Raw genomic sequence first — 72,089 nt, 5'->3', positions numbered from 1 at the left:
TCTATCGAATGTTTCTTGAGAAAAACATATTTCAAGCATTCCTTAACATCCTCCTTCACGTATAACTCCATTTTAAGCTCCAAACGCTCATCCAACTACTCCCAAAGCACTTCTCCACTCGAACTATCTGAAATTGACATAAAAATGCTAGCAGCACGAGAATTCTATGAAATAAATGAGTTGAACATTATATAAATAAATTTCATGTAAATATACAAAATATGATCCTAAATGCTAATGAAAACTACCTTAAAAGATGCATAAAATGGCATCTAACAATGTGATTAACCACCTTAAGGAAGTCAAATCTGAGTTTGGGTCGTGGTCTTAATCGATTAAGAGTTAAAGTGGGAAAGTTGGCCAAGTTGGTGAGTACGCATGGCGTACAAGCCCTTTAAGCAGTACATTGAGCGTACAAGCTGAGTACGCCCCACGTACTCAGCAGGATTGGATTTCGTTGTTTTGGGCTTCAGTTTTGGGCTTGGGTGGGCATGGTGGTCTTGGGCCATGTTGGGTCATCAGAATTCTTTGGTTGGGCTGTTGGGATTTTGTTGGACTCTCTTGGGAGAAGGTCCATGAAAGGGATTGAAACAAATTTGGTAATTGGGACATATTTGGGCTATGGATGATTATTTTGGATTTTGGGCTTTGTGTACAACTGGATTGGTCCTTGGCCTTGGGCCAAGTTGGAGGAATGGTAAAAAGGTCTTTTACCCTAATTTAGACTCTTAGTGTGAGTCGGGATCCAACTATTAATTTTATGTTATTATGGTAATTAATAGCGCGGGGATTTTAGAGGATTTGCAGTCAAAGATTTATCCGTGGGTTTCAGTTCTCTTTGTGATACTTTCTTGGAAGACGCCAGGGGTAGCCCGTGGCATTTGTATGGAAGACCATGGGGGTAGCCCATGTCACTTGGATGTTAGACCATGGCGGCAGCCCATGGCATTTCAAAGAAAGACTATGGGGGTAGCCTATGGCACTTGGATGTCAAACTATGGGGGTAGCCCATGGCATTTCAGGGAAAAGACCACGGGCGTAGCCCATGGAAAATGTATGTATGGTATGTGCTATTTTGGGGAACTCATTATGCTTTGTACTTACGGCTTTCAGTTTATGTTTCAGGTACTTCTGTTTCTAAAGGGAAGAGCTCAGGATGATTACAGAGCACACACCACCTCGTTCCAATTTTTTTTATTTACTCTAATGTAATATGATGATTGATACACTTTTTTTATTTGGATTTTCATGATGATGTTTTTGGGATACTGGTTTATTAATTTAAAAAGAAAAAATTTTGGGTCTTATTTTTGGGACGTTACAAAGGACTTAACTTCCCATGTTTTTCTGAATCTTATAAGTCTCTTCCATGGAGAGACTTTAAGTAATACTTAATCACCGACCTCAAACGTTACATGTTTTCGCTTCTTATCTACGTAGCTCTTCTGTCGACTTTGAGCAGCTACCATTCTTTCCCAGTTGATTTTCACTTTATTAGCGGTATGTTGAACGATCTCAGGTCCGAGTAAGTGTTTCTCTCCAAATTCTAACCAACTAGATGGTGTATGGAACTTTCTTTCGTACACAACTTCATAAGGACACATCATGTTGCTTGAGTGATAACTATTTTCGTAAGCAAATTCAACTAGCAGTAGATGATCATCCCAGTTACCAGCAAATTCTAAAGTGCATGTATGCAATATGTCTTCCAATGTATGGATGATAAGCAGTACTTAAGCACAACTTTGTACCCATTTCTTCTTGCATACACCTCCAAAATTTGGAAGTGAAACGACTATCTCTGTCTGATATAATCGATAAGGGTACACCATGAATCTTGACAATCTCCTTCACATAGGTTTCTGCCAACTTTTCCATAGAGCGGGTCTCTCTTGCGGATAAGAAGTGTGCACCTTTTGCCAACCAGTCCATGATAACCTAGATCATGTCATGGCCTTTTCTTGTCTTTGGCAACTTGGTTATGAAATCCATTGTAATGCCATCCCACTTACCCATGGATACCGGTAAAGGTTCCAAGTCTCTATATGGCTTCTGGTGTTGTGCTTTTACTCTTGAATAAGTCACACATTCAGCCATGTATGTTTCCACATCGATCTTCATTGTTAGCCAGCAGTAATAGGGTTTAAGGTCCAAAGACATTTTGGTGATGCATGGGTGTATTGAATACTTCAATTTATGAGACTCTTCCATGAGAAGGTCTCGTATTCTGCCCATTTTCGGCACCCAAATATGATTCTTGAATACCTTCAACCCTTGATTGTCTTCTACGAACACTAACATATTCTCAAACATTCTTCTTTCTTTGCATCTTCTACTAGAGCTGTTGTCTGAGCTTCCTTGATCTTTTATAGAATTGTTGAGTTATTGTCTGGCTCTTTTCCATTCTGGATTTACTTTTTGTTAGAACAAAGTTCTATTAGGATCGTTAGATTCTATGCAAGCAAACAATTATGAACGTAAATAAGAACACAAGTATGGCTTTGAATATGTCGTATGATTAATGCTTCAACACCTCAGAAGAGCTCGATTAAGAACTTCGACTGTAGAGGTGTTTAGGGTTACAAAACAATAGACGTAATAATCAACAATGAATTATGCCTACATGCATGCATATATATAGTATAACCCTACTAGATAATCACGGATGGACAGGCCCAATCCGGATACAAAACATAAAGCCCAAGAAGCAACACAATTAAACTCTACAATCTCCCCCTTTGCGTCATTGGAACCGAAAGCTCACTTCGGTTGAGCTGCAGAAGACTTCTTTATAGTTTTGAACACCTTCGGAATGATAGCCAAAAGATGATGACGGAACGTTATGTACCACCAAAGCATGTCAGTGAAGTTCTTCTTATCAGCATCCGAGTTCTGCTTGCACCGATGAATAATGTTGATGATGTGCTCTAAGCAGTCGGTTGAAAACAAGTGTTTATCCACAAGAGCGAATAAAAATCTGTGAGCTTCGCCTTTGGTAAACATCACAGTGAGATGTTTTGAATCTATTTGGCCCATCTTCATCTTATTCACAGCTCCTGGTTTTGATGTTGGCTTGATGGTCGGTTTCTTGTTCATTACTTTTGCTATCTCTTGATCCATAGCCGCGACCTCATGGGTGTAAGAAGCCAACATCCTCTTCAAGTGTTCCAAAATCGGCGCATATTCTCTCGGATTTGTGAGCAGAATGTTGAACAACAAAATCCAATCATGAGGGTTAAGATTAGGAAGATCTGCTAAATAAATAATCGACACCGAGTTTGTAGAACCTCGTGTGATTTTGAAATCAACATTCACAAACTTCCCAGCAGGTGTTGGTTTGAGTACCTTGACAGTGATTATTTTCTGTGCGCTCCACGTCAAGTACTGAGGTTGTCCATACTTCAAATAGAAATCAATCAGCTCTCGGTCAACCTTTGGATGAGGAAAAGGAACCTCAGCAGTCGAGTCAAAGCAGTGAAACGTGAATGCTTTTCTTGTGATTGGCATGTCGAAATGCGAGTCCTTAGAGTTATCACAGTCAAACGAAGCAACAGGTTCCAACCAATAAACACTTGGAAAAACTCTATAGCTTTATTGATAAGTGCCTCTTTAGTCCATAAGGGAAACAAGGCCTTCTTGCAGTTCAAGGCTTCTTCTTCTTCCTTGTTTCTCCTTTCCTTCTCCTCTGCTTCCTTCGCAACCTTTAAATTCTCATCCAACTCTCGGTCTCTCTTCTTTCTTTGAAGAGCCTCAGCAATGGTTTCTTCTACATCACTATCACTGTCATCATTGATCTCCTTTCGCTTAACTTGTGAACCAGAACCTGAAGCTACATTATCCTTCAGTTCTGTTGTGACTTTGACTGTCGGTTGGGTAGTTTCTGTTTTCACAATTACCTTCTGTTGAACACCTTCTCCCCCTTGTTTTGGAGAAGTGAATGGCTTCGAAACACCTTTCAATTCGTGCAACATGGCAAGAGCAGGAAGAAGTTTTGTAGTGAGATGATTTCTGATTGTCAAAGTAAGAATAGGATCATGAGCACCAAGAAGATTGGTCAACATGTCCTTCACATCTCTTGCACAGCTACGGAATACAGCCCTTTCGGCCTTCAACAAAGAAATCTCTTTTTCTGCTTGGGCTAGCTGCACTTTCTGTACTTCAATAGTGGATGATTGTCGGGCCAGTTCTTCCTTCAGAGCACTTTCTGTTGCTAGATTAGCGTGAAGAGATTCAAGGCGAGAAGTCACTGAGCTGATAAGTGATGAATTATCGGTTTGAATAGATGAACGCACAGCTTCAAACTTGATTTGCTCTTCTTGAAGAGACTTAGAAAAGGAATCCAGAGAGGCTTGAACCTTGGCTGCATTTGTGTCGGCATGCCCTTTCAGCGACTCAAGAAAAATCTGAGTGGTATGAACAATGTCAGTAACATCACTGGTGGCCTGTTTGCAAGAGGAGGTAGAGGCATCAATGGCTTTTGTGGATTTTTCAATTGACTCAGTGTATTGCTCTAGAGCAGTATCCATAAAGGCTTTGAGCACCACTCCACTATATAGGACTTGCTGTCTTCAAGCAACTTATCTAACTTCTCATGAATGCTCTGCAAGTGTTGGCTGGTGATAGGAGCATCATCATCCTCATCAGTAGGAAGCCGATAGGGACTGAAGTATGTAGAGTCATACTCATCATTAGCACCACTGAGAGTGGCACCAGAGTCGGTTGAATGTGAGGGTGAGAGAGGTTTAGTGATGACAGGAGGTTTGGTTTCAGTAGTTGCCACCGTATCAGATACGTTGACCACTACTGTCGGTTCAGGAATAGTGGTGGTGGTAGACTGGGAAATTATCGGAAGTGGTAAGGGAGTTGTAGAAATAGGTATAGAAGTAACTGGTGGTGGTGGGGGTAAAGAAGTTGTAGTTTGTGATGTGGTAGGTGGAGGAATAAGTGCAACCGAAACTGGAATTCTCTGTTTCGGTGATGGAGGTAGAGTTGGAATTTTGTCATGAATAGGTTCAGTTGGAGTTGGGGAGGGGGGAGGAGTATTACCTCTCGGTGATTCATGATGACTTTCCTCTTCTTCATCTTCCTTGTCATTTTCTGAGCTAGGAGGAGTGGGACTCTTGGATCTTCTGGCCATCTTTTTAATCTTCTTGGGCTTGGAAGAATCTCCTTTATCAGACTTTCGCTTCTTTGACTTAGAAGACTTAGACTTGTCCTCCTCTGTTGACTCCTTCTTTGTTGTAGCCCTTTTCCCTTAGTTTCCAGGCTTGTCCACAGCTTCCAGGGCAGCCTGCTGTTCTGGAGAAAGGACTCTCGGTCCTGTAGGAGTAAGTTTGCGATAATCAGCCATTACCGTACTCTGGTCTGTGACACATCGATACATAGACTCGGGAATAGAGCCATTGTGAGGAAACTTGATTGGATCGGAAATAATGATCTTCTTGGTGTGAAACGTGGCAATTGACGCAACTAGGGCATCCTTCATTACAGGAATATCCAAAGTGTTAATCGCCCTGCGTGTAATAAGAGTCCAGAAGCGTCCACACGAAATCTCTGAATGCCTCGTAGAAGTGTTGAGGCTCTTCACCACTTGAGACCAGATAATCGTCCCATAATCCATATTAATACCATTGTAAAGACCGTAGAGAAGGATTAGAAAACCCTTGCTGGTGCCATCCGATCCACCACTCCTCTCTGCTAAACTCTTGATGAGAAGAGTAAGCAAACCATTCCACTGTGATGGTAAACAAGACTTCATAACCTTTGTAACTGTGGTGAGCACGTATACCCCATCTCGTAAAGCATCGAGAATAATTGAGTAGTCGTGATAAAGTCTGGCGAGATGACAGAGGAATCCACGGCAAGATGCATCAACGAACAAAATCTCCCCTTTGAAATAGAAGCCTTTTTATTATGTATTTGAAAGTAAATGCGTTCTTTGTTCTTGTCATACATGGCAGTAGAGTAGACCTGCGATAAGAGCGACATCGGAATGGCTTCCACCTACGTTAGGGCTAGAACCAATGGTAAATACTTCAAACATTCAACTACGTGCAGCATATATGAATCATACAGAAATGGGTTGAGTTCGATGATCATATTTTGATTTGGCTTTATCGAAAGCAATGTGGATGAAGGAGTCTGATCGTGAACTCATGAAGAAGTCGCCATTATTGATTGAAGAAGGAAGATGAACAGTTTGAACTCGCCTTGTAATTTGAGAGAATTTGTTGCTGGTAAAAGACAAACAAAAGTAGAACCCCCTTTATATACCGTTGCCAGGAGAGAGAAAAATCATGACGATAATGACGTGATCACTAAAACGTCGCCTAAAAAAGCGCGATGTGACAGTGTGGTTACTCCCAGGAATACGTCAGCACGCATGGGTATAGAGACCGTTCAAATTCATGCGCCCAAATTCTTATCCTCAATTGTCGTTTGAAATTCTGCGTCGTTCCAAAATTCAGGATAACCCCTGTTTAGCCAAAAGATAAACAAAACTCGAACCAACAGCAATTAGAAAGTTGGAAAATAAAATTTTCGTTCAATAGAGTGACGAAAGATAAAGAAATAAAGCAAATGTGTATGGGATGTGAGTGATGTCTCATTATAAGACAGAAAGCAGGGGATTCCGGGCAAGAATCGCTTCCTTCAAGGTCAAGAGAGACTTGAAGTGCTTGTGTGGTTTCCCGAAAAATACGATCAAGTGTTTGTAGAGAAACATTGAAAGGCTTCTTTTGATTATTAGGCTGTGGGTAACTTATCTTCAACCGAACTTCGAGTCTTAACATAAGACCGAACGTTCGAAGAAGTACTTGTGAGACCGATGTGGTTTGTTGAACAAGTAGGTAGGATATATTTTATTATGACTAAAGAAAATATAGAAATCTTAAAAACAAAAATAAACTGGATCTTTATGGGAAGAAAAGCCTTGGTGTTAGACGAATTCATAAAAGATCACTCAAAAATAAAAATAAGATTTCAATTAGTAAGATCTTGAATGTAAGAATTCACCGTCAATTCATTATAGGTGTTGAATTTTGGGTTTCACTTAGCACGTGGTATACGCATCTAAGATCATAAACACAAATTCTGTGCAACCATAAACCTCAGTGGTAAGGACCGAGAGTCTCAAGGGTTGCAGTGTTGAACCGAAAGTAGATGGAGAATATAAGGAAGGTGGTTTAAAGAACCGAAGGTACCTTCTGCTATATAAGTGGGACAAAGCAGAAAAACTCTTAACTCATATGAGAAGAGTAAGGTAGCTCTAGACTTAGTTAATTTTAATAGCCTGATTGGGAAGAAACGATAGGTAGAGATCGATTCATTAAGGCTTTGCTCTTAGTCAAAGAGGCTTTGGTCAACATGCAGCAGCATGCTTCTAGGGACCCTTAACTAGTTCTTATGGAAATGATTGTACCTGCCTTAGCTCCAAATTCTGTTGGATTGGTTCACGTATGATCTAAGAAAAAAAAGAGCAAACACACTACACAAACAAAACAAACAAACAAACAAAACAAAAAAAATATTTTTGAGATAAAGTTTTCTGAAAAATAATAAAAACAGAAAGAGAAAATATTTTTGGAGTTTTGAAGTTTTCTGAAAAATAATAAAAACAGAAAGAGAAAATATTTTTGGAGTTTTGAAGTTTTCTGAAAAATAATAAAAACAGAAAGAGAAAATATTTTTGGAGTTTTGAAGTTTTCTGAAAAATAATAAAAACAGAAAGTAGTTAAAAGAATAGAGATTATCGAAAACACAGAATATACAACCGAAACCTTATCTTTATTGAATGAAGCGAAATAGACCGAGCGTTCGGTTCATTTCGGTTCCTTAAAATTCCAGAGCCGAAATAGACCGAGCGTTCGGTTCATTTCGGTTCCTTAAAATTCCAGAGCCGAAATAGACCGAGCGTTCGGTTCATTTCGGTTCCTGAAAATTATGGAGCGAAAATAGACCGAGCGGTCGCTCCATTTCGCCTGTCTAATTTTTAGTGTAAGATTTGAGGATTCGGTACCGACTCTGCTTCCATCATTCCCAGGCCTTGTAAAATTTTATTGAAACTTGCTTCAGGTAAGGCCTTAGTGAATATGTCAGCCAGTTGATCAGAGGATCGAACAAAATGCACTTCCACGTTCCCATATTCTACATGATCCTTGATGAAATGATATCTAAGTGCAATGTGCTTAGTCTTTGAGTGTTGCACTGGATTGTGACAAATCCTTATTGCACTTTCTGAGTCACAATAGAGAGGAACCTTCTTCATATTTAGCCCGTAATCTCTCAGTTGACTTTGAATCCATATAACTTGAGAAGTGCATGATGCTGCAGCTATATACTCAACTTCGGCTGTTGAGAGTGACACGCAGGTTTGCTTTTTGGACTGCCAGCTAACGAGTTTTCCATCAAGAAATTGGCATCCGCCTGTAGTGCTCTTTCGGTCTAGACCACATCCTCCAAGATCAGCATCAGAAAAGGCTTGAATGGAGAATCCAGATCTTGCAGGATACCAGAGACCGAGAGATGAGGTTCGCTTCAGGTAACGGAATATATTCTTCACTACCACCATGTGAGGTTCTCTAGGATTAGCTTGAAACCTGGCACAATAACAAACAGAAAACATAATGTCTGGTCTACTAGCTGTTAGATACATGAGGGACCCTATCATTTGTCGATAAAGTGTCACGTCAACAGCAGGTTTTTCCAGAGATGGAGTTAACTTGGTGCCAAATGCCATAGGAACCTTCACTTTAGAGTCTCATGTCATGCCAAATTTTGTTAGTAAGGTCTTTGTATACGCCTCCTGGTTGATAAAGATACCTTCTGGTCCCTGTCTAATATTCAAACCAAGGAAAAAATTAATCGGACCCATTGCGCTCATTTCAAATTTAGTCTCCATCAACTTCTTGAATTCAGCTGTTAAGCTAGGATTCGTAGAGCCGAAGATGATGTCATCGACATAGATTTGAACTATCATTAGATGTTCGCCTTCTTTCTTTCGAAAGAAGGTTGGGTCAACCGAACGTTGCTTAAATTTCAACATTTTCAGAAAGCGAGTTAAAGTTTCATACCAGGCCCTTGGTGCTTGCTTCAAACCATATACCGCTTTATCCAGCACATAGCAATGATCAGGAAATTTCTCATTTACGAACCCGGGAGGTTGTTCAACATACACTGTCTCTTCTAGTTCTCCATTCAAGAAAGCACATTTGACATCCATTTGAAAGACTTCGAAATTTTTGTGAGCAGCATATGCAAGGAAGATTCTTACTGATTCCAACCTAGCTACTAGAGCAAAGGTTTCCTCATAATCTATCCCTTCCTCTTGACAATAACCTTTAACCACCAACCGAGCCTTGTTGCGAATGACATTACCCTCTTTATCCAATTTATTTCTGAAGGCCCATTTTAAGCCAACCACTGAAGCATCCTTTGGTGTAGGAATCAGCCTCCAGACTCGGTTGCGTTCAAACTCATGGAGCTCATCTTGCATTGCTTGAACCCAATCAGAATGATCAAGTGCAGCATTAATTCTTTTTGGCTCAACCTTGGAGATGATTGAATTAAACATACAGAATTCAACTTTAGAGAATAATGCAGTTTTTTTCGTTTTCAACTGTGAACGAGTGAGCACTTTTTCAGATGATTCTCCAATAATTTGAGCTTTGGGATGGTCCTTGGTCCATTTGACTAATGGAGGATAATTTGGGTCATATGCAGGATCTAATTCAGCATCCACCTCCTCTTCCATTTCTGATTGATCACCCTCGCCTTCGTCAGTTGTATTCTTTTTCTCCCCCTCGACTGGTGAAGTGAAACCTGTCGCAGTATCAGAATTTGCATCCTCTGTTGGAGATGGATTCTCCCCCTCGATTAAACTGCTATTGAGTGGGTTTGTGGCAGAGTTGTCCCCTACACCTGGACCTATAAGAATCGGGGATGAAATAGGATTCTCCCCCTCAAAAGATACTCCAGTTGTCTTTGGTGCTGATGAACTCTCCCCCGTGAATATTGGGCGGTTAATTGGAGAGTCAGTTGAGGATTGACCATCTGTAGTTTTAAGAGGTTCCCTTTCCATTTCTTTGGCAGCTTCATCTATGATCTTTTTGAGATTATCAATTTTGTTATCTGCTGCTTTCGCCTCTGAGTGTGCCGCTTTCTCTGGTTCATCGAATAACCGAATGTACTCTTCAAACAAGTTGGATATTGGAACCGAGACCTGTCCAGATTCCAGAAATATTTCAGCTAAGTCACCTTCACTCCTTTGCACTTTCTTCATGTAATTATCGTCAAAAGTGACGTAATAGGTTTCTTCAATACGTTTGGAGCGTTTGTTTAACACTCTGTAAGCCTTTGAAGAGAGTGAATAACCAAGAAAAATTCCTTCATCTGCTTTGACGTCAAACTTGTTTCGGTTCTCCTTTGAATTAAAGATGAAGCACCTTGAACCGAACACATGGAAAAATTTGACGTTGGGTTTCCGATTGTTCAATATCTTATATGGAGTGATTGAAAATCTCTTGTTGAGCAAGGGCCGATTCTGAGTGTAGCACGCGGTTGCAACAGCATCAGCCCAGAAGTATAATGGGAGTGAAGCGAAACTGAGCATGGTTCTTGCTGCTTCACATAGAGAACGGTTTCGTCTTTCAACAATCCAATTCTGTTGTGGTGTATAAGGGGCCGAAAAATTGTGAGTGATCCCCATGTCAGCCAGAAAGTCTTCAAAATCGTTATTCTTGAACTCCAGACCGTTGTCACTTCTGATATTCCTCACCTTTTTCCTCAGTTGTACTTCTACTTGCTTGATAAATGTCTTTAACTTGGGAGTTGCATCTGATTTCTGTTTAAGAAAGAAAACCCAGGTGAAGCGCGAAAAATCGTCTATTATAACAAGGATGTACTTACTACCACCGATGCTCTCGATAGTCGAAGGTCCACATAGGTCAGTATGCAGAAGTTCAAGAGCTTCAACAATCTTCGTATTGATTCGTGTAGGGTGGCTCTTTCTGCTTTGTTTGCCCATCTCACACGCTGCACACAGATGTTCTTTGTCAAACTTGAGAAGAGGGAGGCCTCGAACGTGATCACCAAGCACCAACTTATTAATGTCTTTGAAGTTCAGGTGCGATAGTCGCCGATGCCACAACCAGCTTTCATCTGTGTTTGCCTTTGACAGCAAACATATTGCTGGTTTTCCTCATATTGGATTGAGATTTAAAGGGTACATCTCTCCCTTGTGTTCAGATTTCAACAGAACCTTCTTAGATTGTTTCTCAATTATCTCAGATCCCTCATCATCAAATGAAACCTTCAAACCTGTGCCCACAACTAATTGTGACACACTAATGAGGTTATGTTGCAATCCTTCCACATACGCCACTTTTCGAATCGAGAAATCTCCATTTGTTATCATACCGTATCCCTTGATTGTTCCATAGGAGTTATTTCCATACTTTACACACCCACCATCTTTCAGAGACCGAAACTCTCTTAGCTCTTACTTCCTTCCTGTCATGTGACGCGAGCAGCCACTGTCTATATACCATTCATCATCGAACTGCTCGTCACTTATTACCTGCAAATTCAAGCAGATTTAGGAACCCAAAGTTTCTTGGGTCCTGGTGAGTCTTTCACAAAAAAAGGAATTACAGAAGAAATATCAACCAAATATGTTCTTTTCACCAGAGTGGTTTGATCTTTTCTTTTAATGGTATACACCTTGATTTTAGTTTTATCTTGTTTGATTTTTGGTGCATTACTTGGTGTGTTGTTAGATGGTTTAGGATTTTTCTTTTGACTCCTAGGGTTAGCTGATAATTTCTTATTATGGAACCTAGAATCTGATGCTAGCTTTCCCTTTCCTTTGATGTCCTTCACAGGATTTGTTTTGCATTGGGACTTGGAGGGACTGAAACTAGACTTAGGACCGAAAGTGGACTTAGGACCGAAACCTGACTTTCGTTTCTGAGTGACGGTGTTGGGACCGAAAGCATACTTTCGGTTGTTAACCGTAACGTTCGGACCAAATCTTATCTTTTGATTCTGTGAGCCTGTGTGAGGACCGAAACTTGACTTTCGGTTATGAGAGCCCTTTTGGGGACCGAAACTGGACTTTTGGTTCTGAGTTTTGGAATAATAGGAACATGGGCTGAAGTTTTCTTTTCCATTCAGTTTTTCCTTTCCTTTATCCGTTGATTCTTTCTTATGAGAAACATAGTTGGGATTTTGAGATTCCCAGTGACGTTTTTGTTCATTCAGATTCTTTGCATATCTTTGATTTCTCGAGCGTTTTTGTTCAGCTAAGTCTTTCTGAGATTTGTGGATATTGAAGCTGGCTTTTAGCTTCTCCTTTTGACTTTCGGTTGTATTGGATGGAACAGTTGTTTCTGTCATTGGTTCTTCAGGAATTTCTTTAGTTCCACTCGTGCTTGGTTTGTCAAAACTTGAGGGTTTGTTGATGGGTTCGGCAACATATCTTCCTTTAACCCTCCATGAAGTCTGCTCTGATAAGCCTACTGTTTCGTCTGCGTTGTCGATAGGGGCAGACCAGAAGTAATCGTCGCATCCTTCAGCATTGTCTTTGTCTACCAGGATTTGTAATTCTGCTGTCTGTTTAGCAGTAATTCCTGTAACTGCATACACCTGATTCGGCACCGTTTGAACCTTTTGATAGACCATAGCTTTTTCCTTAAGTTTCTGTGGCTTTTCTTTAGACAAGCGAGCGAATTCAACCGAATTTTCTGAAATAAGGGGTTTCTCATTCTCGGTTTCTTTCTTCATGAACTCAGAGCAATCAACTTCGTCTTCAACTGAGATCTCGCTCATCTCACTTTCCTCATCAAACTCAGACGTATTTTCTAAGTTCATTTTATTTTCTGATATCAATTTTGCGTTAGACGAGTCAAATGATTTAATAGTTTCAGACTTTATTTTTAACCTATCATTTTCATCTAAAAGATCTTTGAGCATACACTTATGTTCCTTAGAGTCAATGAAGGTTTCTATTTTGTCCAGTCCGATTTTGTAATGAATTGACGTTTCTTCTGAGGACACTTCTGATTCACATTCTGCTATGACCTCATCCTCCTTAAATTCAAGGAAGGGTAACATCATTTTATGAATCTTCTTTCCTATCTCACAATTTAAATGCAATTGAGCAATATTAAAGTATAAACGCTTAGCAATTAAACAAAAAACATTCCTTTGTTTTAAAAACTTTAAATTGTCTCTTTGTAAATAAATACTTTCGTCCCTAGCTCTATTCAATTCTCCCTCCTTCAGCTCAATCCACATCCTCCTCTCCTCACTTTTTGAAGACACCCTGCTGAGTTGGTCAGTTAGGTTAGAATTCGCTAAGCAAGTTTGCATGAGACTACCACTTAAGTTAGAAATTTTAAATTTTAATTCATTTAATTCTTCTTCATAATCTGTTATTGGAACTTCAAGTGATTCAAGGATGGATTGTACCTTTTTGATCAGCCGATCGCAGTCGTTGATCTTCTCACTCACAGGCTTGGCTGCAAAACACTTGTCCTCAGTCAAGTTCGGTTCCTCACTTGCACTTTCGGTTGATGCACCAGGTGTGACCATAAAACATTTTACCAGCCGAACCTACTTCCTTTGCCACATACGCCCTTCCATGAGTGGGCTTTCTCACCTCTTCATCTTTAGAATCGGTTGACCATACTTCGACGCCACCGAACTCACCTTCACTTGCATTCTCCTGTACAATCAAGGAATTCATAGAGCTGTTAGTTGCCTTCTTTTTCTTGATCTCTTCCAACTTGCGCATGTAGTACGCCTCATCATCTTCACCGTCTCTTTTCTCAGCCATTTTCCTTAGCATGCAATCTTTGGCAAAGTGGTTTTTGCCGTGACAGTAATTGCAGTCGAACCCAGAGTCTCCTGCAAGCTTGCTCTCCTTCTTATCTTCATCCTTTTGAGAAGAGACTTTCGCTTCGTCCTTCACCTTCTCTGAACTGTAACTTCCCTGCCAGTTTCGGTTCTTGTTGACGGGAAATTTTCTTCGTGCAAACTTCTTTGGATTGGTAACCATCATAGCGTATTCTTCGCTTGTAAGATCACACTCAGACATATCAGACTCTTCTTCTTCTTCTGCAATGCTTTTTCCTTTTGAGACAAGAGCCAGCGATCCCACACCAGAAACCACTTTCGCTTCTTTGGTTACTACACTTTCATGGGACTTAAGTATTCCCACAAGTTTCGCTAGTGAGTAAGATTTAAACTGTTCATGCGCTTTTACAGTTGAAACCACAACCATCCATTCTGGTCTTAGACCGTTCATGAAGGTCACCTTCTGCTCAATCAGTTTTCTTTCTATTCCATGCTTGATCATCTTACTTAGGAGATGATTGAATCGATCGAAGGTTTGTATGAGTTTCTCCTCTGGTTTCTGTTCGAAAACTCCAAATTCTGATAGCAACAAGGTTTGAATGGAGTGTTCCAGATCTTCATCAGTTGAATAGAGTTCTTTCAACCTATCCCAGATTTCTTTGGCCGTTGTGCATGAACCAACCAACCGAAAGGTGTCAGATTGCAAGGCGAATCTGATCATTCTCATGGCCTTCACATTACATAGCAATTTGTCTTTCTCGTCCTGTGGCATCGTTTCTACATCTGCCACCAGCTTGTTATATTCCTTTTGGGACTTAACCATTGTGTTCGTTCCCGAGTGAACAAACGGCCCAAGTGTGATAGCTTCCCAGATGAGATAGCCATTGTCTTCAGATCCAACCACATAGTCTTCAAAGTGATGCGCCCATACTTCATAGTCTTGAGTGTAGAGAATGGGTATTCTTGTTGTAGATCCAATGCTGTTCGAGATGTTGATGGGACTTGTTTACGAATCTTCGTGAGACATGGTGAGCTGCTAGAATCAAACCTGTAAACTTGAGATTAGGGTTTTATCAAAAACAGAGTTACCGTCGATATGAAGAAGACGGCTTCTATTTATACGATAAAAGCGGAAACCCTAAGGAATTCTGAATACAGAAGGAATGTGTATTGATCACACAGTCTCCCGCTCTGATACCAATTGTTAGAACAAAGTTCTATTAGGATCGTTAGATTCTATGCAAGCAAACAATTATGAACGTAAATAAGAACACAAGTATGGCTTTGAATATGTCGTATGATTAATGCTTCAACACCTCAAAAGAGCTCGATTAAGAACTTCGACTGTAGAGGTGTTTAGGGTTACAAAACAATAGACGTAATAATCAACAACGAATTATGCATACATGCATGCATATATATAGTATAACCCTACTAGATAATCACGGATGGACAGGCCCAATCCGAATACAAAACATAAAGCCCAAGACGCAACACAATTAAACTCTACACTTTTCTACTCAAGGCATCATATACAATATTTTCTTTACCAGGGTGACAAAGTATTTCATAATCGTAGTCCTTGAGTAGTTCCAACAATTGTCTATTCCTCATGTTCAATTTAATTTGAGTAAATAGATATTAAAGGATTTTATGTTCCGTAAACAGTTTGCATTTGGTTTCGTAAAGATAGTGTCTCTTCTAGATCATGTGTTGGATAGTTTTGTTCATGAACCTTTAATTTTCTTGAGGCATAAGCAACCAATTTGTCTCTTTGGGTAAGGAAACATCCTAATCCAACTCCAGAAGCATCACTGAATACTGCAAAGACATCAGTTCCTTCCGGTAGGATGAGGTTTCGTGCTTTGCATAATCGCTTTTTCAGTTCTCCAAAAGCTACTTCCTGCTTCTCGTTCCAAGTGTATGTAATCCCTTTCTATGTCAAGGTTGTAAGTAGAGCAGAAATAGAAGAGAAGTCTTTGATGAACCTTTGATAATATCCTACCAATCGTAGACATATACGTACTTCTGTGGGACTCTTTGGCATTTCCCATTTCATGATAGCTTCAACCTTTGTTGGATCGACCATTATACCATCCTGACTAACCACATGACCCAATAATTGAATTTCTCGAATCTACAAATCACACTTGGACAACTTTGCATAAAGCTTCTCCATTTTCACGACTTTTAATACCTCTCGAAGGTGTTTATATCATGAACTTGACTGTTCTTTGAGTAAATGAAAATATCATCAATGAACACTGTTACTGATTTTTCGAGAAAAGGTTTACAAACTCGATGCATCATATCCATGAATGTGGCTGAAGCATTTGTTAGTCCCAACAACATAACAAGGAATTCGTAGTGTCCATACCTAGTTCTACATTTTGTCTTGTTAACATCTTATTCTCTTACTTTCAACTAATGATATCCTGACCTGAGATCAATTTTGGAAAAGAAATATGTTCCCTGCTGTGACAACTGTCAAATTCAGGTCATTCTCGGACTCATGCATCTTTTTATAAAAACCATACATGCACAACATGCCATGGCCTAGTAGTATAAATTAGGTCAAAATCTTACATGAACTAGGATCCAACTAAAATCTAGGACTAATATACTTGACTCTTACGATTCTAGTAAGTTGTTTAGCTACTGTAGGAAATGCCGATATCCGAATTAGAATAAACTCCAAACATTTTTTACAATTGAAAAAGAGTATCAAAACCTTAAAAATAAATTAAAATTTTCTAATTTCATTTCATTATGATGGTAAATATCTAACAAAGTTCCAAAAGCCCTAAAGAACCCAAAAATCCAAATTTATAAACTTTAAAACCTAAAAACCCTATAAGATTTGTTATGAACCTCATTATATCAAATTTAAATAATTAAGTTATGGGATATAATGAAAGACATAAAAATTTAATTATCAAACATTAATCATAATTTATTAGTTAAAAACAAAGATTTTTAATAAATCAAGAATTAAATAAAAAAGCCTTTGTATAAAAGTTGGGGTTTTATAAAAATTAAGGAGAAATTATATAAATGTGAATTAGGAGAGAGAGGACCTCTCTTATACTCATAAATTTCGTCCATACTCTCTCCCATGCTCTCTTTTCCCCAAAAATCTTAATCATTTTATCCCTCTCTTACACTTCAACTTCCCCTTCACTCTCTCTCACACTCCACTCTTTACAACACTCAAACTCTCTCTTCCTCTCTCCAAACCCACGAAAATCATCAGCCAAGAAAACCTCTCCACACTCAAATCTTCATCTTCTAAGGTTGTTCTTCAAGGTATTCACGAAAATCCTTCATTTTCCCTTACTTTTCCTTCTTGTTTTAAAGGGTTTTCTTGTACTTCTCTTCCTTCTACACCATTCTTTATGAACATTCATGAACATGTTCATGAATGTCGAGTTTGATGATGATGGTGGTAGGGTTTCACCCAAGAACAACATGCATGTTGTTTAATGGTGAAATCCAAGGACCAAAACCTATGTCAAACACTAAAGTTCGGATTTTTACAAGTTTTAAAGGCTCATAAACCTTATGCATTCAAGTATTTCCTTTAAAAACATCACTATGACAAACATATGTCCATGCATGGTCTTCAAACCGTGATGCATGTGATGAACACCAAGCTAAAGAGCTTGATGATCAAAGTACATTGTTAATAGTGCATGTAAATGATTTTGTCTATAAAAATATCTAAAAGTTCTTTTCTGTTCAAAATAAAAAAAATTTCCAGATTTCCATTAAGGTAATATGAATATCTGCAAAATCCCAAGAGTTTTTATCATTTCCTTGATTTATTAAAATTGTTACAAGAAAACAAGGGCATAAATCACATAAAATACTTCCAGAAGTCTATAAATCCTGAATAAATTCGTGGATGACCCCTATGGTGAACAATGACCTCTCATTAAGCTTCATCGATTTATGTTTCTGTTTAGTATGACTTTTGATTTTCTTTTTGTTTGGTTCCATTAAATCGCAAAACCACTTTAGAGAGTGTGAAAATTGTATCTAACAATTTTCGCAGCTCTTACCTGAGGTGGTAGACTCAGAAAAATAATTTCAGAATTTTTCATCATGCCTTTCTATTTTTCCCAATTTTTGGTAACTATAATGGCCTAAAAATAGGAAAAATAGTTCTGATTATCCAAAATTCATGAACATGTACCAGAACATCATGGTGTACATTAGGAGGTTACATTAAAATTTTGAGGAGTTTTCTCTACTGTGTACTATTTTTCTCCTATTTTCTAAGGTTAAATACACTTAAATACATTTAAATACACATAAATACCCAAAACCAGATTATACAATATGAAAACCACCTTTGGTATTTTTGCCAGGTTATTTACACTGTAAATGATGTTACAAAAAATTTTAGAAATTTACTTTAACTGTTTATTATTTATTCTCCAATTAATGATTATTTAAGAGGATAAAACAAAGAAAAATAGAAAGACCAACTGAAAAATATCTTTTATATTTTTCACAGTTTCTATATGTATAATAACAGTGTTACAAAAATTTTGGGTAATTTTGGAAACTGTTTTCTATTTATTTCAATTTTTATTAGAATAAATGCCCAAAAATCATAAAATTGGGTTAAACAGTTTAGAAATCCATTTTTATATTTTTCCCAGCTCAAGTATGTCTAATGGCAGTATTATAAAAAGTTTGGGAATTTTTATGCTTTTAATACTATTTTTCATGAATTTATGTTGTTATGAAGGCTTAAAAATTTAGAAAAATAGTTAATCATATAAAAAATTCAAAGGAAATTTTCTGGAAGACCTCTACTGTATTTAGAATGAAAATACAAGGTTTGACAATTTTTGGAAACTGTTTGATAATATTTTACATTTTTAGGAATTTAAAACACCTTTAAATGTGTTGAAATACCCTCAAATTTATATTACTAAATCTGGAAAATTAATATCCCAAATAGTATTAATTGCATGACTATTAGAATTTCATCATTTCAGAAAATTTGTAACCAATTAATATAAAATCCAATATTAAAACATAAAATTGGCATTTCACTATATGTAGAGTTTAGTATATTAGCATTAGGTTTCGACATGGAAACTCACTAGTGTGTGTTTAATGTCGTAGGATCCCGGTATTAAGACGTTGGTGTATTCCGAGGCACCACTTGTACCTACTCGAAACATTGTGAGTATTCACGCACTCCCCTATTTTCAGTTTTTATGTTTTGGGGTGGAAAAGCATGTCCCGAAAAACTATTATTTGAATGTTGTATTTAAATTGATTTGTATCAAACATGATTGCTATTTTATTGTTATATCTCTCTATGTATGTCTATGCAACACGGAACATGAGAACTTATCGTATTAAGGCCCTTCCCTTATCTCTAACCATTAACTCTTTGAGCCAATGGTCATTGTGGATAGCGCTATTAGGAATTGACAACTCCTCACTCGCCCTATTGCTGGAGTGCATGATACCATATTCATCTATGGAACGATAAGCATAGATCTTGATAGGGCTTCAGTCATAGGTTTGGTTGAGACTCTTTGTTTGCTCATACACATACAAACTCGTTTCTCGTTATAGCAATAAGCTTGTTATCAATCATAGCAATCAACTTTGTTTCTCATTAAAGCAATGTACTTGTATTTATGAAAAGCCTTATTCCAAATCTTGATTTTATAAACTTGTGAACTCACCAACTATTTTCATAGTTGACGCTCATTTTACATGCTTTTTCAGGAAATAATTAGTAAGTGGATATAAAGATTCATCATCATAGAGCATGCTGCATCGTGTTGAAGTTATTTATGAAGTTATATTTTGAACAATGTTATTTTGGAAAAACTTGTACTTGTTTCTATTAAGCTATGGGTTGTAAACTTTTGAATATTGCTATGGTGATGTATCTTTATCTTTTGCAATGAAACCGTTATCGCTGTCATATTTTGCGTTTCCGCTTTAGCGGGGTGTGACACCTGCAATTGACCGAACATGTCACCTATTCTGGGTAGTGGGTATCGGTTATTTATCATAGCTTTGTTTAGCTTGCGATAGTCAATAAACAATCTCATCACATCGTCTTTGTTCTGTAAGGGTCGAATTGTTGTAATTAGTCGAAGTATGTTTTGGACTCTTCGAATATTTTGTAATGTATTTTACTAGGGCGCTTTTGTTCGAAGCTTTAGAGTCAATGCCTTAGTATATTTTTTGTATGCTTTCAGTTCCCTATAAATAGGGTTATTTACTAGAGTTAGATAAGAACTTTTACAGACTTGTCTATTGCACTCTGTAAGAATTCGAAAGCATAATAGAGCATAACAAGATCATATTTACATCCTGTGTTCAAATCTCACATTCTTACTTGAATTCATACTCTGATTAATTCATTACTCGATTCAGTGTTTCATCAATTGGTATCAGAGCAGGAATCATATCTCTGATCTGATTTTCACGCTGTTCAAAAAGTTTTTGAATCAACTTTTTGATTCAAAAGTTTCCGCACTTTTTGAAATTGAAAAATTGTCTAGATCTTAGTCTGTGATTCGATTCTGCATTAGAATTGTTGAATCGAGTGTTATTCTCATCAATTTGATTTGATTCATCTAGTTTGTTTTCAAATTCTCAAATCTTTTCAAACTTCTCAAAATCTTCTTCCGTACAACAATGGCGAGTTTCAATCTCAATTCGATGACCTCGTTTTCTCATCTGCTAGGTTCATCAACCAAAATTCCAATGCTAATCCTTGAATACTATGATCAGTGGGCTGATCGTATGCAGGATTATCTAAATGGTCTGGATGTAGAATTATGGTCATGTATCACTGGAAATGTCAATGTTCCAGTGAATGTTCAACCAATTGGATCATCTTCTACAAATTCTGGAGTTGATAATCAAACTGATCGTCTGAAGAAACTGGAGAAGAGGTGTATGAGGGAACTGCGAGGTGCATTACCTCCAGTTGTGTACAATTACGTTAGGAGTTGTACAACTGCAAAGGAAATCTGGAACAATCTGAAAGATAAATTTCAAGGAAGTGAGAAGACAAAAATCAATTCAGTTAAACAGTGTTTGGTTGAGTTGAAAGACTTCAAACAAAAAGAAGGAGAAACAATTGAAGTTTACTATGATCGTCTGAACGAGTTAATCTATCGTTGCAATCGCTATGGAATTACCAGGACTTCAATGGAATTCAATCTCATCTTTGTAATGAGGCTTCGAAAAGAATGGAGAAGTGTGAGTATGATGGTGAAGAATCAGCAAAGTTTTGATACATCAACTCTCAATGATTTATACAATCAATTGAAAACACACGAAATTGAGGTAAATGAAATTGCTGAGGAATCGAAGTTGAATTTGGGAGGTCCATTAGCTCTTGTGTCAAAGATTTATGAGAAAGAAGCTGAAAATGGTGATTCTGAGGAAGAAGAAGGATTCATCATGAATTCGGATGATGAAGCAATAGCATTTTACTCGAATAATCGTGTCAAGAAATTTTTCAAAAAGCCGTTCAATTCGAAGACTAAGCTTGCTGAGGTGAAAGGAAACTTTGTGAGTAAAAATGTTGTTGAGGAGAAAAAGAAAGTTGAGAAGCAAGATTCGAAGATAGCTGATGGAAAGGGTGAGAAGAAGCTGAAAGGTGATGTTGGAATAGATTGTCATTATTGCAACGGTGCGAATCATCTTGCAAATGACTGTATGCTTCGAAAGAAGGATGAGAGGAAGAATAAAGTCAAAGATGAGGCATACTATGCAGAAAAGCTTGAGGTGGTTCGTGCCAAAGCAAATAATTTGTCATTGGTTGCAAAGGGTGAGCATGAGGATGAAGATGGAACTTATCAAATCTGGTCATCCGGGTCAGATGATGAGGAAATGAGGAATCCAACGCATGGAGCGTTGTATGCGAAAATGGAGGAGGACTCAGATGATGAGGAATTCGAAGTGAGGGGACGATGCTTCGTATCCAAAGCAGCTGACAAATCTCCAATGACAACAAAGGTACGTAAAATTCTCGAATCTTTTAATATTCCTACACATGCTTATGACTCTGAACTAATTTCTTTTGATGAGACGGTTACTTATTTTGATTCAATTGTTGTGTCTGCTAGCAATGAGGCCAACAAGTTGTCAATGGAGTTGTTAGAGGTCAAAAAGAGATTAGACATGAAAATAAGCAAAATTGAATGTTTGGAATTACAAATTACAAATATAATGTGTGATAGGGATAGGTTATCGAGTGATGTTAAACTTTTGCTAACACAAAGAAACATCTATTGTAATTCTGCTAAACGACTTTATAGCAAATTAACTGATTTACATCATTCATGTGATATAAGTAAAGAGCAACATAGAAAATTACTACCTTTCCTAGCATTCGAAAGAGCCAAGGTAGATAATATTTCGTATGATTGTGAGCAAATAATAGCTGATTTTGACAGAGTCCCTGATGATAGATATAAATATGGAATTGTCAAAATTGATGAATGTCTTGATGCGAATGAATTAGTTAACATAGTGAATGATACTTTGACTAAATCTGAAAAATTCAAATTTTGAAAAAGACTGAGAATTCAACATCTGATTCTCAATCTAATTTTGTTGATATCGAAGATAATTCTGACAATATTAGTGAAATTAGTGAACTTGAAGATGTTGATTGTTCTCAGTTGTCTGTTGTTAATGTTGCTTCAACATCTAAAGGAAAAGAAAAAGTAAAAGGATTTGATAGTTGATAATGAAACTGATATACCCTCAACTTCGAAAGTTTATGATATGAACTTCGTGGATCTCAAATACAGCCAAACTGATGATAGCGATGATGAAGATGAAGTAAACATTTCGAAGGAAAATAAATCTTCAAAGGAAGAAGAAACTCCTCGAATTGTGGTTGATCAGGTGTATGGTGATACACAAAAGTTCGAAAAAGTGATGAATGAAAAAGGTGAACATTATCTTGAAACAAATTCAATGGTTTATCCAAATTTCAAATGTATAGATAATGTCATTTTTCCAAATCAAGTTTTCGTAACTACTGGAAATGTTGAAAAAATAAAACCATAATTAAAGAAGTTTGTTGAAGAGGATAATTCAAAAACAACTGCTGAAGGTTTTTTCGCAAATCAAAGCACAGTTGAAAACAACTTAACAAAGAATTTGTATGTTTTCCAACGTCAAAAACCACAAAGAAAATGGGTTGAAAAATCAGAAATTGAAAAAGAGAATTCAAAACAAGTTGAAAAGGAATGTGAAAAAGTTGTCAAATTAAACTCCAAGGAATTCAAAGATCAAATTGACAAATTTTCGAAGGAAAACAACATTTCAAAAAGACAAGCAAGAAAGAAAATATTTTGGAAAAATGTTGAGTCTCAAAAGATGGCTGAATCACAATCACCCAAAAATGTTTTCAAAGCTAAAAATTCATCTTTTTCAACAAAACCTCAACACTCATCTCAATCAAATCATTTAAAGTCTGAAGTGAATAAACAACCAAGGTTTTCGAAAGTTTCAGAAACTAATATTCCAAGAAAATTTTCAAATAACTCAAAACCAAATCAAAAATTCTTTCAACGTCAACATTTTAAATCAACAGTTGGTACATCATATGCTAAATCTTTTATAACAAAACCAAAAGTTGATTTTGTTCCTATAAAGCCAAATTTTCCAAATCAAACGAAGAAAGAAACTATGAAAACTTCACGAGAAAAAGGAATAACGTCAAGGAAGAACATTGATCATTGGCTTGAAGGAAAAGGAAAGATGTATCAGTCAAATACATTTTCAAAGGAGCAAATTCACGAAGCATATGAAAAGTATGTGGATAATTCATCAAATGGCAGTTCATCGTCTAAGGATTCGAACATTTCAGTCAAAGCATGGAAACCAGTAATAAAAGCAAAGAATGTTCATTCACAAACTCAGAATTGGAAGGGTAATATCAGTGAACATTCGAAACCATCAAAAACTTATGTTTTGGTTCATTTAAATGAAGATGTAAACTTAATTGATAGTCTCAAAACAAAAGTTTGTGATTAGGTTAAAAGTTCTTCATTACATTCGAAATTGAAATCTAATTTCCAAGGACCCAAAAAGCCTTGGGTACCTAAATTTTTTCATTGAATGTAGGTACTATGTGACGAGCAATATGATAACAAGTGGTACATCGATAGTGGTTGCTCTCATCACATGACTGGGAAGAAGGAGAATTTACGTGATTTTCGAAGTCTCAAAAATGCTGGAGTAGTGAAGTTTGGGAACAATAAAAAATGTCAAGTCAAAGGATATGGGAAGATCACGAATGGTAAATTCACAGTGAATCGAGTGGCATATGTTGAAGGTCTTCAACATAACTTGATAAGTGTTTCTCAACTTGTTGTGGGCACTGGCAATCAAGTTCTTTTTAACGAAGAAGGAAGTATTATTTCGAATGTCACAACAAAAGAGGTGTTACTGAAATCCAAAAGGAAAGGTGACATGTTCACTTTGGACATCAATCTGATAGTAGGGAAACCTGTTATATGTCTTCTTTCGAAAGCAACATCAGACTTAAGTTGGCTTTGGCATCGAAGACTTTCTCATCTCAATTTTCGAAACATCAATAAACTTGTGGTACAAGATCTGGTAAGAGGTTTACCTGTACTTAAATTTGACAATGATTCTTTATGTGCAGCTTGTGAAGTTGGCAAGCAACATAAACAAGGTCATCCAATTACAATTTATTCGAAAATAGTTGCACCTCTGGAGCTCTTACATATTGATTTATGTGGTCCTTCGACTGTTTCAACTCTCAACAAGAAACGGTACATTTTAGTGATTGTTGATGATTTTTCCAGATTTACGTGGGTTTATTTTCTCAGGCTTAAATCTGAAGTTGCACAAATCATAATTGACTTTATCAAAAAGATGGAAACAACATTGAAGAAGATTGTTCGAAAAATTAAGAGTGATCATGGAACTGAATTTAAGAACAATGTTCTTGATTCATTTTTGGTGGACAAAGGGATTTCGCATAATTTTTCATCTCCATACACACCACAACAAAACGGTGTTGTTGAACGAAGAAATAGGTCTCTATGCGAAGCGGCAAGGACTATGTTGGCATATGCGAATCTTCCACAATATCTTTGGGCTGAAGCAGTATCAACCGCATGTTTCACTCAAAACAGATCTTTTATTCATCGTCGTTTTAACATTACTCCATATGAAATTCTCAACAATCGAAAACCTAACGTCAAATTTCTTCATGTTTTCGGATGCAGATGCTTCATTATGAATCTCACGGATCATCTTACGAAATTTCAAGCAAAAGCAGATGAAGGGATTTTCTTGGGTTATTCGCATAATTCAGTCGCATATCGTGTGTTGAATAAAAGAACACGAAAAGTTAAAGAAACTTTTAATCTTACATTTGATGATTACTACGTTAAACAAACAAAATCACAGTTTAAAAATCATCCAATTCTGAAAAACATACAAGATGAATCAGAACCCTCACAAACCTTAGATAATGATTATGATTTAATTTTTGGAATTTCAGATCATGTTGTTGATGCTGAAATAAATGCAAGTGATAATCATATCTCTGAATTTACAAAGCTTAATGTTGCATCAACATACGAAGCTTAACGATGATATATACGAAGATGCACCTTTGGAATTTGATCCAGAATATCCGCCAATGGAAAAGTGGACAAAAGATCATCCGAAGGATCAAGTAATTGGGAATCCACAAGAGGGAGTTTTAACAAGAGCTCAAATACGTGCAAAGAATGAGGTATTGAATACTCATCAAGAATTTTGCATGTTCAATGTTTTCATTTCTACGATTGAGCCAAAAACAGTTAAGATTGCAATGGAACACTCAGATTGGGTTGTTGCAATGCAATCTGAATTGTCTAAATTCGAAAGAAACAAGGTTTGGAGATTAATTCCTAAACCTGAAAATGTTTCGATTGTCGGTTTAAAATGAATTTTCAAAAATAAAACCGACAAAGATGGAAATATTGTTCGAAACAAAGCCAGACTTGTTGTTAAAGGATATTCACAACAAGAAGGAATCGACTATGAAGAAACTTTTGCCCCTGTCGCAAGACTCGAGGCGGTTCGTATATTTCTGGCTTATGCAGCTCACAAAGATTTTGATGTTTATCAAATGGACGTGAAGTGTGCATTTCTAAATGGAGAGCTTGAAGAAACTGTTTACGTGGAACAACCCCCAGGTTTTATTAACGAAGAATTTCCAAATCATGTTTATATTTTAGATAAGGCAGTTTATTGTTTGAAACAAGCACCACGAGCATGGTATGCAACTCTTACCTCATTTTTGAAACAATCTAAATTTAAACAAGGATCAGTTCACCCCACATTATTTCGAAAGAAAGTGGGGAATCATCTAATGCTTGTTCAAATTTATGTTGATGATATTATTTTTGGCTCAACTGACCCTGCTTTGTCTAGAGAATTTGAAGATTTGATGAAGAGTAAGTTCGAAATGAGCATGATGGGAAAAATCAATAATTTTCTTGGTTTGAATATTCTTCAAAACAGAGAAGGAATTTTTATTTATCGAGAAAAATATACGAAGAATATGTTGGAAAAGTTTGGACTGACGAATAGCACGAAGTTACGAGTTCCAATGGCAACGGGCATAAAGCTAACATCGTCGTTAGATAAACCTGTTGTTGACATAATTTTATATAGGAGCATGATTGGTTCATTACTTTATCTCACAGCTAGTAGACCTGATATTATATTTTATGTGTGTAATTGTGCTAGGTATCAGTCTAATCCACAAGAACCACATCTCACTGCTGTGAAGAATATCTTTCGTTATCTTAAAGGAACAATTTCGTTAGGATTGTGGTATCCTTCGAACACTCGGTTCTTTGTACAAGCATATTCGGATGCAAACCTGGGTGGTTGTAATATTGATCGAAAAAGCACAAGTGGTGGATGTCAATTTCTTGATGGCAAATTGGTAAGCTGGCAGTCGAAAAAGCAAACATACGTATCAATTTCAACAGCTGAAGCAGAATATGTGGCTGCTGCTGCTTGCACTTCACAAATAATATGGATCCAAAGTCAATTGCGTGATTATGCAATTAATATGAAAAAGATTCCATTATATTGTGATTCTCAAAGTGTGATAAGAATTTTTCATAACCCTGTGCAGCATTCAAAGACTAAACATATAGCTCTTCGTTATCATTTCATCAAAGATCACGTGGAAGATGGAAATATTGAAGTACATTTCGTAAAAACAACTGATCAGTTAGCTGACATTTTCACGAAAGCTTTGGATGAAAAATCCCTTGTGAAGATTATAGAAGGACTTGGAATGATCGATGGAAATTCTGTTCTATGCGAAAAAGAAGAATGATGCATGATAAGGAATGATTCAGAGGCGCTGACTAAAAGATAATGCAAACTCATTCAGCATTCAGAGGTTACTGTTCATAGTCAACGCTTCGACCCCTTCGAATTCGCACATTTGTTACTTATTTTAAGGGTTGATTCAGAGGTTACTGTTCATAGTCAACGCTTCGACCCCTTCGAATTCGTACATTTGTATCGAGTGTCATTTAATTTTCGAAAATTTAAAAATCCAAAAAGATTTTCGTTTTTTTTGTTCTTTAATTTTCGAAAATTCAAAAATCCAAAAAGATTTTCGTTTGTTTTATTCTTTAATTTTCGAAAATTCCAAAATCCAAAAAGATTTTCGTTTGTTTTGTTCTTTAGTTTTCAAAAATTCAAAATTTCAAAAAGATTATTGTTTGTTCTGCCTTTATTTTCGAAAAATCAAAGCAACAAAAATATTTTGTTTCTTATTTCTTTTTAGTATTTTGTTGCAGATTCTCATAAAAATACAGAGGAGATTATGCTTGCAATACTAGGGTAAGGTACATTTTTCATATGAATCGATAAATTTTTCATCATTCGAACTAGTTAAGATGTCCCTAGAAGCATGCTGCTGTATGTTGACCAAAGCCTCCATGACTCAATGTGTGCGTATGAAAGCCTTAATGAAATTATTCATACGAAGATTTCTTCCCAATTAGGCTTATATTCACATTAGTCTCTGAGCTACCTTACTCTTCTCTAAATGAGTTAAGAGTTTACTGTTTGGTCCAAACACAACAGAGGTACTTTTCGTGTCTTACATCAATCTTTTTCATCCATAAAGCTCTTACACGATCACACACAAAGACATATGTCCGAGAGGTCTCTGATCAAACCCATCGAGACTTAGATATATCACAACTCTGTGTTTATGATCTGACATCATGAGACCGTGATGAAAGTGAAACCCAATTTTCATTAACTTTTAAGGAATTGACGGGGAACTAAGTTCCAGATTTTCACGAAACTTTTGTTTCTGTACCAAAATTCGAAACTCCAAGTCATATTCATTTCGAATGAGTGGTCTTGATCAAAGATTCGAAACCCACAATGTTTGTTACCCAAAGCGATGCTCAACTCTTTCACTGTTCCATTGTCCTGGCTTTCTCAAGCAGGATCAACTGCGACATATAACAAAGCAACTGATACGATTACTTTTCATCTGGTAAACGACAAAAAGGTCAGGCTAACCAAGAAACTCTTTTGCCAAATTCTTGATATTCCGAATATGCCTCCATATGTTTCATTTACTTTTCCACAAATCGTTCACATGTTTAATGAGATGGGATATCAGCCACCATTGTCCAAGATTAGTGATTTTAAGAAATCTGGTCTTCCACGAATCTGCAATTTCTTATTTGGTATTTTTCTACGATGTTTGACTGTGAGATCAGCTGGCCTTGATAAAGGAAGAATGGAGGTTTATGCCATGGTTGCTGGAATCTACTATGATCTTCAAGTAGATTATTCTACACAGTTGTGGAAGGAATTCCAAAAGGGTGTAGAACACACGAATGCTATTCATGGTATTTCGTGTGCAAGATACTGGAGTTTGATTTTGCAACACTTTTACAATAAGGAAGGGATTTTGGTACCCACTGATGAAGAAAAAGCAGTTTTTCAATCTTACCACTATCCGAAGGAGGTTGCAGATAATGCTGATGTTTTTCCTACAGTTGCTCGTATTCCAGATGCGATGCTTAAAAGAGTTGATTCTTCGAACCCTGTATTGGTAGCTTATTTGACGACAATTGATTCTTCAATTAAAACTGGTCTTTTACTGGGAGGAGATGATAAGAAAACCAAGAAGTCGAGAAAGCATGAAACTGTGTCCAGATCTTCGAAATCTCCAAAGAAGAAGCCTGAAACAGTTGAAGTGACTGTTGATGAGACTCTAGTAATTGAGCCCATTATTGAAGAAACACAAGAACATGTAGTCCTTCCTTCGAAGACTGACATGTTTCGAAGAATTAAAATGAAGTCCACTCACAAAAGAAAGTCTCCAACGCACAAAGTGGTTCGAAAACCTCAAATAACTCATCAAGGGATTCTAATTAGAGAAGTGTCCGCAGCTGTTTCTCCGGTGTCCAAGAAAAGACGAGCTGAGGATATGGCAAAACATTTATCAAAGAAGAAGAAGAAGAAGACAAGAAAGCTGGTCATTTCTCCTGAGTCAACTGAAGATGATGAAGAACGAATTCCTGAAACTCCTGAGAAGACAGTTGTCATACCACCCGAAGATTCGATTGCCAAATCAGTTCCTAAGGAGGTTCGAACTTCAGGCATCCCTGCACACGTATCTAATACGGATGCAAATGTGAATATGGGTGAAGGAGGTTCGAAAAATGAAGCTACAGGTCCCTCTACTTCTACTCCTTTTGACAGTATTGTTTCGTTACCATTATCCACTACACCTCTTACTTCAACTACAGATTCCCCAACATTCGAACACATTCTTGATCAACCTTTTACTTTTATTTTTTCTTCACGATCCACTGAGCCACCCAAACCAATTTCACCTATTCAAGAAACTGTTTTTATGGAGACAGAGACTGATAATGAGGGGTTTGGCGGTATGTTTGAAGACTTGGAGTTTCATGAAGAAGAAGAGCAGTTTCCAGATCACATGTTGATGACCATGAAGAAGTTTAAGATTTTAAATCAAAAGTTAAATTCTGTCATTCAATCTCAAGCAGAGCTAGGGGTTGGTTCGTCTGTTTCAAGTGTTGAAGTTGATTCGTTGCTGAAGGTGTTTGAATCCAAAATCATCAGTAAAGTATCGGGGATGCTTAAAGATTCTGAATCTCGAGTCTTGGAGAAAGTTGATCTCACTGATCAAAATAATGAAATTCGAATCAATTCTCAAAATTCGAAATTTGCTGGTGATCTGAGAGAGTTGAAGAATGTTGCAAAGGAAAGACATGTTCTTTTTATTCAAGATGTGAAGAAAGTTCGAGAGGATGTCAACTTGCAAATTCACGAACTTCGTGAAGATATGAAAAGAGAAATAGCAATTGTTCAACATGACTATGCGTCATTGCATCAAAAGGTTGATATCATTTGTGACGTAGTCACTCGATTTGTTAAGTTGTATGAAAAAGTGCTTAAGTTGCTCAAGGAGTTAAAAGAGATTTCTGATAGGCCGGTTTCTTCTCCATTGATCACTCCTAAATTTTTATCTCGGAAGTTTATCCAATTCGAAGTCATTCTCAACAAGCAACTTGCTCATCTCTTTCGCATATCAAGTCTTCTTCCAACCACAAATGCCCCACCTGTTTTCACAGGGGTGCAAGGGGGAGAAAGAAAAACTAGTGAGTCGAAGACTAGTGGAGAAGATGCGAAAGTTGTGGGAAAAGTTTTTTCTTCAAAAATCCCTACAACAAAACCAATAATTGTTTCTGCTGAACAGGTGACTTCAACAGTCGTAACAACAATGCCAATTGCAAGACCAATTTCGAAAGGAATTGTGATTGGTAAATCTTCGGAGACTGGTGGGAGTGGTTCAAAATCAAAAGAGACAACTGACAATCAAGCATTGAAAGATAAAGGGAAGTCAATTGTTGTGGAAAAATCAAAAGAAGAAAAGAAGGCTGAAGCTGATGCTGAAATCGAAAAGCTCAGAATAGTTCAAAGCATTATGGCTCAGCGAGCAAATGATCCGAAGGGAATGGATAAAGGGGATCCAACTAAACACTATAACTACGAAACAATCGAGGCCAAGGTTGCATTCAATCACATGTATTCATTTGAGAAGAAACCAAAGCAGAGTTATTTGGTCACAAATACTGATGCAAGCCAGCTGGATTTTTCCATAAACGAAATGATGTTTATCATGCCTCAGTTCAAAGCAGAAGGGAATTTTAAAAATAAAGATGAAGGTACACACATGAAAATTCGTTTTCATGCTGTTCTTGGAAAAGCCCCTGAGGAAGTTTGGTCTTTAATAAAAATGAAGAAGGTCATAAGTATGAAAAAGGATGTGGTTTTCGAAAACACAGTCCAAAATGTTAAGTATGTGGTTGCCAGGGCAAATGGAAATATTTTCGAATTCACTGTTGCAGATTTTCCATTAATGAACTTGTATGATCTTATACAAGTTGCATTACTTTTGAAAGACAAATCATTCTCGTACCTTCAAAACACAGAACCAGATGAATTCAAGCTTGGAGTAGCTCACATCAAGATTTTTATCGAAAACTATTATGAGTGCTTGGCACTAACAGATGTTGAATTAGCTACTGCCAAAGGAATGGAAATTAAAGCACCGATGGCTCCTACGAAAGACTCAGGCGGATTTGAAGAAGTATGCTGATGGTGAAATTTGCCTGAAGCCTTTTGGATTGGTCTTCGCAGGAAAAGACAAAGCTGGAAAGTCTAAACGGTTCTTATTCCAAGCAAGTGAAGTCGAGAGATATTCAACATCTCAAATCTCACATTCTTACTTGAATTCATACTTTGATTAATTCATTACTCGATTCATTGTTTCATCATGTTCTTTACATATAGTACTATAGCTCCCCGGGGTGATGAACTAGGTTGGATGAAACCTTTTTCCATTAATTCCTAATTCCTCGAGTTGTGTCATTAACTCTTTCATCTCTGTAGGTGCTAAACGGTATGGTGCTTTTCCAATCCGTGTCATGCCTGGAATTTAAGTCAATTATGAACTCCACCTGTCTTTCTGGTTTTAAAAGGGCACTTTTGGAAAAATGAAGGGGTCACCCGATGACCCCCCATCCTACGTATTAATTTTCTATTTCCACCTAATATCCAAATAGTTTAATTTAGTCCACGTCATTTCCACATGTATATAGGGAGTTAATGAGAGATATTGTACGTTTAAACCCCTCAATTGTCTCATTCGAACACTTTCTTCTTAACTTCCTCACCGAAATTTGTTGTTCAACTGTTCTTCGTGATGGGTTTTGAACATTCTAACACTCTTATGGTGTACACGCAACCCTAGAAACCTTGGATCTATGTTTTACTATGATACATGCAAATTTGATTTCCAAGGTTTACAACCTAACTAGCATGTTATGGGGTACTTGTAATACAAAACTTTAAGTAGAATAACATACCTTTCTTTTGTGGTTGATTGCTTGGAGTTTTAGAGCCTAGCACCAATAGTGTGGATGCCTCGAGTGGTGTCACAAATCACCCAAAACAACTTGGAACTACATGAGAGACTATGATGCTTGCTAAAATCGGCCCACCCTTGTTTCACACACACACTAGTGCCAATTCTAGAACCAAGGACCTCTTTATATAGTATGGAGGATTAGGGTTACACCCTAATACCCATGACTCTTCATTTACCTAGGATCCATGGGTTAAAAGCTCCATGGACTATCCATGGACTTCCATATACTCTTATCCCATCCTAAATAAAACTTAGCTCAATCCATATATATGTAAGAGTCCATATTTAATTAGCCTCTTTTGATCTTTAAATTAATTCCAAAATCAATTCTTGATCAACACTAATTAAATAATATGATTACATATTAATATATTATAACTTATAATATATTAATAGATCAAAAACATCTTATTCTCAAAAGTATATCCATACAAATTGTTAGGTGAAGTGCAACCCAAATGGACCATGCCGGGTAGGGTCAAGTTCATACCAAATATAGTTACGGACTTAGACACCTTATCTAACAGTCTCCCACTTGGATAAGTCTGATAACTATAGTTGCAAGTATAACTTCAGGAACCAACCAACAATCGTAGCTCTTAAAAACTCTGTTAAACTATGAAGCGCCATTTTAGATAAGTGATCATATAATCCTCTGTTCTCAAGATATCAGTCGGACAAATACATGGAACAATGTCATACTTATTGTCCAGCAGTTGTTTCTCGATCTCTGATTTGTTTGACATAGAACTAAATTTAACACATCAATCAGGTTCTGACCGGGCCCGACACATAAGTCAAAACCAAATCATCGAGGGGCCCAGATATCGCTTCTATTGCTAGAAGGAACAGATAAACTTCGACTCATATGCTTGTATTAACTACTAGTTGAATTATGCACAAAAGCACGTTTTATGACATCAAGTTACTGATGCGTTTTCGGACAATCAATGGACAACCAACTCATAGTCAACAACTCACATTTCTAGGTTTGAAGATATATATGATATTACCGTCTCACGATCAATCGAGATAAATTCCATGAAGTGATACAAGTGAGCATGGGTTTAATCCAATACTCAAACCTTATGAGTACTCATGAATGTTGTAGCAACCATTGCAATGTCTAATACACCTTAGACAAATCATACAAGCCAAATTCATGACAGTCTTAATTCAATACCTACTTCCAACGTATGACCGACTGTGGAGAGCTTTGAATAAAATAATTATCCTGGAAGTCAAAACATGCAAAATTGAAACAATAGTAAATGATTAACATAGGATAGTAACACTTTACTCATAAATAAATAACAACTTTTATTTAATCATCAAATGTCAATTACATTTTACAAGTTTCAAAACTATCTAATTATTAAAACTAATATCGTTCCTCAGCCCGATGCTTCTTGCATGCTGCAAATGTCTAACCCTATCCAATCCATTCGTGAGGGGATCTGCAGAATTCTCTTCTAACGATACCCTCTTTTCCACGAGGAGTCCTTCTTCTATCTTGTGTCTTATGAAGCGATATTTTCGTTCAATGTGTGTGGATCTGCCATGATCTCCTGTATAGCTGGTACAACTCCAAGGTCTCCAATGAAGTTCTTCAGCCATATCGCCTCCTTTGCCACTTCACTTGCTGCTATGTACTCTGATTCACAAGTAGAATCAGCTACCATCTCCTGCTTGGAACTTTTCCAAGTAATTGCTCCTCCATTTACGGTAAAAACCCAGCCTAACTGAGAGCGGAAATTATCCATATTAGTCTAAAAACTAGCATCGCTATACCCTACTACTCTCAATTCATCAGTCCCACCAAGGATAAGAACCCAGTCCTTAGTCCTCCGTAGGTACTTGAGAATATTCTTTACCGTAGTCCAGCGAGCCTTGCCAGGGTTTCCCTGATATCTACTGACCATGCTCAAAGCAAAGGCCACATCAGGACGAGTACAAGTCATAACATACATGATCGAGCCAACAGCGGAAGCATATGGTAATCGACTCATCTCAGCTATCTCAGCCTCTGTACTCGGGTCTGAGTTTTACTCAGTTTGGCATTGTGCTGGATCGGTAGCTCCCCTTTCTTGGAATCATCCATGTTGAACCGCTTCAACACTTTATCCAAGTAGGTACTCTGACTAAGTCGAATTAGTCTTTTACTCCTGTCTATCAGTATCCTTATCCCTAGGGTATAGGCAGCTTTTCCATGGTCCTTCATAGCAAAACACTTCACAAGCCAGGACTTAACCTCCTGCAAGGTTGGTATGCCATTTCCTATGAGTAGTATGTCATCCACATACAACACCAAAAAGCTAACTATACTCCCACTAGCCCTAACATATACACATGACTCATCCTCACTCCTCGAAAAGTCAAACTCTTTGACATTCTCATCGATGAAAAGATTCCATCTGCGAGGTGCTTGTTTTAATCCATAGATGGATTTCTCAAGCTTACACACCCTATTCGGGTATTTAGCATCGACGAAACCCTCTGGCTGATTCATGTAAACATCGTCAGCCAACTTTCCATTAAGGAAAGCGGTTTTGACATCCATTTGCCATATTTCATAATCATGAAATGCAGCAATGGCTAGCATAACCCTAATAGACTTAATCTTTGCTATTGGTGAAAAGGTCTCATCATAATCAACACCCAGAGTTTGAGAAAAACCCTTTGCAACCAGTCACGCCTTATACGTGTGTACATTACCATCCATGTCGGTCTTCTTTAGGACCTAGTACATTGTCAACCAAGTTCCAAACTTGATTGTCATACATGGACTGTATCTCGCTGTCCATAGCCTCTTTCCATTTAGCAGCCTCAGGTCCTGCCATGGCTTCCGTGTAGCTATTAGGTTCATTCAGACTTACCAGTGTACTATCACTGATAAGCGTATCACCTTCCGCGGTAATATGGAAACCATAGTAATCCTCAGGTGCAGTCCTAACTCTCGTGGAACGCCTCAGAGGTATGGGCTCGTCAGTCGGATCAACTGGAGTTTCCTCCTCAAGTTGATTACTAGGGTTTGAGGTTCTTTCACCACTTGACTCTTGAATTTCTTCAAGGTCAATTTGCCACCCACTGTTTACTTGGCTTATGAAATCTCTCTCACGAAAGACTCCTCTTCTAGCTACAAAGACCACATTTTCACTGGGTCTGTAGAAGAGGTCACCAAAGGATTTCTATGGGTAGCCGATGAAAATACACCTCTCACTTCGAGGTTCAAGCTTCTCATGAGACTCACGACTCATGAAAGCCTCGCAACCCTAAATCTTGATGTGGTCTAAATTAGGAACTTTCCCAGTCCACATCTCGTGAGCTTTTTTGGCAACCTTTTTGGTAAGGACTAGATTAAGGATATGGGCGACAGTCTCTAAGGCATACCCCCAGAATGAGATTGGTAACGAAGCTCGACTCATCATGGAACTAACCATGTCCAATAAGATTCGATTGCGCCTCTCAACCACACCATTCAGCTGTGGTGTCCTAGGAGGTTTCAATTGTGAGACAATTTCACATTCCTTAAGATAGTCAAGGAACTCAATACTAAGATACTCTCCTCCACGATCGGATCGGAGCATCTTGATGTTTCTGCCCAGTTGATTCTCTACTTCCTGCTTGAACTCTTTGAACTTTTCTAAGGTTTCTGACTTATGCTTGATTAAGTAGTTATATCCATATCTACTATAATCATCAGTAAAAGTCACAGAGTAGCGATTAGCATCCCTAGTGGCGGTTTTGAAAGACCCACACACATTTGTGTGTATGAGGTCCAACAAACCTTCACCCCTCTCACAAGAACCAGTGAAGGGTGACTTTGTCATTTTTCCAAGTAAACAAGACTCGCAACTATCATCTGATTTTAGGTCAAATGATTCCAAAACTCCAGCCTTTTGGAGTTGGCCTATGCGCTTCTTGTTGACATGTCCAACACAACAATGCCACAAGGATGCTTTATCCAAAGTAATAGAAGAATCAATATGAAATACATTATTTCCTAAGTTGTCTACAATCAACACAGTTCCATATACACCATCACAAGGTAATGCTTTAAAATAAAACACATTATTATAAAAAGCATCAATAGCACCAATTTTATTATCAAATGAAAATGTGAATCCTTGCTTGTACAAACTATGAAAGGAAATAATATTTCTCGCCATTTCTGACGAGTAACAACATTTATTCAAATCTAAAGTTAACCCATTATTAAGCAATAAAGAATAAACTCCAATCTTGGTCACAGATGATGCTTTCCTATTGCCCATGATTAAGTTTATCTTCCCATGCTCCACTTCTTCACTACTTCTTAGGCCCTGCAAATCAGTACAAATGTGAATACCAAAACGTGTATTAAGCACCCAAGAGTTAGTATGCAATGAGTTATTAGACAATATGGTATAAATACCTGCATGGGTGGGTTTAACTTTCCCATCATTTACATCCTGCATGTACTTAGGGCAGCTTCGCTTCCAATGCCCCTTTTCGTGACAGTAGAAGCGTTGTGCTTCCTTTGGGTTTGAAGAAGGAGGAATGGGACCTTTCTTGGTCCCACTTGAAGAGGAGTCATCAAGAGACTTTCCCTTGGTACCCTTCGAAGGGGTCTTCCTCTTCTTCCCCTTTCTCTGCCCAATTGCCAGAACAGGGGTTGTTGTAGGAGTAGGAGTAGAAGTAACAACCAATTTACTTTTAAGGGCACTTTCAACGGTCCTTAAAAGTCCTTGAAGTTTGCTAAGTGTAACTTCCTCCTTGTTCATATGATAAGTCATACGAAACTGATCATAACTTGGAGGTAAGGAATGAAGAATGATATCAATCGCCATGTCCTCAGGGAAGTCCACATTAAGCTTCAGCAACCGGTCCACGAACCTTTGCATTTTCCGCAAGTGATCGGTGATGGGTTCACCATCCTTCATCCTGGCTGTTATCATGGAGGAGATAATTTCATACCTCTCTTGATGTGCGCTTTGATGGTACCTTTCCATCAGATCCAGCTGCATCTCATAGGGATAAAAATCTTCATAGGATTTCTGGAGTTCGGGAGTCATAGTAGCCAACATAATGCAGGACACTTTAGTAGCATCCCTCTCATGTGCAGCATACTCCGCAATCTCCTCAGGAGTAGCAGTGGACTCATTGATAACCTTAAGTTCCTTGTCAAGGACATATTCCTTATCCTCATAGTGGGTAATCATTCTGATGTTCCTAATCCATTCATTAAAATTGGAACCATCAAAAGTGACTTTCCCACAAAAGTTCATGAGGGAAAAGGAGCCTGCAGCGTTTGAGCCAGCAGCAGTGTTGGAAGACATCTGAAAGAAAAGAAAGACAAGTTTTAATTAGATAAAGAATCCTTAATAAGTCACCCAAATGAAATATTAAGGCTAGGATCCTACAAACTATTTCATAACTTGGAAGAGGGATGTCGTAATCCAAGCTATAAAATATTTGAAGGTAGGCAAATGACGATTTACTAATTTCCACCATTATAAACAAAATAAATTAATAAGTTTTAATTGGATTTGAAACTCATAGATATTTTGAGATACATTGAAATTTCAATGGCATGTTTAAATCTCGATTGTGCCCTCTTAAGTTTGTGACTAGGATGCCGAGGATCACAAACAAGGTGTGAATACCCACGCAAATTGACTTGGTACCCTTAATTTTATCACCCAATTGATGTGTCGGTTAACCACACGCGCTCCACCGATCTAGGATAAAACTTAAGTCACCATTTGCCACTCTTACTAGTCCTTGTTAGTGTGTCGGTTAACCACACACGCTCCACTAACGACTTGGTAAGGTACAAAGTGTAATTTCATGGGTTAGCACCTATTTCACATTTTCCTAAAGTAACTAAGCTTGGGAATTAATAAAGGTTTAGTTACTTTATAATTTCATTATACTTTTAATGAGGATTAATGTCCTATCCTACCCATTCGGCTAACGACCCTCCACCAGTCAAGGAAGCGGTGGGTGAGAGTGGACACACATTAAGCTGCCATTTTATAGGCAACAACCTTATACCCCCCTTATAGACCGGCTTCGTGAATGAGGCCTAATAACGGTATGACTGACTTATTCTTATACATATCTATATATTTAAACTTTTAATATAATAATAGCATAAGGGTTGAATTTTAAACTTTTAAAACTCTAAGGTTCAATTTGGAAATTAAAGTATTAGGGTGTAATACTTTACAAATTCCAAAACTTGAGGGCAAGTATTGAAACTATTCAAGACTTTTCATTTCATAACTTATGAGTTTAATGGTCCATTAAAATGAAGACTCTTTTTTATGTAACCTCTTATTCTTTAATAACACTTTTAAAGAAGAGACTTTTGGTTATCCATAACTTGAGGACAAGTTATGGACTCCATCATTAGGCATTAAGATCAATAATCATATTAACAAGCAAGTTACACATAATTCCTATGATCTTCTAAAACTCATAAGAACATGAACATTCATATCAAAATTTCAAAAATCATATTAACACATATAAAACATGGAATTTTGATATTTTCCATTGTAAATGGATTAGCATAATCATTACCACATCAAAAACAGGTTTTAAGGTTCAAAAAACAGTTTAGGGTAATGATCCTCATCCAATACCAAGCAAACCCCCGAAAATCCGCATACAGGAGCATCACCACGTCGTCGTGAAGACTGCCACGTCGTCGTGAGCAGTCAGATGCAAAAAATGCAGAATTTCAACTTTGGAAAAAAAACATGTAGCATCAAGTATCAAGCAAAAAAGCCTAGGCTTTGATACCACTGATGGGTTTTGAGCATTCTAATACTCCTACGGTGTACATGCAACGTAGAAACCTTGGATCTATGTTTTACTATGATACATGCAAATTTGATTTCCAAGGTTTACAACCTAACTAGCATGTTATGGGGTACTTGTAATACAAAACTTTAAGTAGAATAACATACCTTTCTTTTGTGGTTGATTACTTGGAGTTTTAGAGCCTAGCACCAATAGTGTGGATGCCTCCAGTGGTGTCACAAATCACCCAAAACAACTTGGAACTACTTGAGAGAATATGATGCTTGCTAAAATCGGCCCACCCTTGTTTCACACACACTAGTGCCAATTCTAGAACCAAGGACCTCTTTATATAGTATGGAGGATTAGGGTTACACCCTAATACCCATGACTCTTCATTTACCTAGGATCCATGGGTTAAAAGCTCCATGGACTATTCATGGACTTCCATATACTCTTAACCCATCCTAAATAAAACTTAGCTCAATCCATATATATGTAAGAGTCCATATTTAATTAGCCTCTTTTCATCTTTATATTAATTCCAAAATCAATTCTTGATCAACACTAATTAAATAATATGATTTCACATTAATATATTATAACTTATAATATATTAATAGATCAAAAACATCTTATTCTCAAAAGTATATCCATACAAATTGTTAGGTGAAGTACAACCCAAATGGACCATGCCGGGTCGGGTCAAGTTCATACCAAATATAGTTATGGACTTAGACACCTTATCCAACACTTCGGTCCTATCCTTTCCTTCAAGTGTTCGTCACTCAAATCAGCAAAGTCTGTCGTTTCTATGGCCGTTTTCATGAAGATTGATCTACATTTTGCTAGAATTTTTACCAGGTACCCCTCTATTACTTACTCAGATGGAGCAGAGCAAAGGTTTGATGATGTTGATTTTGCTGGAATGGACAAGAAGGAATTTGTCGAGTTCCTTGAAAGATTTGCTTTTGAGATATGTGTGAATGTCTAGTTTTACATGCCCGATACTGATTTTCCTGATGGATTAAGGTTAATCGCGACTGACATGGATTATATGGAACTGATCGAAGTAGGGTATGCTTTTGATTGTGTTATTAATGTATATATGGACCATCTTGGTGTTAATGTACATTAATGGATTCTTGAAGAGCAAGCAGAAGTTTGCAGTTCTTTAGACCAATTATCTGGTGCAAATGAAGATCATGAAGAAGTGAACAGTCGTATGGATATGGATGATGGAATCGACATGCAAGATTTACATGGTGGTAGGGATGATATCCTAGGTGCAAGGTAGGATTTGTAAGGTGAGCAAGATGATGGCATTCACATGGAAGTGGACACTGAACCTGATGAGTGCATTCCTATGAACAAGACAAAAGATGATGATTTTCTGAGTAAGTTGTGCCCAAAGGATCAAGTCACCCCCCACAGTCCACCTCGTGAAGACACATATGATCCACCACAAGAAGATGAGGTAATATCTACTGACCAGGCTATTTACAATGAGAATGTTCATTGGAAAAAGCAGAAACTTGTATTAGGTATGAGATTTATGAGTCCTAAACAGCTAAAACATATGAAGTATAACTATGTTGTAGCAAATGGTTATCAGTTATATTACAAAAAATGATAGTAGGAGACTATTAGTGAAATTTTTTTCTAGGCAATGCAAGTTTAGGATGTGGGCTTCTTGGATGAGTGAGGAAAAGTCTTTCCATATTAAGAGTCTCATAAATGAGCATAACTGTGCAAGAAACTTCAAGTTAGATTCAATTGTGAATTATTCATGGATAGGTACTCATTACACAACACAATTCTTACAAAAACAAAAGGTTAGTGTTAGGCTACTTAAGGATGAGGTTAAAGAGAAATTTGGTATAGATGTGAGTATGGGACAGTGTAGAAGAGCAAAGAAGTATGCAATTGAACTGATTGAAGGAACACTAGTGGAGCATTATGCAAAGTTGTGGTCGTATGGTGAGGACATTAGAAGATCAAATCCAGGATCAACTGTAAAAATGGATGTCAATTCTATGCCAGATGGTAAGAATTATTTTAGCAAGTTTTACTTGTGTTTTGATGGGTTGAAGCAAGGGTGGAGAGGGAGCTGCAGAAGGGTTATAAATTTAGATGGGTGTTTCTTAAAGGGGTTATGTACTGGAGATCTAATATGTGTTGTAGGAAGAGATGCCAATAATCACATATTCCCAATTGCATGGGCAGTTGTCTGTGTACAGAACAAAGAAAATTGGAAATGGTTTTTGGAAAACCTTAGAGATGACCTTCAACTGGATACTAGTTTTGGTATAACATTGATGTCAGATCAGCATAAGGTAAGTTGCTTACTTCCTAATTTTTAATATTGTAGTTTCATTTTATCTAACATGTTACCATTGTTGTACATGGGCTGTTAGAGGCTGTCAAGGAAGTATTGCCTACTGCTGAACATAGGCAGTGTGCAAGGCATATTGTTGCCAACTTTAGGAAAAGATTCAGTGATGTGCACAATGAAACCATGTTTTGGAAGGCAAGCAAGGCATCCACTGAGCCTTTATTCAATGTTGCCATGAAGGAGATTGAAGTGCTTAACCCATCAGCCTTTGCTTATCTTATTGAAACAAACCCCAAATCTTGGAGTAGAGCATTTTTTCAGGAGGGAAGGATGTGTGATGCAGTGGAGAATGGATTATCTGAGAGCTTCAATAGTGTCATCAGGGATGCAAGGAAAAAGCCAATCATCACCATGTTAGAGGAGATTAGATTGTATGTTATGGAGAGAATATACTATTTAAAGATTAAAGGTAATTCATGGCCTGATTACAAGCCTTGCCCAAACATTTACACTCCTACTGAATCAATTAAAAAGAGCTCAAAGGTACTTTCTAATCTTTAAACTCATAATTATATGTAGTTACTTATGTTATGTCTGCAATAGGTATTGGCAGGTTTTACCAAGTGGTCTAAAACAATTTGAAACAAGATACATGGTTGAGTCCTATGTTGTTGACCTGGACAAGAGGACTTGTACTTGTAGAGTCTGGCGACTTAATGGGTATGGATGTGTGCATTCAATTGCAACTATATCCTTTCTGAATAGAGATGTTGGTGGTTATGCGGATACAATGTTCTATGAAGCAGTCTACAAGAACACTTATAAGTATCTAATTCAGGGGATTAATGGTAGCAATATGTGGCCACCTACTGACTTCATACCTCCTCTTTCACCAATGAAGAGAATAATTCCAGGTAGACCAAAGGTTAACAGAAGAAGAGATGCATCAGAAAAGCTCTCAAGGCACACTATGTCTAAGGCAGGGGAAAAAAATATCATGCAGTGGGTGTAAAAATGTAGGGCATAACAAGCTCACATGTCCTCATGCTGAAAGACCTCAAGCGCAAAAACCTGAAGTTGGTAGGAGGCCAAAACTAAATGTGAAAAAAAGGAAAACAGGTGTCAATGAAAATGGTGATGGAGCAGGAGGTGTCAATGAAAAAGGTGTTGGTGCAGGAAGTTGTTGATCAAAATCAGTGCATGAAGGAAAAAATGGTGAACGAGAACAAGGTGTTGGTGCATGAAGCAGTGGATCAAAATCAATGCATGAATGGAAAAATGGTGAAGGAGCACAAGGTGTTGGTGCAGGAAGCAGTGGATCAAAATCAGTGGATGAAGGGAAAAACGGACATATAAAAGTGGGTAAATGTAAAAGAAAGAAATCAGAGAGAATCATCAAGATGAAACTTGCTAAGAGGGTGAAGGGAAAAGATGGGAAAGGAGAAACCAGTGCAAACCCTTTGGAGCTTAATGATTAGATTCTGATTTCGTTTAAGTTGTTATGTTTTAACTTGGTTGTGTTTGGTTGGACTTAATTGTTATGTTTGGAATTGGGTTGTAGTAGATTGTTAAGTTTGGATTTGAACTTACTTTGTTCATTTGAGAAACATATGTACTTGTTTATTTGTTTGTACTACTTATGTTGTTTGAGAAATTTGGTGTGCTTAAGAAAGATATGTACTTCTTTTCTTTATCGTGCATGGTGCATGTTACCCAAGGGAACATTGTGTCAATAGTTCCAGGAATTAATGTTTACTTGGTTAGATTACAAGGGAACATGTGGTCCTAGTAAAATCAGGATCAACATATAAAACAAAACAAAGTACATTACAAGTTAAATGACAAGTGGTCCAATAATTTTGCTTGTTCATAATTTGTTCATACAAGTTGTTCATACAAAACAAAACAAAGTACATTAAAAGTTAAACATACAAACCAAAACAAAGTACATTACACGTTAAACCCAAATGACCTTCATTACAACTTGAACATGATTAAACACAAAAAAATACCTAACTGCATATTAGGTAAACCTTCAACTTAAAGACCTCAGATTGAAGCTTTTTGTTCGACCTAAACAACCCAGTTATGATCACACCTTCATTGTTGCACTGCATTTCATCAACCCAAGCTATAAAAATTGAACGACCATCTTGATTCCAACTATTTTCATGAATTAATACATCTTAAAAAACTAGGGTTAACATCAAAAATTGAACAAATGGTAAATTACCTTTTTGGGACATTCATAAAAGGGCCTTCGTGGGTTATTGGTAGTACGTGATGTTCTTATTATAGCCTCATCTCCACATCCACATTCCATGTTCTTCATTATGTAGCTCCACAGTGGAGAGAATTTGAAGAAGAAAACAATATGCTAGAATTAAACAAGTTGGTATGTAAGAAAGGGTAGTACGTGTAAAAGACTATATTACCCCCACTGTGCAAAGCACGTGGGGTCACTAACATCCCCATTTTTCCTTCTTCCCATTACTATTGCACTTTCAACGGATTTTTTTATGAAAAAATCAAAAGTAAATAAGATCATAAGCAATGAACAAAGAACAACACCCAAACTTACAAAATGCTTATCATTTAGACAGGTCTTTCATTAATCATTGGATTTCACTTACAAAATGTCTATCATTTAGAAAGGTCTTTTACATATTTCGCCAAAAAAAACACAAATAAAAAAAAACAGAAAATCTACATACTAATAAGCTTCTTAACCACGAACCACCATTTCTTCAAATCCACCCATTGTCACACCCCCAAACCAAGGATGGCGGAAATGTCCGGGGGTGGAGGACTTCATGTATAGTATCATAACAACAATTGTAATAGTAATTCAAGCAAACCCAACCAACATATATATAATTGAAAAAGTTACATCATTGTATGAATTACATGTTTACGAATCAATTACATTATGTTGACAAAATATGAAATAGTAGATGCCTTAGCGTCCCATCCTCAAATGCACTTGGTTACCTGTTTAATGATTTCCTGAGAATACAAGTTGTTTGAAAAAGTGTCAACACAAAGGGTGGTGAGTTCATAAGCTTTTGTTTAGTATTATTAAAAGCCTTTCGTTTATAAAAGTAGTGTTCGTTCCAGAAAATCCAATATTTTCCTTAATGTGTAAATGTAGTCTTAAAACCCAAAGACCGAAATGTACAAGTAGTGTTCGTTCCTTATAGTAAAACAATGCAAGTTTAAATCGACATAAACTCGTTTGATTTTAGTGAAATCCCCGTAAATTCTATGTTTGTTAATACCACATGTGAGTTATTATAACCATGCTATGACCTAGTTGGCCTGAAACGACGTTCTTCAGGCGTCGGAAATGTTATGACATTTGTCACCCCAGACCTGTCGGTCTAGCTGTTGCATGCAGCTAAGGTGTGGGTTTGTCAGACCCAATATAGATCTATACACAAGTATCACGCTCTCCCTCGAGGAGACTCTGGTTATAATACAGGACTTATTTGTAAATTGAATCGAGTGTCTCACAGAAGTCATTAACAAATTTACGTGTAGTGTAATGAAAACTTGGTACCGTATGGCCGTACCTTGCTTAATGAAAATATCATTTGTATAAATGTACCCTTTTTAAATGTATGTGTTATGTAATGTTTCATAAAGTCATTAACGGAATTACGTGTTATGAAAACTTGGTACCGTATGGCCGTACCTTGCTTAATGAAAATATCCTTTGTATAAATGTACCATTTTTAAATGTATGTATTATGTAATGTATCATAAACTATACCTATTATAGTTTATCAACCAAGGGTAGTACGTAGTAATGTATGCAAACTATATTCAAAATAGTTTATTAAATGTTTGAATGTATCGGTTGTACTTTGATTATAATCACTTGTTATTCTTTATATTTTATATGTCCAAATCCATTTGTAAACTGATGTGTGTCTAAATATTAAGATAAAATGTCATATATTGCAATAACATATAATCACATAAAGATATACACCTTGCTCAACATGTTACAAGGTGAAATGAAATTGACAGCAACTTTTTGTTGTATACAGTTTCTGTTACTGTTCTTAGAAAATTTATAGAAAAATCATCAAAGCTCTAAATCCAAATCCGCAAATTCTGAGAGTTTGGAACATGAGTCTAGTTTGTTCGTAAATTTTATCATGATTTTTAGTGATCTCTAACAGAGGTGACAATGTTCATAATCACAGACTGGTCCGGGTTTGCCTCTGAAATGATAGGCAGTTTTGTAAAAATCACCATAAATTGTAGAAACATCATATGGAGATGTGCAAGTAGCCATTTTAAAGCTAAGAGTTTGAACTACTTGCACCTGGAACAGTTTTGAAAACTAAAATATTTAAGTTGACCAAAACAGTTCGTGATCGAAGTTCATCTTTTCTGATGTAATCTGATAGAAAAAGTTTAATTGTGCTCTTGATGATTTTACTTGTATTCCCCCCTTAAAACTTAAGAAAAACATGTAAATGTAGGGGTATGAACTCACCTTATGTGATTTCAGTAGATGAAAGTGAGATAGAGGAAGTGTTCAACCCAAGAACACTAAGAAGATGTCTTGATGATTCGAGAATCTAACACCGAATAAGATGGAATTTGTGTAAGATATCAATGATTTGAGTAGAATGGAGTTTAATAATTATGTGAATGATGAAGATACTTACTCATTGAAGAAAGAAATCCCTGGAGAAAGCCTTGAAGTTCTTGAAGTTGAGAGAAAAGATGAGATAATTTTGGAGAGTGTTCTTGGTTGCTAAGTGTAGAATGAAAGGGCTTTTAAGGAGAATAAGGAGAGAGGACCAATCCTCCAGCTCTTAGAACGTGGGAAGAGCTGGAGATAGGGTGTAAAGGTCCCCCAAGGAGACAAGGGGTGGTTGGAAAGAATGGCTGATCATAGAGTGAGGTGGTGGTGGCTTGCTTTTGTCATAAAATAAGGAAAAGCAAATATTCCCTCAATAATTAGTCCAACCACCAATTCTTTTAATACATTTTTATAAAAACCTTGGAGATTTATATATTTTGGGGCCTTAGTTTATAAAATAAAGTTTTGGGTGAAAATCCCACGTTAAAATAATGAAAAACGGAGTTAAAACGAAGTCGTAGTCGAAAAACCGGTAAAAAGGGGCCGTCTGCGAGGCCTCTCGGATGGGGGCCGAGACTTCGGACCCTCGCATGCGAGGCTGCTGTCCGAGGGCTTCGGATTCGGTCTCCTGAGAGGCTTCAGCTTCGGTCCTGATGAGAGGCTTCGGATCCGAGGCCTCGGATGAGAGGCTTCGGTCCTGAAGCTTCAGTTCCAGGTCCTTAAGGCTATTTTACCCGTTTTTACCCCGTTTCAAGCGATTTTTGACCCGGTTAAGGGTCGATATGACCCAAATGATTACAAAAAGTTAAAGTAACTTTTTGAGAGAGATTTAGGAGAGATTTGGGAGAGATTTCAAATAGAAAGAGATAGAGTGAAAACGATTTAGAGAGGTTTCGTTTGTGATTAATTTGAGTGTCCGGCTTCACAACGCAAGGTTCGTAAACCCCGTTAAACCGTGTTTTAGTGTCATACACACTCCCGATGAGTGTGCAATAATGTTTTATCGTTTTGGTTCAATGTTTACTTAGGAAATTCAACACACGAACTTTCCAAATGATGTTTCTCTCATTAAGATATTGCATTGTACAGTAATTACATAGTGTAAACCCTAATATACAAGGGTTAATTGAGTCGATTAGTTTTGACTTGTTGACTTTGTTTGACTTTGACTTGACTCAATTTTGACGGTTGTCACATCATCCCCCCGTTAGAAGGAATTTCGTCCCGAAATTTACATTTGACTGGGACATCAAGAGTTTGGGAAAAGATGTGGGTATTTTTGTTTCATTTGATCTTCGCGTTCCCAGGTGAACTCAGGCCCTCGTTTAGCGTTCCAATGGACCTTCACGATGGGAATACGACTTTGTTTCGTTCGTTTGATTTCCCGATCCATGATTTTGACTGGTTCCTCCACGAAGTGGAGATTTTTGTTAACTTCGATTTCATCGAGTGGTATTACGAGGGTCTCGTCGGATAGATTTTGTCAATCATATTTTCGGGGTTAAAAAAAATAAAGTTTTATTAGTTACCTATAGCGACGACTTGTCGTCACCACAGGTTTAATCTATTACGATGACTTGTTGTCGCTATAGGTTTTTAACAAGAGCCAACGACATACCTATAGCGACACACAAGTCATAATTTGCATGTGTGAAGACTTGGAGTACTTTCTAACTGGTTCATGTGTGAAGACTTGGAGTACTTTCTAACTGGTTCATGTGTGAAGACTTGGAGTACTTTCTAATGAAAACTGTGCTACTGGGGAAATTGGAAACTGGTACGTAACTTCAAAGTCAAGAATATGCAGTAGGCATGTGATGCATTAAATGCATGAGGCACACAAGTCATAATTTGCAGCAACATATACGTATATGTGTGTGAATTGAAGAAGAAGGTTATGGCTCAAAGAATATATATATATTCATTTTCTCTTCATTTGTTAGATACACAATAACCATAACATCATAGACTATATATATTCAATTTCATTTGTAATTTTCACTAGTTTATATTCCGCGAGTGTTACCGAAATCATTTATCAATTTTTCAGAAGTGCTTAACTTGTTTTGTTGCATTCCCAACAATTTGCTATTAATTACTTCTCCCACTTTACTTATATAAATCATCACATTCTTACCGCGACTTTTAACTTCTCCCTCACAAATGGATCCACCTGCAGATCATCAAAACCCCATAGATGACCTCGATTGGTTTCAGTACTTTGATCATCAAGATCTTTTCAGGTATATATAAACGTCACTCATTACACCATCTTACGCATAGAAAAGTGATTTTGTCGACATTGATCAAAACATGGTTTGGATTTGTAGTGATCAAAAAGAGTCTTTCATCGTGTTGGATTTGATTTTCTTGAGTTTTTTTTTTTTTTTTGCAGTGGTGACATGCTCAACCATCATGATTACGAGTTGTCGGAAAAATTGCATGAAGTGCTCGATCAGAACGTTTCCACAGTACTTAACAAAGATCAAAACATCATTTCTAGAAATGAGTTTCACGATTTTGATCCCCTTGAAGATATAAGCTTATGGGATTGTTGGGAGGATGGTAATTTACCATTGGTTAGTTTCAGTGAAGACTGTAAATCCGGTGGTGAGGCTACATGTAGTTCTAGTGCTGCCACCACTGATCACGGTGGCCGGAAGGTGGCAAAGAGATTGAGACCATTGGAGTTTGAAGAGATAGAGAAGTACTTTGGGATACCGATAATCATGGCAGCAAAAGAACTAGGGATAAGTTTAACAGTGTTGAAGAAAAGATGCAGAGAGCTAAACATAAACAGATGGCCTCATAGAAAACTTAAGAGCCTTCAATCCCTCATTGAAAATGCCAAGGTAAATTATGATAATAACCTTCTATACATTACTCATGCACTTGGTAACCAAAGTAGTTTTGGTATTTTCTAAAATTTTAATTGTTAGTTTCTTTATAACTAAACATAGGTCGTAGGCATATGCCACATCAAATCAATTGATTTACTACGATCTCCTGATTTATATTTATATAAACTTAACTCATTGTAAATTTTGTGAACTCACATGAAAAATATATTGCATCTACCTTTAAAAAAAAAATTTTAGGAGTTGGGATTAAAGGAGGAGATAGAGACGTTAGAAGGGCACAAGAAGATGATGGAGAAATTGCCAGGTATGGAATTGACAGAAAGAACAAAGAAGCTTAGGCAAGCTTGCTTCAAAGCTATTTATAAGAAGAGAGGACTTAACAATCCTTAGCCATTTTGTTATAATTAGTGGATGTTAATCTACATTGTATGTGTTTTTCTCTTGATAGTTTGATACCCTTTTTAGTTTCATTTTATGTATTTGTCTATTGATTTTTAATGCAGAAAATTTTGTATAATTTCGGTATTATAGTTTGTATTATGTATTTAGCCATATTCTAGATTGCCAACACGACTACGCCGACGACTCTATACCAGAGGTCTATATAAATAGACTTATGAATTTAGTAGGAATAACTTGATTATAATCTTGTGATTTGTTCCATGTCTGATCCACTCCTAAGATTCACGTGACATGCCCCCAGTTATGTGTAATTAAAATTTTATTAGACTGTTGATCCTAATGAGTCTACCCTAAGTCCACAACCAAACAAGGAACAGGTCCTAAGGCGGACTCACCATTTCTAGGTCAATCATTTCTTAATTACACATAACTTCGAGGTACAGCTAAAGAATCTTAGAGTTACCAGTTGTAAATTGTTTGTAATACCAAGTAGTGAGATTCAATGAAATAAAATACATGCCTATTTCATTGATAAACCTTTTAGTAAATATCCTTACCATTTATATACACATGTATAATTTTGCACTTTAGTGAACTATTCTTGGTGTTTCTGTTAACGTCTTGGAGACGGAGTTATGGTAGTGGGTAGAAGTAGGTTTTGTACGGGCGTTAAAATTTACACATCATGTTGCTCGTGCGAGAATAGGGGTAGAAGAGATAATTAATAGACGCCTAATCCTATAATTACTTATAGGGGTGATCCTTATTAATTACGTCTATAATCACGTAGTGCATATCAGTTATACATAATTTGAGATTGAATAGACTTTCGAATAAATGACTCTACTCTAAGTCCACAACCAAACAAGGAACAGGAAGTAGAGCAATAGTCATAGATTCTGAGTCTATAATATCTTTAATTATGTATAACCTTGGCGTATGCACTCAGTTATCATAGGCCTACTAATAGAGGTCTTTAGTTTTCACATAAGTTGGTTATAGTATCACCAAATACTCCTATAGTATTTTTAGGTGTTTAGATTCGATTCTTAAAGTATTCCCTGTAGGGTGTAGTTAGGTTGTTAGATTTGTTGCCCATTATGACTATCCCCCAGTATATGCAAGTCACTCCTCGGACAGATATAGTTGATCAGGCTATATCCTTCCCAGACTTGATTTACATATACCAAGGCATACCCATAATGTACAACTCCTCTTCTTTTACTTTATGTTCTTCTAGTTATGACACTATGTGAGCATGTATGCATGTATTTATATTTTTAATAAGAAACCATTCATTTTCTAAAAGTATATTTATTTGAAAAATGCACAAATCAGAGACTATTAGTCCCAATTGTGTTTATAGTTTGTATAACTTATGTGGTTTGATATACTTAATTCACTATAAACTGTGCTCTGATACCAATCTGTCACACCCCCAAACCAAGGATGGCGGAAATGTCCGGGGGTGGAGGACTTCATGTATAGTATCATAACAACAATTGTAATAGTAATTCAAGCAAACCCAACCAACATATATATAATTGAAAAAGTTACATCATTGTATGAATTACATGTTTACGAATCAATTACATTATGTTGACAAAATATGAAATAGTAGACGCCTTAGCGTCCCATCCTCAAATGCACTTGGTTACCTGTTTAATGATTTCCTGAGAATACAAGTTGTTTGAAAAAGTGTCAACACAAAGGTTGGTGAGTTCATAAGCTTTTGTTTAGTATTATTAAAAGCCTTTCGTTTATAAAAGTAGTGTTCGTTCCAGAAAATCCAATATTTTCCTTAATGTGTAAATGTAGTCTTAAAACCCAAAGACCGAAATGTACAAGTAGTGTTCGTTCCTTATAGTAAAACAATGCAAGTTTAAATCGACATAAACTCGTTTGATTTTAGTGAAATCCCCGTAAATTCTATGTTTGTTAATACCACATGTGAGTTATTATAACCATGCTATGACCTAGTTGGCCTGAAACAACGTTCTTCAGGCGTCGGAAATGTTATGACATTTATCACCCCAGACCTGTCGGTCTAGCTGTTGCATGCAACTAAGGTGTGGGTTTGTCAGACCCAATATAGATCTATACACAAGTATCACGCTCTCCCTCGAGGAGACTCTGGTTATAATACAGGACTTATTTGTAAATTGAATCGAATGTCTCACAGAAGTCATTAACGAATTTACGTGTAGTGTAATGAAAACTTGGTACCGTATGGCCGTACCTTGCTTAATGAAAATATCCTTTGTATAAATGTACCCTTTTTAAATGTATGTGTTATGTAATGTTTCATAAAGTCATTAACGGAATTACGTGTTATGAAAACTTGGTACCGTATGGCCGTACCTTGCTTAATGAAAATATCCTTTGTATAAATGTACCCTTTTTAAATGTATGTATTATGTAATGTATCATAAACTATACCTATTATAGTTTATCAACCAAGGGTAGTACGTAGTAATGTATGCAAACTATATTCAAAATAGTTTATTAAATGTTTGAATGTATCGGTTGTACTTTGATTATAATCACTTGTTATTCTTTATATTTTATATGTCCAAATCCATTTGTAAACTGATGTGTGTCTAAATATTAAGATAAAATGTCATATATTGCAATAACATATAATCACATAAAGATATACACCTTGCTCAACATGTTACAAGGTGAAATGAAATTGACAGCAACTTTTTGTTGTATACAATTTCTGTTACTGTTCTTAGAAAATTTATAGAAAAATCATCAAAGCTCTAAATCCAAATCCGCAAATTCTGAGAGTTTGGAATATGAGTCTAGTTTGTTCGTAAATTTTATCATGATTTTTAGTGATCTCTAACAGAGGTGAAAATGTTCATAATCACAGACTGGTCCGGGTTTGCCTCTGAAATGATAGGCAGTTTTGTAAAAATCACCATAAATTGTAGAAAAATCATATGGAGATGTGCAAGTAGCCATTTTAAAGCTAAGAGTTTGAACTACTTGCACCTGGAACAGTTTTGAAAACTAAAATATTTAAGTTGACCAAAACAGTCTGTGATCGAAGTTCATCTTTTCTGATCTAATCTGATAGAAAAAGTTTAATTGTGTTCTTGATGATTTTACTTGTATTCCCCCCTTAAAACTTAAGAAAAACATGTAAATGTAGGGGTATGAACTCACCTTATGTGATTTCAGTAGATGAAAGTGAGATAGAGGAAGTGTTCAACCCAAGAACACTAAGAAGATGTCTTGATGATTCGAGAATCTAACACCGAATAAGATGGAATTTGTGTAAGATATCAATGATTTGAGTAGAATGGAGTTTAATAATTATGTGAATGATGAAGATACTTACTCATTGAAGAAAGAAATCCATGGAGAAAGCCTTGAAGTTCTTGAAGTTGAGAGAAAAGATGAGAGAATTTTGGAGAGTGTTCTTGGTTGCTAAGTGTAGAATGAAAGGGCTTTTAAGGAGAATGAGGAGAGAGGACCAATCCTCCAGCTCTTAGAACGTGGGAAGAGCTGGAGATAGGGTGTAAAGGTCCCCTAAGGAGACAAGGGGTGGTTGGAAAGAATGGCTGATCATAGAGTGAGGTGGTGGTGGCTTGCTTTTGTCATAAAATAAGGAAAAGCAAATATTCCCTCAATAATTAGTCCAACCACCAATTCTTTTAATACATTTTTATAAAAACCCTGGAGATTTATATATTTTGGGGCCTTAGTTTATAAAATAAAGTTTTGGGTGAAAATCCCACGTTAAAATAATGAAAAACGGAGTTAAAACGAAGTCGTAGTCGAAAAACCGGTAAAAAGGGGTTGTCTGCGAGGCCTCTCGGATGGGGGCCGAGACTTCGGACCCTCGCATGCGAGGCTGCTGTCCGAGGGCTTCGGATTCGGTCTCCTGAGAGGCTTCAGCTTCGGTCCTGATGAGAGGCTTCGGATCCGAGGCCTCGGATGAGAGGCTTCGGTCCTGAAGCTTTAGTTCCAGGTCCTTAAGGCTATTTTACCCGTTTTTACCCCGTTTCAAGCGATTTTTGACCCGGTTAAGGGTCGATATGACCCAAATGATTACAAAAAGTTAAAGTAACTTTTTGAGAGAGATTTGGGAGAGATTTCAAATAGAAAGAGATAGAGTGAAAACGATTTAGAGAGGTTTCGTTTGTGATTAATTTGAGTGTCCGGCTTCACAACGCAAGGTTCGTAAACCCCATTAAACCGTGTTTTAGTGTCGTACACACTCCCGATGAGTGTGCAATAATGTTTTATCGTTTTGGTTCAATGTTTACTTAGGAAATTCAACACACGAACTTTCCAAATGATGTTTCTCTCATTAAGATATTGGATTGTACAGTAATTACATAGTGTAAACCCTAATATACAAGGGTTAATTGAGTCGATTGGTTTTGACTTGTTGACTTTGTTTGACTTTGACTTGACTCAATTTTGACGGTTGTCACACCCATCACCCAAGCTTAAGAACGAAATTGAGCACAACCACCAGCAACAAGAGCATCTCCACCATCATGCCACCCATGGTAACACCAACGACTTTAAACTTCTGATCATGGTCATCCAACTTGTGCCGGAGACTGATGTGGTTGATCCTGCACACGATATACTCCTGTCCGAGCTGCTCCTTCAACCGTTTCATTTCAGTTTGGTTTTTTGTAATCTTCTGACCATAATTACAGAAGATTGAGTTGAGCACATTGTAGTTGATGTCTTCACAAGAATTTAAAGAGTCCGGTGAAGGTGGTGGGGCCGACATTGCTGTTTTTTAAGGGTTCTTCTAGATGATTGTTTGCCCAAATATGGTAAACAAGTTTGAGAGTTGTTTTACTTCAACCCCACATGGGTGTGTCCCTTATAATTCGAGATGTGTGTCTGGGACTCAATCGAATCGATAGTGTAAGGTTGTTGGGGTGTTCGTTAGTGTAAGGTTGTTGGGGTGGAAATTAAAGACGATAATTACTCTTTGCATGTGTCAGCTTATGTGTCGTCGAGTGAACTCGGTATTGAATCAACGGGTTAACTCACATGTATGCATAGCAAGTGACGAGGCAGGTTAACCTACTAAAATGGGTAAGACGGCTTTCCCAATCAGTAAAACATAAGTTTATGCCCTTAAAATGCAAAAAATAGTCACGAGGGACCATTTAAACCATTATATGTAACTTTGTTGGGCTATAGTGACAATAACCCATAAATAAATAAATAATATTTGGAAATACTCACAATATCTTCTTCTGAAGCACCACATGGATTCTTGTTCTCAATTTGGTTCACACAACCTGGAAAGATGATCCCTATGCGGGATTCTAATGATCTTTGTGGTCTTGGTTGATTTTTAAGCGGCTCAATTGCATGATATTGTGCTTTAATTATCGACCAAAGTTTATCCTTGGATTGGTTTATCCCACTAATTGGATGTTTGAGATACGTCGAAATATACATGACATAAATGTTGATCTTCAAGGTGTGAGTATGATGTAGAACGGCTTGTGGACATTTTTGTAGGAAAACTTGGATAACTAAACTTGTTTGTTCTCTAAATCTTGTTCTTTAATTTTGGTCTTCAAGGTGTGAATATGATGCATATTTTGGCATACCAGGATCAAATAATGATATTAATGTGTTGGAGTCGTCACATCTTTTTGCTAATCATGTTGAACGTATTGCTCCTCCTGCTAATTATATCATCAATGGTAAAGAGTATAATATGAGTTATTATTTAGACGATGGAATATATCCAAAATGGGATACTCTTGTTCAAACTATACACAATCCATGTGACCCAAAGAAAAAAATGTTTGCAATGAAGCAAGAAGCATGCAGAAAAAATGTAGAACGTGCATTTGGTGTAATACAATCACTTTTTGCAATTCTTGCAGGACCTGCACGTTTATGGAGAAAAGAAATATTACATGATATAATGACTTCATGCATCATTATGCACAATATGGTCATTGAAGATGAGTGTGATGTTAATGCAACAATAGAAGAGCGAGGTGAAATGTCGGCTATGGAAGTTGAAATGGTGGTTGATGATGATATTTGCTTTCAAGAATTTATTGGTCGGCATAAAAAGATCAAAGATAAAGACGCTCACTATGAACATAAATATGCGTTGATTGAACATTTGTGGGATGATTATACTAACTCGGAAAATTAGTTTAAATTTGGTTTTGTTCAAAGTTAAATTAAATATAATGTTTTTTTTAATAATATAATATTGTTGATCTAAATTTTAATTTATGTTTCATATAAATAAGTTTTAGTCGGTTAATTAATTAATTAGTTAAATTAATTAATTAGTTAAGTTAGTATTATTATTATTGATAATTTGGATACTATGATAAATAACAATGAGATTGTTTTTTAATATAATATTTATTAAAATAAGTTTCTAGTGTCAAATTTTAGTGTGGGAGTGGAAAGAAAACTCTATTTATGTGTTAAAAAGTCATCATTTTTATATTTTTTTAGTGTTTATGGTTGAAGTTGGCCTCAGAAAGAAAAATAAATAAAAAAAGAAAAAAAGAAAATTGTAAGTTGATTGGGCTATAAAAAAGAGAAATTATGTAAAATGACCAAAAAAAGTGAGGTGTTTGAAATAAATAACGAAGAAAATGAAAGTTTCAAAAAATGACTACGAAATCCACAAAGATGATCTCTATGGAATTCCTTTAGCTCTAAGGAAATGGACACGTGTGGAAAAAGACAAAAAAATCAAGTCTGTTAGCCGTCTCTACAGAAATATAGGATTCTCTACGGAACGCTTGAACGCTCTACGGAATGGTAGCTGAAAGCACTAAATTTTATCAGATAATTCTATATAGGGCACTGAAGATCCGCAGAGCAGCCTTCTGCGGATCTGTTCTTCAGAGGTACGCCTCTGAGAAATTGATCTTCGCTTAACCATGACTTAAAAACGATTTTGGCATGTGTTCTCTTGTTAATTTAACAATGTGTCACCATTTCCGGCTTCCGCAACGCCTTCTTCGAATCGGTAGCCCACCATCTTCATTTGTCCCTTTTGTTATTTTTATTTATTTATTTATTTTTTTGTGTGTTTTTACAAATTTATCTCTGCCATGTCACTTCCTTATATATGTTCTTTTTTCTTAGAGACAAGGAGTTCCGCAGAGACCCACTCTGCATAAATCATGGTCATTTTCTTCAAACACCCTCCCCCACTCCCCCCCCCCCCCCCCCACCACAAACACACACACATTTTTTTTGGTCATTTCACAAATTATCCCCATAAAAAATCAAGGCTTAGAAATTAATCCTAGCCAACTATCTCTACCTAAATACCATATGTTAAGGAGTTCACTAGAGATGTTAAGGTTCAACCATAATGCTATTGTACTTCTCTGAGATCATTCACGCTACAGTTCTATGTGAGGTTTTAGAAAAGATTCAGGGTGTGAAACAATTGAAATGTCTCATCTTTGTTCTTATTGGATCTAAAAACTTGTTCTAACAATAAATAATTTAGTTTCTAAGTAATATTCGTGTGATTGCACAACATTTTTTATTTGAGGCTTTGACCGAACGTCTAGAAAAATATTAAATGTAAAACAAATATTACACTTACAGTAAAAGAAATGGTATCGGTTTTATCCATAAGCCAAAAAAAATAAAAATAAAAAAAAAAATAAAAAAAATAAAAAAATAAAAATATCTGCAATTCTAGATAGGAGTCTATGATCAAAAATCCGCCATCAAACAAAAGCCAATAAAAGTAATCCCGGACCTTGATTTTTTTTTTTTTTTTTGAGGTCGCTCTATCAACTCTAATATGGAGATTAATAACTCTATAAAAACTAAATGTAAAAATATCAATTTAATAGTTTATCTGGTTTATTCGAAATAGTAAAAATTCAACCAAACCCAAATCAAATAAAGTTATCATAAGTCGGTTACAGTGGCGGCCCTGGGGTGGTGCCGGCGGTGCGGTCGCACCAGGCCTCCGATTTTAGCGGGCCTCCGATTTTTAGGATAATTTATAATTATAGTATTGGTATTTTTGTAAAATATATTTTTATGTTTTATCAATAAATAAAATTAGTCCGATAACTTTTGGTTCCAATTTTAGATGCGTTTTAACATTTGGCCTCCGATGCGTTTTAATTACCGAAACAAAGTCTCACTTTAAAATCATTGTCAACTACAAGGTGGGAAAGTAGGATTGAAAGTGTGAAAGCAATAGTTACTCAAGCTCCTGAAATAAGAAAAGATCTACATAAACTTGTTGAAGAAGAGACAGACATAAAGATCATAAGTGAAGCTACCTGTCTAGTAGAGTATCAACTTGGCAGATTTGACTTTATAACAGATATGGTTATATGGTATCATATATTGGCTAAAGTAAATAACCTGAGCAAACAACTTCAGTCTGAGACTATCCATATTGATGAGGCAATGAGTAGTGTGGGAGCACTTATTGAGTTTTTTAAAGACTATCGAGAGAATGGGTTTGGAAAGGCTTTGGATTATGCGAGAGCTATAGCTTCTGATTTGGAAATTTATCCAGTGTTTGTTGAGAAAAATAATAAAAGAAAATTGTTAAAAAAAGACATTTTGATGAGAATGACATTGGGTCATCAGAGCCGATACATGAACTTTCACCTCAAGAGTCATTTAGGATTCAATATTTTGTGTACATAGTTGATCAAGCTATTGGTTCATTGGGGCGAAGGTTTGAACAATACAAACAATATGAAGACATTTTTGGTTTCTTATTCACAACAGAAAAGTTGAAGTCAATGAATACTAGCGAGTTAAAGTCATGTTGCAAAAATCTGGAAAAGAGGCTGCAAAATGGTCATATCTCAGACATTAATGTTAATGATTTATTCAACAAATTGGAGTTGTTACAAAAACATTTACCGGTTGAACACAATACAGCTAACGAAATACTAAATTTCCTAAAAATGATGAACACTTATCCAGTTTCTTGTCTAGCATACAAAATATTGTTGACTGTTCCTATTACAGTTGCATCAGCGGAAAGAAGTTTTTCAAAACTAAAGTTTTTAAAATCTTATTTGCGTTCGACCATGTCTCAAGAGAGATTAAACGCTTTGACATTGATTTCGATTGAGAACGAGTTTCTTGAAAATATTGATTATGAACGTCTCATAAATGAATTTTCTTCTAAAAATGCTAGAAGGTCAATGTTTAGAAAATAGTAATGCGTTTTTTTTTTTTTTTTTTGTTGTTGAAAAGTTGTTTATAACAGTTTTACAGTTTTATTTGATTACCAATGACTGATGAAGACATTATTTTGTAGTAGTGAATTTATGAGATGTTTTTTAGCAACTTTATGTTTTGAATTAGTGGTAGCAAATGTAGTTAATAATATTTACAAGAAATTTTTGTGGGGCCTCATTTTAGTTTTTGCACAAGGCCTCCGAAATATCAGGGTCGGGCCTGGTCGGTTAACCTAACCAAATTACCCAAATATTGTTTGGTTTTGGGTTTTTTTTAATCCGATTTTCACTTCATTTCTCTCAAACTTTATTTTAATTATTTTGCTATAAATAAATAATATAACATGAAATTCGATGTTATATTATTCACTTATATCAGATTAAAGTCATCTAGTTATCAATTTGCTCCTTCTCATTTAGGGTTATGTATTTTTATTTATTTTAGTTAACTAGTTATAATTTAAACGTAGCAACAAAAGATTTTTATATCATATTATATACATATATTAAAAACCAACACGCCTGTAAACAGTAAATTTCTATAGTTTCAGACTTTCACCACATCAATTTGTACATAATTATTGTTTCATCATTCTACGTTCTGAACATGCCCTTCTACGTTCTCAACAACTGCTAATCCACAAAACCACCGACATTCTATATTCATCCAATCCTTTCTTCTTCATTTGTTTCCAACTGTCTTCGATTCTCCCAACGACTTCTCATGAACATCGTAATATCCTAATCCTCAAAACCATCGACATCAATTTGTAAATTCCTACACCCCTTTCTTCTTCATTCTTCTCTGACTATCTTCGTTTGAGTCTGGCGACGCCATTCATTCTTCTCCGACTATCTTCGTTTGAGTTTGGCGACGACTTCTCATCCAAGAATATAGGAATTTGATTTCTCTCAACAAAAACCTCCTGCGCTCTATTGCTGACATCGAACACCTGTAACCAAGCGCATGCACCCTGTTGTGTTAGGAATTTTATATTAAATAATAATAATTAATCATAAATATTAACTTTAATTTTTGTGTTTTGAATTCTTATAAAAATTAAATAGAAATGAACAATTTATTTTTGTTATAGTTAATTCAAATTACTTTTATATCAATAATTTATTTTGTTATAAGTATATGATTATTATAATATAACATCATTGTAAGGTCGGACGTACGGTGTACAGAGGGAAATGAGTGACAAAAAACTTCGCCCATCATGGATCACCATATCGTGGGTGAGGGAAAACAGGTGAGGGAAAAAAGTGAGGGGAGTCTATCCCCACTCTCTCTGCTTGTGTGATTGGTCAATATTTTATTTTATTTTATGTCAAACTTTTTTAATATTTATTAAATTTTATACCTACTAAAAAATTATAAAAAACTAGAAAGGTTACCCCCGCTACGCGGGGGCCAGAAGCTTTCAATGTTGTTTCCGAATTGATAAATATGACAGAAATAGAAAGTGCAAGGATGAAAAGTCCGGGCTTTGCCCCGGGCAAAAAATGTAAACGTTTTGACTGCAAGGACCAGAAGTGTGAAAATGGCTAAAGAATTAAAGGGGTAGGAATTATCAACTTTTTAGAAAAGTGATCAAAGTTGTCAAACCGTTAAAGTTTTGTGGCCAAACTTTAAATATTAAATGGTTCCAAAAAAAATGTAAAAATATTGATTGCAAAGACCAAAAGTGTCAAAATGGGTAAAGAATAATGACCAAAGTTGCCAAAAAACATCCAAATTTAGTATTCCTAACTTCCAACAATAATACAGGGACCAATTCTACCAAAAAATGGGAAGTTGAATGGAACACAAATAAAAGGACATGAATAAATTAATTAAAAAAGTACAGGGACCGGATATGTAAATCAAGGGACCAAACTTGGACAAAGTATCCCAAGTTTACTATTCCTTTCTTCCACAACTTTAATATATATATAATAATATGTCAAAATTCATGGTTTTAGTTCCCTACAAAATGATTATAATATTTGTATAAAATATATTTTTTCAAAAAAATAAAAGATTCTTCCCATACACACCTTAGGTTTTGGTAAGGAAAAAAAAGTATGGAAAATGCTGACCTGGCGGGCAAGAAGTGATGATTTTCCACACACACCCTATAGGATCTATTAAAAAAGATATAGTTTATATTTGTTATACTTAATTAATATGTATTTTTTTACGGTATATAAATTACAAAGAATACACTATAAATATATAGTTTTTTTGTGTAAAGAAGGACGTAGAATTAGAGATTAAACACTATATATACTATTTTTACTCCATTTTAATATAAAAAAAACTCGTGTTCAATTGGGATGTTGTAAGACTCAAGTTATGAGTAGTTCTTAGAATGGAAGTTGGAGTGGAGCTGAGAGGTTTGGAGATAGGAGAAGTTCGGGTTGTCTAACCTGAAGAGAAGAAAGTGGAAGAAAAGTGATTGGACGGGTTGGTTGGATGTAGGATGGACGGGAACACCATTCCCCCCTCTATAAGACCAACAATACCAAAGGGTTAGGAGGGTTGAACGGCAACCATTTCTTCCACCCTTACTACAATTCAATTTGATAGACTTTCAAAGAATTTTGTTGTTTTTCTGTTTCCATATTCCTATATTTAAATGATTCAATTTTTATCAATGTCACATTTCGAGTTATTGAATTTCGTTGATATGTTTTTTTAAGTTGGTAGGTCCAAATATTTTTGTCCACTTTAATTTTTTAATCGTATTGATAGTTATTTTATGATTTTAAAATAATTTTCTTTATTGTAATTTGCAACACCGAAATAAACAAGAATTTTTAAAGCATTTTAAACATAAATTCAGGCGCAACTTGTATGTCGAGTCCACATAGGAGTTGGAGTATAGAATTTTCTAAATTATTGATATTTAAGTTATGTTTTACGTATTAGCTGAAAAGTTAGTTAGTTTGATTAAAATTGTTGTTCGGTAAAGTTTGCTGAAAAGTTATCTGAAAAATATAAAGGGATAATGACTTAAAAGGGTAATATATTTTTCGAATTGTACACATTTAGTCATTGAGTTTTTTTTTTGTTCACATTTACCCTTTCAACTTGTTAAACTGTATATATTTAGTCCTTATCACCGGATACTCCAGATTAGCCGGTAAAAATGACTTAACAGGGTAATATATTTTTCACTTTGTACACATTTAGTCCTTAATATTTTCGTACACATTTAGTCCTTAATATTATTTTTTGTTGCAAAATAAGTCATTTTTGTTTTTCTATTCATTCAGTACTTATGAATGATTTCTTTAGGTTTTTCTCACGACATCTTATGTAGGATAGCCATATGGTGGTGGGATAGGTTGAGGTGGTCCTGCTATATGCTGTAGGCCAAGATACCGGGTGCGGGTCGGCTATAAGCTGTAGGCACGAAGACTCGAGAAGAGCGGTTAGGTTAAGGCGGCATGCCAACAAACCTTGGGTATTCCAGTCCTATGACTGATTGGACATGTTGCATTTTGACATTCCAGTCCGATGACTGATTGGGCCAAGGTATTCCAATCTGATGTGTTTGGGTCCGTTATTCATGATAATACGTTTTTTGTATCGGGTATTTTGGGGGAAACTCACTAAACTTTGTGCTTACCATGTTGTTTATGTTTTCAGGTTCTATCGTTGGTCGTGGGAAGGAGAATGCATGACTGTACACACTCATCAACAATATTGATGATTTCGCGTTTCTTATATTACTCTGATTTTCGATAAAAGTATCTTGGAATAAACGTTTTTTTCTTAATAATGGATTTTTAATTAAGGAGTTTTGCCTTATTTAAAAATGAAAATTTTTAGTTGTGAAAATAACACATTACAGATAAACATCAACATCCTCACACACTTTATTAATGATTCTCCTACGTAAGATGTTGTGGAAAAAACCTAAAGAAAACATTCATAAATACTGAATGTGTACAAAAACAAAAATAACTTATTTTGAAACAAAAAAAAAATATAAAGGACTAAATGTGTACAAAAATATTAAGGACTAAATGTGTACAAAATGAGAAATATATTACCCTATTAAGTCATTTTTCCCAGCTAATCTGGAGTAACTGGTCATAAGGACTGAATGTGTACAGTTTAACAAGTTGAAGGGGTACATGTGGACGAAAAAAAACTCAGTGACCAAATGTGTACAAATCAAAAAATATATTACCCTTTTAAATCATTATCCCAAATATAAAAGCACATAAAATGACATTTAAAATAATGTCTTTCTATAATTAATTAAAGTCTATATTTGGAAAATTAAAAAAAAAAACTCCTAAAAAGCTAGTCAAAATAGCTTTTTAAAAAGTTGGTTTATAAGTTAACTAATAAACGACTTAAAAAAAACTTGTAAAATAAATTAGTTGTGGCACGCCAAACACAGCCCTAAAACATTTGAAATAGTGGTAAGAGACTGCATTGCAGTTAAAAACCCTTAAATTTAGTTTTTGTTTCTTTATTCACAGATCAGACTAAATCATACCTTCCATTCATATGATGTCAAAAAGTTATAGATATCTTCCATATAAAGTCGTTGCAAAATAATATATATATGGTATCATATATTGGCTAAAGTAGAGTATCAACTTGGCAGATTTGACTTTATAACAGATATGGTTATATGGTATCATATATTGGCTAAAGTAAATAACCTGAGCAAACAACTTCAGTCTGAGACTATCCATATTGATGAGGCAATGAGTAGTGTGGGAGCACTTATTGAGTTTTTTAAAGACTATCGAGAGAATGGGTTTGGAAAGGCTTTGGATTATGCGAGAGCTATAGCTTCTGATTTGGAAATTTATCCAGTGTTTGTTGAGAAAAATAATAAAAGAAAATTGTTAAAAAAAGACATTTTGATGAGAATGACATTGGGTCATCAGAGCCGATACATGAACTTTCACCTCAAGAGTCATTTAGGATTCAATATTTTGTGTACATAGTTGATCAAGCTATTGGTTCATTGGGGCGAAGGTTTGAACAATACAAACAATATGAAGACATTTTTGGTTTCTTATTCACAACAGAAAAGTTGAAGTCAATGAATACTAGCGAGTTAAAGTCATGTTGCAAAAATCTGGAAAAGAGGCTGCAAAATGGTCATATCTCAGACATTAATGTTAATGATTTATTCAACAAATTGGAGTTGTTACAAAAACATTTACCGGTTGAACACAATACAGCTAACGAAATACTAAATTTCCTAAAAATGATGAACACTTATCCAGTTTCTTGTCTAGCATACAAAATATTGTTGACTGTTCCTATTACAGTTGCATCAGCGGAAAGAAGTTTTTCAAAACTAAAGTTTTTAAAATCTTATTTGCGTTCGACCATGTCTCAAGAGAGATTAAACGCTTTGACATTGATTTCGATTGAGAACGAGTTTCTTGAAAATATTGATTATGAACGTCTCATAAATGAATTTTCTTCTAAAAATGCTAGAAGGTCAATGTTTAGAAAATAGTAATGCGTTTTTTTTTTTTTTTTTTTTGTTGTTGAAAAGTTGTTTATAACAGTTTTACAGTTTTATTTGATTACCAATGACTGATGAAGACATTATTTTGTAGTAGTGAATTTATGAGATGTTTTTTAGCAACTTTATGTTTTGAATTAGTGGTAGCAAATGTAGTTAATAATATTTACAAGAAATTTTTGTGGGGCCTCATTTTAGTTTTTGCACAAGGCCTCCGAAATATCAGGGTCGGGCCTGGTCGGTTAACCTAACCAAATTACCCAAATATTGTTTGGTTTTGGGTTTTTTTTAATCCGATTTTCACTTCATTTCTCTCAAACTTTATTTTAATTATTTTGCTATAAATAAATAATATAACATGAAATTCGATGTTATATTATTCACTTATATCAGATTAAAGTCATCTAGTTATCAATTTGCTCCTTCTCATTTAGGGTTATGTATTTTTATTTATTTTAGTTAACTAGTTATAATTTAAACGTAGCAACAAAAGATTTTTATATCATATTATATACATATATTAAAAACCAACACGCCTGTAAACAGTAAATTTCTATAGTTTCAGACTTTCACCACATCAATTTGTACATAATTATTGTTTCATCATTCTACGTTCTGAACATGCCCTTCTACGTTCTCAACAACTGCTAATCCACAAAACCACCGACATTCTATATTCATCCAATCCTTTCTTCTTCATTTGTTTCCAACTGTCTTCGATTCTCCCAACGACTTCTCATGAACATCGTAATATCCTAATCCTCAAAACCATCGACATCAATTTGTAAATTCCTACACCCCTTTCTTCTTCATTCTTCTCTGACTATCTTCGTTTGAGTCTGGCGACGCCATTCATTCTTCTCCGACTATCTTCGTTTGAGTTTGGCGACGACTTCTCATCCAAGAATATAGGAATTTGATTTCTCTCAACAAAAACCTCCTGCGCTCTATTGCTGACATCGAACACCTGTAACCAAGCGCATGCACCCTGTTGTGTTAGGAATTTTATATTAAATAATAATAATTAATCATAAATATTAACTTTAATTTTTGTGTTTTGAATTCTTATAAAAATTAAATAGAAATGAACAATTTATTTTTGTTATAGTTAATTCAAATTACTTTTATATCAATAATTTATTTTGTTATAAGTATATGATTATTATAATATAACATCATTGTAAGGTCGGACGTACGGTGTACAGAGGGAAATGAGTGACAAAAAACTTCGCCCATCATGGATCACCATATCGTGGGTGAGGGAAAACAGGTGAGGGAAAAAAGTGAGGGGAGTCTATCCCCACTCTCTCTGCTTGTGTGATTGGTCAATATTTTATTTTATTTTATGTCAAACTTTTTTAATATTTATTAAATTTTATACCTACTAAAAAATTATAAAAAACTAGAAAGGTTACCCCCGCTACGCGGGGGCCAGAAGCTTTCAATGTTGTTTCCGAATTGATAAATATGACAGAAATAGAAAGTGCAAGGATGAAAAGTCCGGGCTTTGCCCCGGGCAAAAAATGTAAACGTTTTGACTGCAAGGACCAGAAGTGTGAAAATGGCTAAAGAATTAAAGGGGTAGGAATTATCAACTTTTTAGAAAAGTGATCAAAGTTGTCAAACCGTTAAAGTTTTGTGGCCAAACTTTAAATATTAAATGGTTCCAAAAAAAATGTAAAAATATTGATTGCAAAGACCAAAAGTGTCAAAATGGGTAAAGAATAATGACCAAAGTTGCCAAAAAACATCCAAATTTAGTATTCCTAACTTCCAACAATAATACAGGGACCAATTCTACCAAAAAATGGGAAGTTGAATGGAACACAAATAAAAGGACATGAATAAATTAATTAAAAAAGTACAGGGACCGGATATGTAAATCAAGGGACCAAACTTGGACAAAGTATCCCAAGTTTACTATTCCTTTCTTCCACAACTTTAATATATATATAATAATATGTCAAAATTCATGGTTTTAGTTCCCTACAAAATGATTATAATATTTGTATAAAATATATTTTTTCAAAAAAATAAAAGATTCTTCCCATACACACCTTAGGTTTTGGTAAGGAAAAAAAAGTATGGAAAATGCTGACCTGGCGGGCAAGAAGTGATGATTTTCCACACACACCCTATAGGATCTATTAAAAAAGATATAGTTTATATTTGTTATACTTAATTAATATGTATTTTTTTACGGTATATAAATTACAAAGAATACACTATAAATATATAGTTTTTTTGTGTAAAGAAGGACGTAGAATTAGAGATTAAACACTATATATACTATTTTTACTCCATTTTAATATAAAAAAAACTCGTGTTCAATTGGGATGTTGTAAGACTCAAGTTATGAGTAGTTCTTAGAATGGAAGTTGGAGTGGAGCTGAGAGGTTTGGAGATAGGAGAAGTTCGGGTTGTCTAACCTGAAGAGAAGAAAGTGGAAGAAAAGTGATTGGACGGGTTGGTTGGATGTAGGATGGACGGGAACACCATTCCCCCCTCTATAAGACCAACAATACCAAAGGGTTAGGAGGGTTGAACGGCAACCATTTCTTCCACCCTTACTACAATTCAATTTGATAGACTTTCAAAGAATTTTGTTGTTTTTCTGTTTCCATATTCCTATATTTAAATGATTCAATTTTTATCAATGTCACATTTCGAGTTATTGAATTTCGTTGATATGTTTTTTTAAGTTGGTAGGTCCAAATATTTTTGTCCACTTTAATTTTTTAATCGTATTGATAGTTATTTTATGATTTTAAAATAATTTTCTTTATTGTAATTTGCAACACCGAAATAAACAAGAATTTTTAAAGCATTTTAAACATAAATTCAGGCGCAACTTGTATGTCGAGTCCACATAGGAGTTGGAGTATAGAATTTTCTAAATTATTGATATTTAAGTTATGTTTTACGTATTAGCTGAAAAGTTAGTTAGTTTGATTAAAAATGTTGTTCGGTAAAGTTTGCTGAAAAGTTATCTGAAAAATATAAAGGGATAATGACTTAAAAGGGTAATATATTTTTCGAATTGTACACATTTAGTCATTGAGTTTTTTTTTTGTTCACATTTACCCTTTCAACTTGTTAAACTGTATATATTTAGTCCTTATCACCGGATACTCCAGATTAGCCGGTAAAAATGACTTAACAGGGTAATATATTTTTCACTTTGTACACATTTAGTCCTTAATATTTTCGTACACATTTAGTCCTTAATATTATTTTTTGTTGCAAAATAAGTCATTTTTGTTTTTCTATTCATTCAGTACTTATGAATGATTTCTTTAGGTTTTTCTCACGACATCTTATGTAGGATAGCCATATGGTGGTGGGATAGGTTGAGGTGGTCCTGCTATATGCTGTAGGCCAAGATACCGGGTGCGGGTCGGCTATAAGCTGTAGGCACGAAGACTCGAGAAGAGCGGTTAGGTTAAGGCGGCATGCCAACAAACCTTGGGTATTCCAGTCCTATGACTGATTGGACATGTTGCATTTTGACATTCCAGTCTGATGACTGATTGGGCCAAGGTATTCCAATCTGATGTGTTTGGGTCCGTTATTCATGATAATACGTTTTTTGTATCGGGTATTTTGGGGGAAACTCACTAAACTTTGTGCTTACCATGTTGTTTATGTTTTCAGGTTCTATCGTTGGTCGTAGGAAGGAGAATGCATGACTGTACACACTCATCAACAATATTGATGATTTCGCGTTTCTTATATTACTCTGATTTTCGATAAAAGTATCTTGGAATAAACGTTTTTTTCTTAATAATGGATTTTTAATTAAGGAGTTTTGCCTTATTTAAAAATGAAAATTTTTAGTTGTGAAAATAACACATTACAGATAAACATCAACATCCTCACACACTTTATTAATGATTCTCCTACGTAAGATGTTGTGGAAAAAACCTAAAGAAAACATTCATAAATACTGAATGTGTACAAAAACAAAAATAACTTATTTTGAAACAAAAAAAAAATATAAAGGACTAAATGTGTACAAAAATATTAAGGACTAAATGTGTACAAAATGAGAAATATATTACCCTATTAAGTCATTTTTCCCAGCTAATCTGGAGTAACTGGTCATAAGGACTGAATGTGTACAGTTTAACAAGTTGAAGGGGTACATGTGGACGAAAAAAAACTCAGTGACCAAATGTGTACAAATCAAAAAATATATTACCCTTTTAAATCATTATCCCAAATATAAAAGCACATAAAATGACATTTAAAATAATGTCTTTCTATAATTAATTAAAGTCTATATTTGGAAAATTAAAAAAAAAACTCCTAAAAAGCTAGTCAAAATAGCTTTTTAAAAAGTTGGTTTATAAGTTAACTAATAAACGACTTAAAAAAAACTTGTAAAATAAATTAGTTGTGGCACGCCAAACACAGCCCTAAAACATTTGAAATAGTGGTAAGAGACTGCATTGCAGTTAAAAACCCTTAAATTTAGTTTTTGTTTCTTTATTCACAGATCAGACTAAATCATACCTTCCATTCATATGATGTCAAAAAGTTATAGATATCTTCCATATAAAGTCGTTGCAAAATAATATATATATATATATATATATATATATATATATATATATATAGAGAATGAGAAAGAGAGATAAAAAGAGAGAGAAAGAAAAAAAAAGATAGGTTCAAATATTTCTAACAACAATTGTATATATTTAAATGCACCAATCACAAATTAGTAAAATATTAAATAATTAATTAATTCAAATAAGGCTATTGTAGCATCCGGGATTTTCCAGGTATTATTAATCATTTTAAATTGAAGGATGGAATGGTTTAGTTTGGGCTTTGACCTTTGGGCCTTATTAGTGGGTTGAGGAAGCTTCGTACGCGGGGAGTAAACAGCCATGCACGCAAAACGTACTCGTGAGAATGAACCGCGGAGGCCAGATACGTACTTCCAGCGTACCAGGAGTACGCTCAGCGTACGCATGCAGCTCCTTAAACCCTAAAATTTAGGGTTTACTCCCTATAGAAAGAACATTACCCCTGATTGTTCAGCCTCCCTTCACCCTTATACAGCCTCCACGAAAACCCTAGCCTACTTTTGTGTGTTCTTATGATTTGAGAGCTATTTGAGAGTATTTTGGTGTAGTTTGGTGCCTTGGAAGAGAAAGGAACTTGAAGAAGGAGCAAGGATCCACCATGAGCTTGTAGATCAAGAAGATTAGCACCATTTTTGACTTATTTGAGGTATCAAGTTCCAACCTTGGCCATTATATTCTTAGATTTATTTATGGGGGGTGTTTAAAGTTACTTTTGGACTCCATTGTTGAGGCTTCTTGCATCTTAATGATTTCAGACCATAATAGTTGTCCTTTTGGGCTCTTAGAGGCACTAAGAATCATAAAAATCGGACATTGATGGTTAAGCCACAACCATGCAAGTGTTATTGGGTCTTAAAGTTTGTTAAAAGGACCAAAATCATGTTTTGACCCCAAACTTGCATGCAAGCACGTAAAGTTCGTGACTTTATGGTTTAGGAGGTCTTAAAGGACTTGGATCTGCATTTTGGACGTAAAGACTTAACAGATTAAGTCATGAATGAAGTCCCAAAGAAGCTGACCAGTACGTTGCGCGTACTCCCTGGTACGCCGCGCGTACTGGGTCAACTCCCCGTTTTGGTCAAGGCCAACATACGTTGGGCGTCCGTGCCAAGTACGACGTGCGTACGCATGCAGAATGACTGTTTTGGGCTTTTGGGGCCTTAAGAAAATGGGCCTGGACTTTTGGGCCCCGTGGCCCACTGTGAAGTATAATTTTGGACTTGGGAATCTGAAATTAGAGTATTGGGCCTATTGGGCCATAATTGGACCCCTTGTAATTATTATATTAGGACTTGAACTTTTGGGCCCATTTGGGGGTTAAGGCCCAATTCAGAAATTGGGCAATTAGTGGGCCCTTAGGGAACCCTTGTTAAGCCATAAGAGGGCTAGGCTTCATAAGCTAGAATTGGGACTTATGTATGTTCCAATTGGACCAAGGGGTAAAATGGTCATTTTACCCTAAGTAGTGTTATGGATTCTGATTGAGTATTATTATAATTATGATGGTTGGGAGTCATCGGAGCAGCTGTTAGAGGTTACGTCCCGTGAGATTCGACACTCAGCTTTACGAGGTGAGTTACCTTCCAATAGCGGTGGGTCTACGGCCACAATGTCGGCCCACCAGTAGGAGTTATGTTAGATGATTGTCTTTGTGATATACATCTTGGTGTGCTACTACCTGTGATGTTTATGTGCTAGTATGATATGTTTTATGTGGTAGTGGTAGTAGGAGGGGAATAGTGTTGGATATAGTGTCTAAGTCCATAACTATATTTGGTATGTACTTGACCCGACCCGGCATGGTCCATTTGGGTTGCACTTCACCCGGACAATTTATGGATAATCGTTTGAGAATAGTATAAGTTATGATTTATTAATATATTATAAGTCCTAATATATTAATATAAAATCATATTATTTAATTAGTATTGATCTATAATTAATTTAGAATTAATTTAGAGATCAAAAGTATGACTAATTAAATATGGGCTCTTGTATTTATATAGTGTGGGCTAATGCTTATTTGGAATGGGCTAGGCTTGCATGGAAAGTCCATGGCTACTCCATGGAGCTTTAACCCATGGATCTCATGGAAATGAAAAGACATGGGTATTAGGGTTTACATGGATGTAACCATAATCCACCACACTATATAAAGGAGGCTTTAGTTCTTGAAATTGAACTAGTTGATGTGTGTAAACCAAGAGGGCCGATTTCAAGAAGTTTGTGACTATTCTCTCAAGTTTCCAAGTTTGTGGTGATTTGTGACTTCCATTTGAGGCATCCACATTATTGGTGCTAGGCTCTCAAACTCCAAGCAATCAACTACTACTACAAGGTAAGTAATTCTACTAGTTTTATTTGATTCAAGTATCCCATGCCATGCTAGTTAGGATAAGAACCTTGGAAAAATAATTATTTGCATGTATCTTAGTCAAACATAGATCCAAGGTTTCTAGGGTTGCATGTACACCATAGGAGTGTTAGAATGCTCAAAACCCATCAGTGGTATCAGAGCCTGGTTTGTTTATTTGATACTTGATGCAAAAAAAAAAAAAAAAAAAAAACTTGAAAATCGAAGTTTTGTTCAAAAGCTCGTATCAAAATTTCAAGTTTTGTATATGTACTTACGATTCTTGAAATTTTTGATATGAACATTCATAAACATATGAGTTTAGAAGATTATAGAAATTATGTGCTAATAATTGATTAGATTAATTCTTGATCTTTATGTGTTTTAATGGAGTCAATAACTAGTTCTTAAGTTATGGATAACCAAAAGTCACATTTATAAATAACCATTAAAAGAACACATAGGTTACAAAAAATGAAGAGTCTTCATTTTTAATAACCATTAACTCATAAGTTATGAGAAATGAAAAGTTTTGAAAGTTTACAAAACTTGCCCTCAAGTTTTGGAACATGTAAAGTCATATTAAAAACTTTAGTTCCAACCCCTAGAATTTTAAAAGTTAAAATTCAACCCTTATACTTTATAATATTATAAGTTTAATAATATTTATATATGTATAAGATCAAGTCGTCTTACCGCTAGTACGCCTCATTCACGAAGCCGGTCTATAAGGGGGGGTATAAGGTTGTTACCTATAAAATGGCAACTTAATGGGTGTCCATTCTCACCCACCGCTTCCTTGATCGGTGGAGGGTCGTTAGCCGAACAGGTAGGACAAGGACTTATAAATTCTCATTAAAAGTATAATGATAATACTAAAGTAACTAAACTTTATTGAATTCCCAATCTTAGTTATTTTAGGAAAATGTGAATAAGGTGCTAATCCATGAAATTACACTTTACACTTTGTTTAAGTCGTTAGTGGAGCGTGTGTGGTTAACCGACACACTAACTTGAACTTAACAAGGTAGGTAAAGGGTGAC

General features: G+C 35.9%; 4 protein-coding genes across 4 annotated transcripts; all 4 read left to right on the top strand.

Moving 5' to 3' along the window:
* Positions 1 to 40,526: 40,526 nt before the first annotated feature.
* LOC145164426 (uncharacterized) lies at positions 40,527 to 42,718 on the top strand. Its single transcript, XM_079083145.1, has 6 exons — positions 40,527 to 40,740; positions 40,994 to 41,242; positions 41,381 to 41,503; positions 41,614 to 42,074; positions 42,145 to 42,445; positions 42,552 to 42,718. The coding sequence occupies exons 1-6, from the start codon at positions 40,527 to 40,529 to the stop codon at positions 42,716 to 42,718; spliced, it is 1,515 nt and encodes a 504-aa protein (XP_078939271.1).
* Positions 42,719 to 54,849: 12,131 nt separating this feature from the next.
* Positions 54,850 to 55,560, top strand: LOC145164425 (uncharacterized). The gene is made up of 2 exons (XM_079083144.1): positions 54,850 to 54,866; positions 54,969 to 55,560. Exons 1-2 carry the CDS (start codon positions 54,850 to 54,852, stop codon positions 55,558 to 55,560), a joined length of 609 nt encoding a protein of 202 aa, XP_078939270.1.
* Positions 55,561 to 57,731: 2,171 nt separating this feature from the next.
* On the top strand, positions 57,732 to 58,585 carry LOC145164424 (uncharacterized). The gene is made up of 2 exons (XM_079083143.1): positions 57,732 to 57,928; positions 57,970 to 58,585. Exons 1-2 carry the CDS (start codon positions 57,732 to 57,734, stop codon positions 58,583 to 58,585), a joined length of 813 nt encoding a protein of 270 aa, XP_078939269.1.
* A 4,653-nt stretch (positions 58,586 to 63,238) lies between these two features.
* Positions 63,239 to 64,092, top strand: LOC145164423 (uncharacterized). The gene is made up of 2 exons (XM_079083142.1): positions 63,239 to 63,435; positions 63,477 to 64,092. Exons 1-2 carry the CDS (start codon positions 63,239 to 63,241, stop codon positions 64,090 to 64,092), a joined length of 813 nt encoding a protein of 270 aa, XP_078939268.1.
* The last annotated feature ends 7,997 nt before the right edge of the window (positions 64,093 to 72,089 follow it).

Source organism: Lactuca virosa, chromosome 3 (assembly GCF_052849685.1).
Source record: "Lactuca virosa cultivar CGN04683 chromosome 3, Lactuca_virosa_CGN04683_v6, whole genome shotgun sequence".
Classification (NCBI taxonomy): Eukaryota; Viridiplantae; Streptophyta; class Magnoliopsida; order Asterales; family Asteraceae; genus Lactuca; species Lactuca virosa.
Note: the sequence above shows the minus strand (reverse complement) of the source record. Positions and strands in the feature narration are given on the sequence as shown.

Bases quoted from the DNA above. Each gene is read 5' to 3' on its own strand.
- LOC145164423 (XM_079083142.1), top strand. From the start codon at position 63,239: ATGGTTATATGGTATCATATATTGGCTAAAGTAAATAACCTGAGCAAA. The intron at 63,436-63,476 runs GTTTGTTGAGAA...TGTTAAAAAAAG, and splicing joins GATTTGGAAATTTATCCAGT to ACATTTTGATGAGAATGACA.
- LOC145164424 (XM_079083143.1), top strand. From the start codon at position 57,732: ATGGTTATATGGTATCATATATTGGCTAAAGTAAATAACCTGAGCAAA. The intron at 57,929-57,969 runs GTTTGTTGAGAA...TGTTAAAAAAAG, and splicing joins GATTTGGAAATTTATCCAGT to ACATTTTGATGAGAATGACA.
- LOC145164426 (XM_079083145.1), top strand. From the start codon at position 40,527: ATGGAAGTGGACACTGAACCTGATGAGTGCATTCCTATGAACAAGACA. The intron at 41,243-41,380 runs GTAAGAATTATT...TATGTGTTGTAG, and splicing joins TGTCAATTCTATGCCAGATG to GAAGAGATGCCAATAATCAC. The intron at 41,504-41,613 runs GTATAACATTGA...ATGGGCTGTTAG, and splicing joins TCAACTGGATACTAGTTTTG to AGGCTGTCAAGGAAGTATTG.